The sequence below is a fragment of the Myotis daubentonii genome, chromosome Y (assembly GCF_963259705.1).
Source record: "Myotis daubentonii chromosome Y, mMyoDau2.1, whole genome shotgun sequence".
NCBI classification, from domain to species: Eukaryota; Metazoa; Chordata; class Mammalia; order Chiroptera; family Vespertilionidae; genus Myotis; species Myotis daubentonii.
The window spans coordinates 994090-1055037 of NC_081862.1; the positions used below are offsets into that span (position 1 = coordinate 994090).

At 46.4% G+C, this 60948-nt stretch overlaps 1 pseudogene; it reads left to right on the forward strand.

Moving 5' to 3' along the window:
• Window positions 1-17665: 17665 nt before the first annotated feature.
• Window positions 17666-60184, forward strand: LOC132225593 (histone-lysine N-methyltransferase PRDM7-like; annotated as a pseudogene).
• Window positions 60185-60948: the final 764 nt, after the last annotated feature.

The following is a 60948-nucleotide window of genomic DNA, read 5'->3' on the forward strand; positions in this document are numbered from 1 at the left end:
CTCCAGAGGAAAAATTGTTCGCCCAAAGATGTATTGTTTCCCCACATGGAGGAGCGATTTATTCACAGGATAATAGATCTGCATACAGGATATTGCATTTGCCCACTGTTAGAAGGTTTCCTCACAGGAAGTTTGTTTCGCCCACAGGAAGAGGCCTTCAGGAACAGGAGGTTTATATTCAGCCTCAGTTGTTGAGATTCCCTCACAGGAAGATGGGTGCACAAACAGAAAAGTGCATTCCCCACACATGTTGGTGCGACACCCTCACAGGAAGAGATATCCGCACACAGGTAAGTGTATTTCCCCCACAGGAAGAAGGGTTCCTTAAACAAAAGGGACACTTCCATATAGGAAAATAGGTTCCGAAACCGGAAGGGACATTTTCCCCACAGGTAGGAGTGTTCACTGTCCTGTAGTTTTTTTTCAAGAAGGAACTTGCATTTCCATCAATGGAGGATGGTACTGCACCCAGAAACGTGCATGTCCCACAAAGAATGAAGTGTCTACATAAGAAGTGACATTTCCTCTAGAGGAAGAATTTATCCCTCAGTGGAAGTATTGTTTCCACACACGAAGGAGTGATTCATTCACAGCATTATAGATCCGCATATAGGACAGTGCATTACCCCCACAGTTAGAACGTTTCCTCACAGGAAGTTTGTTGCCCCCACAGGAAGAGGTGTTGCCCAACAGGAAGTTATGATTCCCCCACAGGAAGGTGCGATGCCCTCACAGGAAGATAGGTCCACATACAGGAAAGTACATTTCCCACACAGGTAGGTGCTACACCCTCACAGGAAGAGAGATCCTCACACAGGAAAGTGCATTTCCCCCACAGGAAGAAGAGTTCCTAAAACAAAGGGACACTCCCCTAGAAGATTATGGGTTCCTATACCAGAATTGACATTTAAGTCACAGGAAGGAGGGTCCACCGTCCAGAAGTTTGGTTTCCACACAGGAAGTTGCCGTTCCATCAATTTATAGATAGTTCTGCACAGAGGAACGTGCATGTCACCCAAAGAATGAAGTGTCAAAACAGGAAGGGACATTTCCACCAGAGGAAGAATTGTTCCCCCAGAAGAAGTATTGTTTCCCCACATGGAGGAGCGATTCATTCATAGCATAATAGATCCGCATACAGGATAGTGCCTTTGCCCACATTTAGAAGGTTTCCTCACAGGAAGTTTGTCTCCCCCATAGGAAGAGGCGTTGCCCAACAGGATGTTACGATTCCCCCACAGGAAGGTGGGATGCCCTCATAGGATGATAGGTCCACAAACAGGAAAATGCATTTCCCACACAGGTAGTTGGGACACCCTCACAGAAAAGAAATCAGCACACAGGAAAGTGCATTTCCCTCAAAGGAAGAAGGGCTCCTAAAACAAACGGGACCCTCCCCCAAAAGAATATGGTTTCCTACACATGAATTGACATTTCCATCACAGGAAGGAGGGTACACCGTCCAGAATTTTTGTTTCCACATAGGAAGTTGCCTTTCCATCAGTGGAAGATATTTCTGCACAGAAGAACGTGCCTGTAACCCAAAGAATGAAGTGTCCACACAGGAAGGGATATTTCCTCCAGAGGAAAAATTGTTCACCCAAAGAAGTATTGTTTCCCCACATGGAGGAGCGATTTATTCACAGGATAATAGATCTGCATACAGGATAGTGCATTTGCCCACTGTTAGAAGGTTTCCTCACAGGAAGTTTGTTTCGCCCACAAGAAGAGGCCTTCTGGAACAGGAAGTTTAAATTCAGCCTCAGTTGTTGAGATTCCCTCACAGGAAGATGGGTGCACAAACAGGAAAGTGAATTCCCGACACATGTTGGTGCGACACCCTCACAGGAAGAGATATCCGCACACAGGTAAGTGTATTTCCCCCACAGGAAGAAGGGTTCCTTAAACAAAAGGGACACTTCCACATAGCAAAATAGGTTCCTAAACCGGAAGGGACATTATCCCCACAGGTATTAGTGTTCACTGTCTTGTAGTTTTTTTTCAAGAAGGAACTTGCATTTCCATCAATGGAGGATGGTTCTGCACCCAGAAACGTGCATGTCCCACAAAGAATGAAGTGTCTACCTAAGAAGTGACATTTCCTCTAGAGGAAGAATTTATCCCTCAGTGGAAGTATTGTTTCCACACACGAAGGAGTGATTCATTCACAGCATTATAGATCCGCATATAGGACCGTGCATTTTCCCTACAGTTAAAAAGTTTCCTCACAGGAAGTTTGGTGCCCTCACAGGAAGAGGCGTTGCTCAACAGAAAGTTACGATTCCCCCACAGGAAGGTGTGATGCCCTCACAGGAAAAGAGATCCACACACAGGAAAGTGCATATCCCCAACAGGAAGAGGGCTTCCTAAAACAAACGTGACATTCCCCAATATAAAATGGGTTCCTACACGTGAAGGGACATTTCCCCCTCAGGAAGGAGGGTTTACCCTTGGCAAGTTTTATTTCCACAGAGAAAGTTGCGTTTCCATCAATGGAAGATCGTTCTTCACACAGGAACGTGAGTGTCCGACAATGAATGAAGTGTCCCCAAAGGAAGGACATTTTCTCCGGAGGAAGAATTTTTCTCCACGAGGAAGTCTTGTTTCCCCACTTGAACTAACTATTCATTCACAACATAATATGTCCGAATACAGAATAGTGCATTTCCCCCACAGTTAGAAGGTTTCTTCGCAGGACGTTTGTATCCCCCACAGGAAGAGGTGATGCCCAACAGGAAGTTACGACTCCCCCACAGGAAGGTGCGATGCCCTCACATGAAGATAGGTGCACAAACAGGAAACTGCATCTCCCACACAGGTAGGTGGGACATCCTCACAGGAAGAGAGATAAGCACACAGGAAAGTGCATTTCCCCCACAGAAAGATGGGTTCCTAAACAAAAGGGACACTCCCATATAGGAAAATAGGTTCCAAAACCTTAAGGGACATTTTCCCCAGAGGAAGGAGTGTTCACTGTCCTGTAGTTTTTTTTCATGAAGGAAGTTGCATTTCCATCAATGGAAGATAGTTCTTCACACAGGAACGTGAGTGTCCGAAAATGAATGAAGTGTCCACAAAGGAAGGACATTTCCCTCAGAGGAAGAATTTTTTCCCCAGAGGAAGTGTTGTTGACAACTTGAAGGAACTATTCATTCACAGCATAATAGTTCCGCATACAGGATAGTGCATTTCCCCCACAGTTAGAAGGTTTCCTCACAGGAAGTTTGTTTCCCCCACAGGAAGAGGTGTTGCCCAACAGGAAGTTATGATTCCCCCACAGGAAGGTGTGATGCCCTCACAGGAAGATAGGTCCACATACAGGAAAGTACATTTCCCACACAGGTAGGTGCTACACCCTCACAGGAAGAGAGATCCTCACACAGGAAAGTGCATTTCCCCCACAGGAAGAAGAGTTCCTAAAACAAAGGGACACTCCCCTAAAAGATTATGCGTTCCTACACCAGAATTGACATTTAAGTCACAGGAAGGAGGGTCCACCATCCAGTATTTGGTTTCCACACAGGAAGTTGCCTTTTCATCAATTTATAGATAGTTCTGCACAGAGGAACGTGCATGTCACCCAAAGAATGAAGTGTGAAAACAGGAAGGGACATTTCCACCAGAGGAAGAATTGTTCCCCCAGAAGAAGTATTGTTTCCCCACATGGAGGAGCGATTCATTCACAGCATAATAGATCCGCATACAGGATAGTGCCTTTGCCCACATTTAGAAGGTTTCCTCACAGGAAGTTTTTTTACCCCACAGGAAGAGGCGTTGCCCAACCGGAAGTTATGATTCCCCCACAGGAAGGTGCGATGCCCTCATAGGATTATAGTTCCATGTGGGGGGCTGTTTCTCTCTTCTCCATGTCCCGCATGGAAAAGGAAACAGTCCATTTGCTGAGTGGAGGAGCTGGGGATTAAGGAATTAAAGAAAGACCAAGAAGCAGAAATAGATTTTAAGCTGGGGCCAGTTGGGCGCCATCCTCTCTGTTGGAGAGGCGGCAAAAAATGGGCTGAGCCACACAGCAGGTTTATTTTAAAGGCCTAGATTTACATATCTAGTTCCGCCCCTGCCTGATTAACATGTCCACCCTTATTGGGGAAGCATGTTCCCAGGGCGTGGCTCTGCCTGTGCTCTGAGTTCAATTGACAATAATTATAAGAAAATGCCTAGGTGCCTCCCAGGCAGCCCTCTACATCTCCCCCATTTTTGTTTTTTAAGCTACTATAATAAAAGTAAAATTTTAAACATTAATAGTAGGGCTCTAGAATTAAAACAATTTCAAACAATGCAAATGCAAAAACTAAACTACATGTATGTTATCATATTCAAAATTTGAACGTTAAGAACAAAACTGGCTATTAAATAATAACAAAACAATGCCAATGCAAAACAACAATATGAAAAATCAGAACTATAAACATATTAACATTTTTGCTACTAAATAAAAAAATAAATAAGTCTCTTGCTGCTGGTGTATATTTACTCAGAGTCCTTGGACTTGGCTGTGCAAGACTTTGCAGAAGACTGGCAGTTAACAGATGCTAGCATGAGCAGGAACATGGTTGAAGAAGTAGCTTCAACTTCTTGCTTTTCCACAATCTGTTGCGCTTCAGTCGTTAACTTCTTCAGATGACTCCATATTGGCACAACAGTCCCTTGCGTCTTTCAGTTTTCTTCTTCTTCCCTTTTGCTGTCATTAGGGCAGTACTGAGTCCATTGTGGTGACGGATGTAACGCTCTGGCACCCGAATTGGCTGCATTGCTCCTTCTTCCTTGCTCTTGGTCCTGGGCAACCTGCAGCAATGCACAGGTGCTGACTGCTATCATGACAAGGCGTCTTCACCATCTCTATCTTTGAACTGTCTTTCCTGTCTTTGTGGCTGGAGCAATCTGGTCAGTTGGGATCTGTTGTTGCAGGAATCTACATGGTCTCGGAGCTGTTCTTCTGAAAATATACAAATGTATTATCGACCAAAGGTTAATAAAGAAAACCTTACTTGGGATTTTTTCTTTGAAATGATCTTCTCCTGGCTTTCCCTGACATAATGTGTGTTTTTTTCTGGGTGTCTCGCTAACGAAAAAAATTTAATTTAGTTACAGGATTTATTTTCTTACATGGCATTTTTCCACTATATTTTTCCACTATCCCCCCCCCTTTTTTATTTAATTATTAGGAGGCTTTTCAGAAAACTTACAATGCAGTCTAGATAACTTTAAATTCCAACTTTTTGCATAAAATATGTCTGCTTTAGGTTTATAGCATGTTAAGCAATTTTACCATGAAATGAAAATTTTTGTTAATACTTTTTGAATAATTATTTTTTAAAGTTAGCCAAATTTAATTAATTTGAAAACTTAACTATTATTTTATTGTCAAATTTAATATTTTAACAATAATCTTAATTTACACTGTAAATATTAATTGAAAGGATCACTTTACATCCTTGAGGAGGCTTAAGCATTTCTGTTGTTAGGCTAGATTTAAATTTAGGGTCTGTTAACTAAGTCTTCGTTTTTCTGGGTACCATTTTCAGCTGGACCAAGTCTCTTGTTATTTGGTTCCTGGGCTGGGCTGGGCATGGGAAGCAAGAAGCAGCCATGGGGACAGGAGAACTTCCTCAGAATGGGCGAGTGTTCAAGCCCCTGCACCATTGTGGGGGGGGGGTGAGTATCTGTGCCCCACCTTTGTTGCACCCCAAGTTTTCTCCTACTGGCCCCCGACTGTGCCTGTCTTAGGTCCCCCCACCCTGTGGGGTCTTACCCGTCTTTGACTACCAGCCATCTCTGGGCCAACTAGGGTGATGTGAGGTTCAGTTTTGTCTCCTTGGTAGCCTATGTCCCTCTGGCCCTCATGCCCAGCAACTGCCTTTGGATCCCCTCGCCTGCTGGCAGGGCCCTGGCATTGATCATAGGGAACCCAGGTTTTTTTCTCCAGAGAGGGCCCAACTTATGCCATTGGGCAAGAGACAGATCCATGGTACCAGCTTTTCATGATCTCAGTTTGAACGGAGAGCTCAGATAACAGCTATAGACAATTGGATTGTGAGAATAGGAAATCCTCTTGGCAAAAAGGTCAAGAGAGGTCAATACAGAATGCTTAAGTGCCTTCCCAGGGGGCCTTCCACACAGGAAGGGAATAAATCCTTTTATGTCCTTAAATATTAAATTGTTGCCAAACATTCAAAGAATTTGTAAGTTTGTTTGGGATAAATGCACAATATACTGTTTTAAAGCATCAAAATTATGAGTAAAACTTGTAGAATAATACCATGTAAGAATATTCTTTGTTCTAGGTCATGACAATTCAATTTTAAATTGGCTGTCTCAAGTTTGGAATGAGGAACCTCGTTTGTAAAAAAAAGCAATTTACAGAAACAGAGACAGCATCCCATCCAAACTTCAGTTTTGGGTAAACACATTATCTAGAGTCCTTGGGTAACCCAGGTTAAACTTAGGCATGTTATCAAAATTACAGTTTTGGGTCTCGAATCTTTGGGTGACCTGGGTTAAACTTAGGCACTTTATCTAGATTACAATTTTGACACACTAACTGGAGCCCTCTGACCTTGGGATAGTTGTTACCTGAGGTAACCCAGGTAATGGAAAAAATGTGCCTTCTAAGACCAATATGAAACTTAACAATTTTTACCGGAGTTAATTGTTACCATACTTCACTTTACTGTGCCCCAGGTGGTCTCTGGGCTGTTGGTGGTCTGGTTTGTCTTCTTCCTGCTGGATTACACTTGGAGAACTTCAACTTAAAAAAGAAACCTCTTTCTTTTTTAAACCAAGTAACCTATAGGATTACTTCTTGGATCTTGGCTGATAGTGCCGCAAGGCCATGTATTTCAAGTCAAAGTCAACATTTATGGTGACTGTACTTATTTTCAGATTTGGTATTTTAACAGCAAATCATTAGATTATCCTATAAATATTAGTGGAAGATATTTGAAAATATTAAAATTTCTCCTTTTTATTAAATTTAAAATAATATTTTTAAACAGCATTCCCTTTTGGCTTATTTGCATATACAGAGGGATCATGGGGAGCCTTCAGTAACTTTTTAGAAGAATTTTACTTTACTAGGATTCAATTGCTTACAAAGATCAGTAAATTTAGTAATTTTATGTCTGATACACGAGGTGCAAACGCTGCCTCACCTCCATCCTAATTTAAAATGCAGCAGCATGGTGCTTTTGTTAGTTTAAATAAAGACATTGCTACTAATAAATCAATTTTTTCTTTTATTTGGCAGAAATTCCTTATGTAACCAAGCATATTATATTTTAAAATATTGTATTCGGGAAAAACTGTCAAATACATATCTAATTAAAAAATTTTCAACATTTAAAAGCAGTTCTCAACATAATAGGATCTAGTCTTGACCATGGAATCAATTACTCTTTATTTGTTTATGATATATGTATAACTATGGTTCTACTGAGAATTTAAGATGACTTAAAAATGTCTCTTATCTACAAGCCTTTTAAGAAATACGAGCTCTATTGTCGGCCCTTATAAAGCCAACTGCTTAAAACATTGGTCTATCATACCACTGAAATTATATTAAGACCATGATTGCTAATTTATTAAGTATTAAAAATGTTTTCTTAAAAATAGTATAAGTAAAGAGGCAAGCATACTTTCTGCCCCATCTGCATTTCCATAGTAAAACTTTGCCTTGAAACTCCACCCCTGAAATCCCATCCTGCCTCAGTGAGAAGACATTCCTTTGGTGATTGACTAAATCAGTGGGCGGGGCCTTTGCTGTTTCAAGATGGCGGCCCCCAGGGGAGCGGCAGGCCATGCGGCCAACATGGCGGCTGCCAAGTCAGGCAGCTCAAAGTGGCGGCTGTCTACACTGCTCTTTGACAGAGCAAACCAAAACCCCTAAAAGATAGATGACCAACATTATATTGTAGACAAACAGAAATCTCATTAGCTGTTTATACCCTTTATAATTATCTTAAAGAATATCAATCAAATTTAAACTGGTTTTTGTATTAAAAAATTTTCAGTTGAGATCATAAAATTAATCCTTTTTTAAAATCAGACCAATGAGTAACATATTTTGAATTCCTAATCATTTAAGAGAAAACGCATTTTATTTTTTCAAAAACAAGTTATACATTAGATATTTAATTAATTTCTCCCAATTCAATTTGCACTTTAAACTTTCAGAGCTTACAAGTCAAATATTAGCAGTTCTTTGATTAACTACACTTTTATATTTTTAAGAATAAATTTTAAAATCTAATAATTAACTTTAAACCATGTTTTTTCTGCACAGGGAAACTGAGAAGCGAACTTGTAGGTATTAACAAAATGACTACTGGCGGAAAGCTGATTTCAAAGGAGCCACCTTTTGGCTGCTTGACCTTTTCTTGGAAGGTCTCTAGCAAAAGGTGTAGCCATTGAAATGCAAATTAACATTCCTAAAGATGGCTGCTGGCGGGAATTGGATTACCTGAATGCTAGTAGGGGAAGGGCATGTCTACCTCTCCCTCCACCAAAAAAGGGTGTGGCTTTAAACTTTTTCAATGGCAAGAAAAGAGACTTTTACATTTAAGGATACATTTCAAATAAAATATAAGGCATTTTCAATTAATAGATTAACTTCTATCATCTAGACTTCATACTAGGCATACTCAGATCAACATTTCAGCATTATAAATCTCAATACTTTTATATGATTTGAACTTAAAAGTTTTAAGTTTCCAGCCAATAAGCCTGGCATAACTGCTAAATTTCAAAATGGTCACAATTTTCCTGCTGGGGAAGTCAAGAAATTTCAAAAGAGCTACTTTAAATTGCCTTGAGAAACCAGCCTGTATTTCTTTCTTAGTTTCATCTCCGCCATTTTTAATGCCAAAACAGTCTCAGGTTTTTATTCTGTACACAGCAAAAGGTCAAGATCAGCTCAAAACTATGCGCACTCGTTTTTAAACTGGCCTTTTCCCTTTACATGTGCACAGAAATCCCAGATGCATTTATGAATTTGTAAAAGCTTTAAGTCATTAGCTGGAAAAAAAGGATAAAGATGGCGAAGATGAGGCGAAGAAGTGGCTTTCTTGGGGAGTGACGTCCATATTGGATGGCCACGTGAGCTTCCCCCACCTCCTTGTTTCTTAGGGGAAGATTCAGAAATGGTCTGGCATTTACTCTTTCTATTTTATTTATTTTTCAATTTTTATTTATTTTTATTTTTCAAGGAAAGAAAAGATTTTTTAAGATAAAGAATCATTGGCAGTTGCTGAGAAATTCCTTTAATCCTTTTCTACTTGGTTACAAGTAGTTTACACGTGGAGGCAGAGGAGGTGCAGATGGTATTCTTAGAGACTCGCGCCATTCCACTCCAGACTGTAAGGCCATGGCTGCACCCCACTTAGACATTCTTAAACTCTCCTGTGCTGAACCAAGGCCATCACCGATTAAAATAGGAATTTTCTCTGGACTTTTTGCTGAGTATTGGTCACACAACTGCTTTCTAAACTTTTCCCAGGTTTCATCAACAAAGCTTAAGAAAGAAATCGAGAATTTGACTACAATGAACAGAGCATAGTTTAAAGCATTTTTTGGATTACCCACGTTTTACACCTAGCTATTTCATATCAATTCACAACAATACACTCCCCTTACCTTATTCCTTTGAATCAGTGTGCACACGCTTCTGGGAGTGACCCCCTCGCTTTCTTCTCTTGCCTCCGTACTCAGTCCCTGTTCGGGGGCGCCAAATGTGGGGGGGGCTGTTTCTCTCTTCTCCATGTCCCGCATGGAAAAGGAAACAGTCCATTTGCTGAGTGGAGGAGCTGGGGATTAAGGAATTAAAGAAAGACCAAGAAGCAGAAATAGATTTTAAGCTGGGGCCAGGTGGGCGCCATCCTCTCTGATGGAGAGGCGGCAAAAAATGGGCTGAGCCACACAGCAGGTTTATTTTAAAGGCCTAGATTTACATATCTAGTTCCGCCCCTGCCTGATTAACATGTCCACCCTTATTGGGGAAGCATGTTCCCAGGGCATGGCTCTGCCTGTGCTCTGAGTTCAATTAACAATAATTATAAGAAAATGCCTAGGTGCCTCCCAGGCAGCCCTCTACAGGTCTACAAACAGGAAAATGCATTTCCCACACAGATAGGTGGGACACCCTCACAGAAAAGAAATCAGCACACAGGAAAGTGCATTTCCCCTACAGGAAGAAGGGCTCCTGAAACAAAAGGGACACTCCCCCAAAAGAATATGGTTTCCTACACCAGAATTGGCATTTCCATCACAGGAAGGAGGGTACACCGTCCAGAATTTTTCTTTCCACATAGGAAGTTGCCTTTCCATCAATGGAAGATAGTTCTGCACAGAGGAACGTGCCTGTAAACCAAAGAATGAAGTGTCCATACAGGAAGGGATATTTCCTCCAGAGGAAAAATTGTTCGCCCAGAAGAAGTATTGTTTCCCCACATGGAGGAGCGATTTATTCACAGGATAATAGATCTGCATGCAGGATAGTGCATTTGCCCACTGTTAGAAGGTTTCCTCACAGGAAGTTTGTTTCGCCCACAAGAAGAGGCCTTCTGGAACAGGAAGTTTAAATTCAGCCTCAGTTGTAGAGATTCCCTCACAGGAAGATGGGTGCACAAACAGGAAAGTGCATTCCCCACACATGTTGGTGCGACACCCTCACTGGAAGAGATATCTGCACACAGGTAAGTGTATTTCCCCCACAGGAAGAAGGGTTCCTTAAACAAAAGGGACACTTCCATATAGGAAAATAGATTCCTAAACTGGAAGGGACATTTTCCCCACAGGTAGGAGTGTTCACTGTCCTGTAGTTTTTTTTCAAGAAGGAACTTGCATTTCCATCAATGGAGGATTGTTCTGCACCCAGGAACGTGCATGTCCCACAAAGAATGAAGTGTCTACATAAGAAGTGACATTTCCTCTAGAGGAAGAATTTATCCCTCAGTGGAAGTATTGTTTCCGCACACGAAGGAGTGATTCATTCACAGCATTATAGATCCGCATATAGGACAGTGCATTTTCCCTACAGTTAGAAAGTTTCCTCACAGGAAGTTTGTTGCCCCCACAGGAAGAGGCATTGCTCAACAGAAAGTTACGATTCCCCCACAGGAAGGTGTGATGCCCTCACAGGAAAAGAGATCCACACAGAGGAAAGTGCATATCCACAACAGGAAGAGGGCTTCCTAAAACAAACCTGACATTCCCCAATATAAAATGGGATCCTACACGTGAAGGGACATTTCCCCCACAGGAAGGAGGGTTTACCCTTGGCAAGTTTTATTACCACACAGAAAGTTGCGTTTCCATCAATGGAAGATCGTTCTTCACACAGGAACGTGAGTGTCCGACAATGAATGAAGTGTCCACAAAGGAAGGACATTTCCTTCAGAGGAAGAATTTTTTCCCCAGAGGAAGTGTTGTTGACAACTTGAAGGAACTATTCGTTCACAGCATAATAGTTCTGCATACAGGATAGTGCATTTCCCCAACAGTTAGAAGGTTTCCTCACAGGAAGTTTGTTTCCCCCACAGGAAGAGGTGTTGCCCAACAGGAAGTTATGATTCCCCCACAGGAAGGTGCGATGCCCTCATAGGAAGATTGGTCCACATACAGGAAAGTACATTTCTGACACAGGTAGGTGCTACACCCTCACAGGAAGAGAGATCCTCACACAGGAAAGTGCATTTCCCCCACAGGAAGAAGAGTTCCTAAAACAAAGGGACACTCCCCTAAAAGATTATGGGTTCCTACACCAGAATTGACATTTCAGTCACAGGAAGGAGGGTCCACCGTCCAGAAGTTTGGTTTCCACACAGGAAGTTGCCGTTCCATCAATTTATAGATAGTTCTGCACAGAGGAACGTGCATGTCACCCAAAGAATGAAGTGTCAAAACAGGAAGGGACATTTCCACCAAAGGAAGAATTGTTCCCCCAGAAGAAGTATTGTTTCCCCACATGGAGGAGCGATTCATTCATAGCATAATAGATCCGCATACAGGATAGTGCCTTTGCCCACATTTAGAAGGTTTCCTCACAGGAAGTTTGTTTCCCCCACAGGAAGAGGCGTTGCCCAACAGGAAGTTATGATTCCCCCACAGGAAGGTGCGATGCCCTCATAGGATGATGGGTCCACAAACAGGAAAATGAATTTCCCACACAGATAGGTGGGACACCCTCACAGAAAAGAAATCAGCACACAGGAAAGTGCATTTCCCCTACAGGAAGAAGGGCTCCTGAAACAAAAGGGACACTCCCCCAAAAGAATATGGTTTCCTACACCAGAATTGACATTTCCATTACAGGAAGGAGGGTACACCGTCCAGAATTTTTGTTTCCACATAGGAAGTTGCCTTTCCATCAATGGAAGATAGTTCTGCACAGAGGAACGTGCCTGTAACCCAAAGAATGAAGTGTCCACACAGGAAGGGATATTTCCTCCAGAGGAAAAATTGTTCGCCCAGAAGAAGTATTGTTTCCCCACATGGAGGAGCAATTTATTCACAGGATAATAGATCTGCATGCAGGATAGTGCATTTGCCCACTGTTAGAAGGTTTCCTCACAGGAAGTTTGTTTCGCCCACAAGAAGAGGCCTTCTGGAACAGGAAGTTTAAATTCAGCCTCAGTTGTTGAGATTCCCTCACAGGAAGATGGGTGCACAAACAGGAAAGTGCATTCCCCACACATGTTGGTGCAACACCCTCACTGGAAGAGATATCCGCACACAGGTAAGTGCATTTCCCCCACAGGGAGAAGGGTTTCTTAAACAAAAGGGACACTTCCATATAGGAAAATAGGTTCCGAAACCGGAAGGAACATTTTCCCCACAGGTAGGAGTGTTCACTGTCCTGTAGTTTTTTTTCAAGAAGGAACTTGCATTTCCATCAATGGAGGATTGTTCTGCATCCAGGAATGTGCATGTCCCACAAAGAATGAAGTGTCTACATAAGAAGTGACATTTCCTCTAGAGGAAGAATTTATCCCTCAGTGGAAGTATTGTTTCCGCACAGGAAGGAGTGATTCATTCACAGCATTATAGATCCGCATATAGGACAGTGCATTTCCCCCACAGTTAGAAAGTTTCCTCACAGGAAGTTTGTTGCCCCCACAGGAAGAGGCGTTGCTCAACAGAAAGTTATGATTCCCCCACAGGAAGGTGTGATGCCCTCACAGGAAAAGAGATCCACACACAGGAAAGTGCATATCCCCAACAGGAAGAGGGCTTCCTAAAACAAACGTGACATTCCCCAATATAAAATGGGTTCCTACACGTGAAGGGACATTTCCCCCACAGGAAGGAGGGTTTACCCTTGGCAAGTTTTATTTCCACACAGAAAGTTGCATTTCCATCAATGGAAGATCGTTCTTCACACAGGAACGTGAGTGTCCAACAATGAATGAAGTGTCCACAAAGGAAGGACATTTCCTTCAGAGGAAGAATTTTTTCCCCAGAGGAAGTGTTGTTGACAACTTGAAGGAACTATTCGTTCACAGCATAATAGTTCCACATACAGGATAGTGCATTTCCCCCACAATTAGAAGGTTTCCTCACAGGAAGTTTGTTTCCCCCACAGGAAGAGGTGTTGCCCAACAGGAAGTTATGATTCCCCCACAGGAAGGTGCGATGCCCTCACAGGAAGATAGGTCCACAAACAGGAAAATGAATTTCCCACACAGATAGGTGGGACACCCTCACAGAAAAGAAATCAGCACACAGGAAAGTGCATTTCCCCTACAGGAAGAAGGGCTCCTGAAACAAAAGGGACACTCCCCCAAAAGAATATGGTTTCCTACACCAGAATTGACATTTCCATCACAGGAAGGAGGGTACACCGTCCAGAATTTTTGTTTCCACATAGGAAGTTGCCTTTCCATCAATGGAAGATAGTTCTACACAGAGGAACGTGCTTGTAACCCAAAGAATGAAGTGTCCACACAGGAAGGGATATTTCCTCCAGAGGAAAAATTGTTCGCCCAGAAGAAGTATTGTTTCCCCACATGGAGGAGCGATTTATGCACAGGATAATAGATCTGCATACAGGATAGTGCATTTGCCCACTGTTAGAAGGTTTCCTCACAGGAAGTTTGTTTCGCCCACAAGAAGAGGCCTTCTGGAACAAGAAGTTTAAATTCAGCCTCAGTTGTTGAGATTCCCTCACAGGAAAATGGGCCCTTGGTTCGATTTCCGGTCAGGGCACATGCCTGGGTTGCGGGCTGGATCCCCAGTAGGGAGGGGGTGATACAGGAGTCAGCTGATCCATGATTCTCTCTCATCATTGATGTTTCCATCTCTATCCCTTTCCCTTCATCTCTGAAATCAATAAAAATATATTTTAAAAAACACACACTGGGTTTCAACACAAAAGTTTAAATTGAAATTTTTTCGCACTACTAACATGTTCCCATGATACCCTGCATCTGGAGGTGCCATCAACAATGACAGCCTCCCTGGTACTGATTGCATCAATAATGGCAGCCTACAGGGGAAGGACTGCCTCAGTAATGCCCGCCTCTAGGCTGCATTGATCATTGTAGCCTCCAGAGTACTAGCTGCCTCAGTAATGCCCTACAGAGGCCGCTGAGTCGAGTGGTAATAACACGTTCTTGCGATACCCTTGCGCCTCGCTGTACGGACTGGCTGCCGCAATCATAGCGGCCGCCGGGTTACTTGCTGCCTCAGGAAAGGAGACCTGTCCTGTACTGGCTGCCTTGGTGACGGCGGCCGCCCCAGGACTGACTGCTCCAATCATGGCAGCCTCTAGGTTACGGACTGAATTACTGAACGCACAGCTTCCCCATGTCAGTGCAGCAGCCAAGGCCTCCCTCTGCAGGGCTGGGACAGGAAGGGGTGCAAAAGCCAGTCCCGTGACTTCAGTCCATCCGGGGAAGGAATAATTGCACCCTGGACAGCCTCGATGATTTTGTAGGGTTTTCTGTAGGTTTTGTTTGTTTGTGGTTTTTGGGGTAGACTTTTCCATCAAATTCACGGGACATTAGCTAACATTTCAGAACCACGGACAGAAGCATAAGGTGTTATTCTTTGAATGGCCACAAGAGGGACCCAGAGGATCGTTTTCGCAAAGGAATTGGCTGACAGCTTCCTTTAAGGCAGTGGTTCTCAACTTTCCTAATGCCGCGACCCTTTAGTACAGTTCCTCATGTTGTGCTGGCCCCCAACCATAAAATTATTTTCGATGCTACTTCATCACTGTAATGTCGCTACTGTTATGAATCGTCATGTAAATGTGTGATATGCAGGATGTATTTTCATTGTGACAAACTGAACATAATTAAAGCATAGTGATTCATCACAAAAACAATATGTAATTATATATGTGTTTTTTCGATGGTCTTAAGCTACCCCTGTGAAAGGGTCGTTCGACCCCCAAAGGGGTCGCAACCCACAGGTTGAGAACCGCTGGTCTAGTGGGAATCCCTGTTTCCCAGAAGGCAACTCCCCGCCTACCGCCTGGTCCTCTCGCTAAGGAAGTGAACACAAGCGCCTGGAAGACAGTCCGGGACCTAAATACCGTCGGGTGGAACAGACTGGGTCAAGCAGCAGGAAGGATGTGTCACCCCAACACCTGCCCGGGCGGGGGGCTCCGGGCTCCTGGGGTCCCTCCGTGAAACCACAGGAATCCGAGCCCTGGACACCGCCCAGCCGCGCCCAGCTGAAAGCTTCTTGACGGACACTCGCAGGACCCTGGGTAGCCAATCACCACCAGGGGTTGAGGGCGGAAGGCGGGCTCTTTCCACAAGATTCTGCCCTTGACTGGCAGGAAGGCTGCACCCTGCGCCCCGCCCTTTCCGCGTTTCTGACCGCCCATTGGCAGGCAGGGCCCTGTGACCGCATCACTGATTGGCGGCTGCCTCTGACGCTCTGGGTCCGGGAAGCTCCCCCTCCCCCCGCCTCACACCGCCTGAGGGCGGGAGTGCGCTGCGGGGAGCGCGTGGGTTTGAGGGGACCTCGGCCAGGTGCGCAGCGCCGCAGGGAGACCCACAGTTAAACGGGTGCCTCGCGTGGGAACCCCTTTGCCGCCGGCCTTCAACCCCCAGCCGAAGACCCGGGGTGTCCTCCCGAGAGGCTCCCACTCTGTCAGCCTCCAGGCACCCCAAGTCCGCTAACCCGGAGGACCCCCGGGCTCCGCGCCCAGAGGAACGCTGAATCCCCCCAAGCTCAGACCCAGCACACCCCGAGCCCGGGCTCCCTAACCACGGCACCCCAGAAAGACCAAATCCCCACCTCCGAGACCCGAAACCCTGAAGCCTGTCCTTGAGACCCCAAATCTCTGTGCAGGAGCCCAAATCCTCTCACCCGAGCTCCCCAAGTTTCCTGGCCAGAAAGACCCGGATCCTGTCCCGCGGGCCGGTCTCCTCAGCCCTTGACGTCTCTGCCCCTTGAGGCGCCTCCTCCCGCGTGCATTGCTCCGGGATTGCGGGTGCCATTCCCGAACCCGGTTCCTCCCGGCACAGCCCCCCCAACGTCAGGGCGCCTCCACCTCCACCCCCAGGGCCCTCAACCCCCCCACCTCGCCCCTCAAACCCCCCACCCCGCCCCTCAGTCCCCGCCCCCGACCGCGCCCCTCAGACCCCCCTGACCGCGCCCCTCTGACTACCCCACCGCGCCCCTCACACCCACCACCGCGGTCCTCCCCGACCGCACCCCTCAGACCCCCCCACCGCGCCCCTCACACCCCCCACCGCACCCCTCAGTCCCCCCCACCGCGCCCGACAGACTCCTGACCGCGCCCCTCAAACCTCCCCAAGTGCTCCTCAGACTCCCCACCGCGCCCCTCACACCCTCCACCGCGCCCCTCACACCCGCCACCGCGACCCCAGTAATCCCTGACCAAGCCCCTCAGACCCCCCCCCACTGCCCCCTCACACCCCCCACCGCGCCCCTAGTCCTCCCCCCGGACCGCGCCCCTCAGACTCCTGACCGTGCCCCTCACACCCCCCACCGCGCCCCTCAGACTCCCCACCGCGCCCCCAGTCCTCCCAGACCAAGCCCCTCAGACCCCCACACCGCGCCCCTCACACCCCCCTCCGCGCCCCTCAGTCCCCCCCACCACGCCCCTCAGACTCCTGACCGTGCCCCTCACACCCCCCACCGCGCCCCTCAGACTCCCCACCGCGCCCCCAGTCCTCCCCGACCAAGCCCCTCAGACCCCCACACGGCGCCCCTCACACCCCCCACCGCGCCCCTCAGTCCCCCCCAGACCGCGCCCCTCAGACTCCTGACCGCGCCCCTCAGACCACCCCACCGCGCCCCCTCAGGCTCCCCACCGCGCCCCCAGTCCCCCGACCGCGCCCCTCAGTCGCCCCCTGAGACCGCCCCAGCTGCCGCGGGAAGGAGGCGCCCCCTGGTGGGTCTCAATGGCCGCGGCCCTGGCCACCTGGTCCAGGTCCTGGTCTGTCCTGCTGCGGGAGCGGGTTCCTCAGCGCCTCCTCCTCACACAGGCACTGCGGCCTGCGGCTGGGACTGGGCTGGCGGCACCATAAACCCCGACAGGGACCCGCAGGAGCGCCCCGAGGAGGAGGCGGGGAGAGCGGGGCACAGGCCCAAGGTGAGGGGGTCCACAGGGGTGGAGGTGGGGACAGGGTGGGGACGGGGTGGAGGCGGGGCGCCCCCCCTCGGGCAGGGGCGGATGGGCGGACAGTCTCTCCTCCAGCCCAGGGCCACCTGCAGGGTCGTGTCCGTCTACTTCTCCGGAGAGGAGTGGGCGCAGATGGGCGCCTGGGAGCGAGCGCGGCACCGCAACGTGAAGAACAACTACGAGGCACTGCTCAGCATCGGTGACCCTGAGGGGGTGGCGGGGCCGCGGGGGTGGGGGGGCTCCGTCCAGGGCCCTGGGCTCCACCCCGCCCAGCGCTGGCTCTGCTCTTCGTCCCTCAGCTCTTCGCCCGCAGGACAGACTCTTTCTTTCTCTCCTTCCAGGTCTCAGGGCCCCTCGACCCGCCTTCATGGGTCGCCGCGGGAGGACGGCCAGGCCCGGGGCGGAGAACTCCGAGGACTGGGATGACGACTGGACCCCGAGGCCGCGAGGTGCGGGCGGAGGGCGCGCAGGTGCCTGACCCCGACGCGGTGTCGGTCGGGCGGCCTCTCGGGAGTTACCGGGGAGGAGCAAGAGGCAGAGCAGTTACACACCAGGGGCTGTTCACATAAACCCCTTTTTATGAATCATTTATTTTACAGAGAGAGAGAGAGAGAGAGAGAGAGAGAGAGAGAGAGAGAGAGAGAGAGAGAGAACCTCCATCGCTGCCTCCTGCCGGCCCCCCACCTCACGGTTCATAGGTCGAGGCTCAACCACTTAGCCACACTGGCCAGGGTCATAGAACCTCTTTCAATGTGTAACAATAATTATATACAGATTTAGTGTTGACACTATCACAGAGGTTCCCCCATTTCTCCCCCTTTTCTCACCTTCACCCAGACCCACCCCCCAAATCGACAATAATAAAACCATAATATGCAAATCCAGGGAGGACCAGCTGAAGGACCGGCCAGATGACCAGGCTATGACACCCACTGGCGTCAGGCCAGCCAAGGCCTGTGAAACGCAATTGGTCCGGCCCCACCATCCCCCATGATGCCCTGCAGAGAAAGGCCCAGGCCACTAGCCACTGGGTGATCAATGGGGGCTCCCCGTCACCCCAAAGAGGGAGGCCCAGGCCACCAATGCACAGCTGGGGCTGCTGAACCAGTCCTCCATCTGAAGGCGATGGATCGCAGGGCTCCCAGACTGTCAGAGGCGCAGAGGGCACAGGCCAGGATGAGGAATCCCCCTCCCACCCCGCCCCCGCCCCCCCGCCGCCATTCCCGGTACATAAATTTATAAATTTCCTGCAATGGTGCTCTAGTATATATATACTAGAGGCCCGGTGCACAAAAATTTGTGCACTGGGGGGGGGGGGAGGTCCCTCAGCCCGCCTGTGTCCTCTCACAGTCTGGGACCCCTTGGGAGATAACGACCTGCTGGCTTAGGCCTGCTCCCGGGTGGCAGAGGGCAGGCCCAATCGCTAGGTGCAGCCCCTGGTTGGGCTCAGAGCAGGGCTGATTGGGGATTTGGGGTGCCGCCCCCTGTCATGCACAGAGCAGGGCTATCGGGAGGTTGCGATGCCACCCTCAGTCACGCTCAGGGTAGGGCCGATTGGGGGGTTGGGGCACCGCCCCCTGTCACACTCAAGGCAGGGTGGATGGGGAGGTTGCGGCGCCACCCCCTGTCACACACAGAGCAGGCCCAATCATGAGGGTTGGGGCTCTGTACACTGTCATGCACAGAGCAGGGCCTATCAGGGGGTTTGTGGCTCTGTACCCTGTCACGCACAGAGCAGGGCCAATCAGGGGGTTGGGGCGCTGCCCCCTGTCATGCACAGAGCAGGGCCCATCAGCGGGTTGGGGTGCTGCCCTCTATCACCCACAGAGCAGGGCTGATCAGGGTGTTGGGGCGCCGCCACTCTCACACTCAGGGCAGGGCCGATGGGGAGGTTATGGCTCTACCCCGTCACACACAGAGCAGGGCCCGTGTGGCGGCTGGGGGGGTTGTGGCCCCGGCCCCTGTCACACACAGAGCCGCAGGGCGATCAGGGGGTTTGGGTGCTGCCCCCGTCACACTGATCCCGGTGCCGGGAGGCCTCTCGGCTCCGCTGATCCCGGTGCTGGGAGGCATATTACCCTTTTACTATATAGGATAGAGGCCTGGTGCATGGGTGGGGCTGGCTGGTTTGCCCTGAAGGGTGTCCTGGATCAGGGTGGGGGTCCCCACTGGGGTGCCTGGCCAGTCTGGGTGAGGGGCTGAGGGCTGTTTTCAGGCTGGGGGTGACTGAAGCTCCCAAACAGTCCTTTTTTTCTTTTTTTTTCTATTCTGGGCCAGCTTTAGCTCTGAGGTTTGGCTCCAGCTCTTAGGCCTCCACTGCTGAAAGTAGGTTTCTGGCCTTTGCTTACAATGCTGTGATCCTGCTGGCTGAAGCCCAGGACTAAAGCAGGTTTCTGGGGTTTTGTTTAGCTTCTATATTTGTTACATAGTTGCTTAGAGTTGCAGGTCAGAGGCCTGCAGCGGCAGGCGGGGAACGTTGGAATCCTCTGTCACTGAAGCAAGCAAGCCTCATGTTAGTTTCAAGCTGCCTGGCTGCCGGCCACCATCTTGGCTGGCAGTTAATTTGCATATTGCCCTGATTAGCCAATGGGAAGGGTAGTGGTCGTATGCCAATTACCATGTTTCTCTTTTATTAGATAGGATATATATATATATATATATATATATATATATATATATATATATATATAATTTTTTTAATCTGTTCTCTCTCTGGGAGCACACACACCCCTCACCCTTCCCCCTCTACTCCCCCCCCCCGACTAGGTGTGCATCTCCTAAACTAAGAGACCCAGGAGACTTGCACCAGAGAGTATGGGCAGGGGCAGGTCATTCAGGCTAACCCCCTGAACCTGGCTCCAAGGCCCCTTTGCTATGACTTTCCAATGAGCCAAAGCAGCCCGCGTAGGCTGAATTCTTTCCTTTATCCTTTCTAGAGCAACACAGCAGCCCAGCCTAGGCGCTCTCCTGCTGCTGCTTCTATCCTAAGTCCTTCCTTGTTTCACTGTCCCCAGCTTTAATAAACATTCTTTCAAAATAAAAATAAATAAATAGCCATGGCTCGGTGCCTCAGTTGGTTGGAGTATCCTCCCATACACCAAAAAGGTTTTGGGTTCCACCCCCAGTCGGGGTGTGTATGGGCTACAAGTGATCGATGTTTCTCTCTCACATCTATGTTTCCCTCTCTTTCTTTCTCTTCCTCTCTCTCTAAAATCAATAAACATATATTCTCACGTGAGGATTAAAAAATAATAGTAGAGGGCGATAAATGGTGATGGCAAAAAATAAAATAAAGGCTGGAAACCAAGATGGCGGCATAGGTTAACGCAGGAGATTGCTGCCTCGAACAACCAATTCAAGGGTACACCTAAAAGACAGAACGGACATCATCCAGAACCACAGGAAGGCTGGCTGAGTGGAAATTCTACAACTAGGAGGAAAGAGAATATCATACCCAGACTCAGAGGAGGCGCAGTGCTGAAGTGAAATACTCAGGTTCGGAGTGCGTGCGGAGCGGGCTGATGGCGGAGGGCGCGGTTGTTGTTTTCAATCGGGAGGGAGTTTCAGACTCTGAGCTCCAGATCCGGGTGAGTCTCTAGGGACCCAGATTCAAACAGGAGAAGCGGGACTGTCTGACTTCGGTCGGAACTCGAAGGCAGCTTTCTCTCCGAGGTTTGCAGCGGTTGCTGGGACTCTGTGAGGCAGAGCCCCTAGGGACGGAACTGAGAGCAGCCATAACTGTTCGCTCCGGCCCGCCCTGTAGATCCCCGGGGACCCGCCCCGCCCAAGCCCTGCACAGAGCCATTTGCCTCATAGCCTCAGGCAAACGCTAGATTAGCACCGCCCTAGAGATCCAGCACAGAAGCTCTCCCACTGCAGACACAGCTGACTCTCATAGCCAGTTAGCCTGGAGGTCAAATCACCCCTGGTATTGCCGACCGACAACAATCAAGGCTTAACTACAACAAGACTGCGCACAAAGACCACTAGGGGGTGCACCAAGAAAAGATAAAAAAATGCGGAGACAAAGAAACGGGATGCAAATGTCAGAAATGGAAGATATAGAGCTCAAAACCACACTTTTAAGGTCTCTCAAGAACTGTCTAGAAGCTGCCGATAAACTGAGTAAGGCCCTCGAAAAGACAGGTGAGACCGCCGATAAATGTAGTGAGATTCTCAAGAAATCTAATGAGATCCTCGATATTGTGATAAAGAACCAACTAGAAATTAAGCATACACTGACTGAAATAAAGAATATTGTACAGACACCCCACAGCAGACCAGAGGAGCGCAAGAATCAAGTCAAAGATTCGAAATGCGAAGAAGCAAAAAACACCCAACTGGAGAAGCAAAATGAAAAAAGAATCTGAAAATATGAAGATAGTGTAAGGAGCCTCTGGGACAGCTTCAAGCGTACCAACATCAGAATTATAGGGGTGCCAGTAGATGAGAGAGAGCAAGATATTGAAAACCTATTTGAAGAAATAATGACAGAAAACTTCCCCCACCTGGTGAAAGAAATAGACTTACAGGTCCAGGAAGCGCAGAGAACCCAAACAAAAGGAATCCAAAGAGAACCACACCAAGACACATCATAATTAAAATGCCAAGAGCAAAAGACAAAGAGAAAATCCTAAAAGCAGCAAGAGAAAGAAACTCAGTTACCTATAAGGGAATACCCATACGGCTGTCAGCTCATTTCTCAACAGAAACTTTGCAGGCCAGAAGGGAATGGCAAGAAATATTCAAAGTGATGAATACCAAGAACCTATAACCAAGATTACTTTATCCAGCAAAGCTATCATTCAGAACTGAAGGTCAGATAAAGAGCTTCACAGATAAGGAAAAGCTAAAGGAGTTCATCACCACCAAACCAGTATTATATGAAATGCTGAAAGGTATCCTTTAAGAAGAGGAAGAAGAAGAAAAAAGGTAAAGATACAAATTATGAACAACAAACATGCATCTATCAACAAGTGAATCTAAGAATCAAGTGAACAAATAATCTGGTGATCACAATAGAATCAGGGACATAGAAAGGGAATGGACTGACTATTCTTGGGGGGAAAGGGGTGTGGGAGATGCGGATAGAGACTGGACAAAAAACGTGCACCTATGGATGAGGACTGTGGGTGGGGAGTGAGGGCGGAGGGTGGGGTGGGAACTGGGAAGAGGGGAGTTAAGGGGGGAAAAAAGAGGAACAAATGTAATAACCTAATTCACCGAGTACTTACAAACTGATAAGAAACAGATCAACAAAAAATAAAATAAAATAAAATAAAGAATAATAATATAATTATATAGATATAGAACATTAACAAACAAGTATACAAAAATATAAAAGTGAGTAAAAAATAACTAATTCAGAAGAGTTGTCATCACATAGAAGGAGGAAGGTCTGACAGGTGAGCAGTGCTCTAAGACCTGCATGGGGACATTTGGGAAAATTATTACTCATGGTAGTTAGAGAGTTGGGTTGTGGGCCAGGGTAGGAAGTAGTTCACTGTTGTATCAGGTTCCATGTCAGCCATGGCATCATCTGCCAGGTTTCATGAAAGTCTGGTTGGTAGGGTCTGTAGTTCCATGGGTCTGAGGTTGGAACATAGCTGAAGTCACGACGTTATATCTAACTTGCCCGAAACTCTGTTTCTGTGGTGACTAGACCTGAGTCTTTGTTCCTAAGACTGTGTGATGCTGATCAGAATCTAGTGATTAGGAAAGGTGACACAGTCCACATGTGCAAAGGAGGAAGGATAAGAAAGAAAGGAGGGAATGTGGTCCTGGTGCCATTGGACTGGACAAGGCCAGTGTGAAGACAGAAGGCAGAGAGGAGAAAGGGCCAGGTTGCAGAGTAGAGATTCTTTGCAGTTAGGTGACTGTCATTATATTTGTGTCATGAAAGGCCAATTTTTTTATTTTTTGCTGTTTAGGGCAATTTTATTTTTTAAATCCTCACCCAAGGATATTCATTGAATTTAGAGAGAGGAAAGGAGAGAGACAGAAAGGGAGACAGAAACATCAATGTGAGAGAGGAACATTTATCCGTTGCCTTCGTGTACACCCCAATACAGATCAAACCTGAAACCTTGTGGTGTACAAGACAATACTCCAACCAACTGAGCCGCCCAGCCAGGGATAGGCCAATTTAAATATATATATATTGAACAGAGGATGAAGTACAGATGGGGTTTTGTCTATTTTTAAACATTTTAAGAAAATTAGCTGATGCTCCTAATAAAAGCATAAGCCTAATGAAACATCAAAAAACATTTCCAATCATCCTTGGTCTGTCCTTAGATCACTCTCTGATTCAGAATTCTGAAAAAATAAGAATCCCCAGATTTTGAAATAATTACCAACCAAACATGATTTCTGACCCGGCAGGCGTGGCTCAGAGATTGAGCATCGACCTATGAACCACGAAGTCGCAGTTCGATTCCCAGTCAGGGGACATGCCCAGGTTGTGCGCTCGATCCCTGCTGTGGGGTGTTCAGGAGACAGCTAATCCATGATTCTCTATCATCATTGATGTTTCTCTCTCTCTCCCTCGCCCTCTCCCTTCCTCTCGGAAATTATATGTATTATTGATTTCTCACCATCTTTTAGCTAAACCTTCTTGGGTGGCCTTCAGAGTGGAACAGAATAAACATCAGAAGGTGAGTAATTGCCAAATCCTGTTGAAAAGAAAATCTTCCTCCTGGATGCAAATGCAGGGAAGAGGAGAAAAAATCAGAGTGCAGCCTAGAAACTGCCACCTTTCTTTCCTGACCTCTTCAACAAAATGCCCAATATCATCTCAGTCGTTAATAACATCAGCTACAATAGTAGCTGTCACGGGTTTTATCTTCACAATGCTTCAGACTCTAAGAATTCTACGTGAATAAACTCACTTAAACCTTACCACAACCCTATGAGGTAGGTACTATAACTATCACCATTTCTGCTGATTAAACTGAGGTTTCAGACATATACAAGTGTTTGATTATATGTCTGAGATCACAGTATTCGTGGACATGCACTCTAATCCATAGCTTCATCTCTAAACCACTTACAAGCTCATTAAAATTTCCATAGTTTCATGCAGTTTCCACTGTCTTATCCATACATGATTACATCTTTCACTGACTGATGATTCCAAACACTGTGCTGCCGTGAGAGATGCACTAAGACTTCCGACTCGTGGAAGCTTACTGACATATAGGCAGTTTGCACGGTGCATGGTCCCCCATGAAGAAGGACATAGGAACCCCAGCATCAGAGCCTCCTGGTCAAATAAAAGAAAGCATCTCTCAACTCTGGGGAGCTTCAGGTTTGACAATTGAGAAACAATAAATAGACTTAAGAACTTCATAGAGATGACACACTATTCAATAGAAGCTCATCCATCTGGAACTGGTTTTGAATGCTCATTCCAGTAAGAAGCATGGCTTCTTTCTCTGAGCTCTAATTAGGCCAGTGTCATCTTGTTTGAATCATTTGCTCCGCCTGCCTACGTCTGCATTGTGAGCTCTTTGGTTCACACCAGATTTTTCTCTTCCAGAAGTCCCAGGCCCAGCTCAGGGTGCCTGAGGGCCCCTGAATGTTGGCTGAAAGAGTGCTTTAAAATTTACAAATTAAACTAGAATAGGGTCAAAAAATAATGAAGATAATTTACATGTGATTTCAAATACAGAGACGACTGAGAGGTACATTGATATCAGGACTGTAATTTGACATTCACACTGTATCAAAGAGCTCACAGAACACTTTGGTGAACACCGTTATATGTGATGTTCATTATAACATTAGGAATTAGCATGTTATAGGTCAGGAAAAATGAAGAGAACTAGCTAGTAGCACAACCTTATTCAAACAGAATTGGTGGGAACCAACTACTCTAATTACAAATATTCTTTCCGTGATATAGTAATTTGCACATCATATATAATATGCTAAGTGTCCAGTCGCCCGTTCAACCAATCAAAGCATAATATGATGATGACATGCTAATGCCACTAACTGCTCGCTATGATGTGCACTGACCACCAAGGGGCAGACAGTCAACCGGTAGACCAGTTGCTATGACGTGCACTGATCACCAGGAGGAAGACGCTCTGACCTATAGGTTAGCTTGCTGCTGGGGTCCAGCTGATCAGGACTGAGCGAGATGGCCGGACACACCCTGGAGTCCTCCTGCGGTTCCTCCCCAGCTGGCCAACCTCCCGCATCCCTCCCCAGCCCCGATCGTGCCCCAGTGGGGTCTCTCAGCCTAGCCTGTGCCCTCTCGCAATCCAGGACCTCTCGGGGAATGTCAGAGAGCCAGTTTTGGCCTGATCCCACAGGCCAGGATGAGGGACCCCGCTGGTGCATGAATTCGTGCACTGGGTCTCTAGTTTTAGCATAATTTTCCTTATTTTCACGATAGGTTTCTGCCAGCCATTTCTTTTGAAAAATATATGTTTTATTGATTTTAGAGAGAAAGAGGAAGGGAGAGGGAGAGAAGCATCAGTGAGAGAGAAAAACATGGATCGGTTGCCTCCTACACAGTCCCCCACCTGGGATCTAACCTGTAACCAGGACATGTACCATGACCGGGAATGGAACCGGCAACCCTTCAGTTCAACCAACTGAGCTACACCAGCCAGGGCTCTGCCAACTATTTTTCTTTCTTTCTTTTTTATTCTTAATCCTCACCCAAGGATATTTTCTCATTGATTTTTAGGGAGAATAGAAGAGAGAGGGAGAGACAGAGAGAAATATCAATGTGAGAGACACATTGATTGGTTGCCTCCTGCATAAGTCCAGACCAGGGCATGGGCCAAGGAGGAGGATCCTGCAACCAAGTCACTGGCCCTTGATCGGAATTGAACTAAGGACCCTTCAATCCGCAGGCTGACACTCTATCAACTGAGCTACACTGGTTAGGGCCCAACTATGACTTATTTTCTTCCCAGTATCTTTCACTCTCACAGTTCTATAAAAAAAAAAAAGATCCTTAAGGCATGTGTTCTAGTCTTCAATTCACAACCCACATTGGCCATTTCTTTTTCCTCTAATATTCATACTTCCCAGGTATTTCAGAGTTGTTTAAGTGTTCATTGAAGTCATGTATGTGAAAATATATCATAAACCCTACATAATTAAATAAATGCATGTTACCTTTTAATATGGGACTTCCACATTGAAGGCAAAGTCCAGGACGTCATTAAGTAATGAGTCTACTTTGAAGGAATTGTCAGGAACAGCAAATTTGTTGACCACAAGTGGCTCAGAGCAGACTCAGAAACCAGTGCCCCCTCCTGGAGAAGCAAGTCCCTCTGGACAGCACCCTAGATCGAAATTGGGTAAGTTACATAATTTGGAGATTTCAGTTCCACTAATTCTTCTAGAAAGGCTAATCAGTATAGCCTAGGTATGTGGGGTGGACTTTGCATAGGCCTGAATTTGAAACTGGAGTTAGCACTGGAGCTTTGAGCTAATCTTACCAACTCTCTGAGCTCCTGAATGCTAATGTGTAAAGTGAACATAAGGAAACATGGGTCACATATAGTTTGATAGCATTAAATTAAATCTTAAACAATTGACACATGCAAGTTGTCCAATAAATCCATCTGTGATAATAGCAACCATATTCTCTTGGTGTTGTGTGCCCAGGTCTTTACTCAGTGCCTAACGCATAATGTTCCCTCAATACATACTTTATGAATGACCAAAGCTTGGGAGGTTGAACCTCATAATGGGATCATCTAGAAACTAAAATTGAATCAGCCACCAAAAGTCAGTGTGGAGTGCTAGTCTTTTAGTTAATGGAGGAAAATACCACATACTATAATAGAACAGGCGATCATTTGATGGTAGGACATTGTGTGTTTTCTGATAAGATAGGGACTAATGTTCCAGACCTCATCCCCTCAGTCACCTGCCCTTCTCCCATGTAGACCTCGGGAGAAAGGAGATCGAAGTGAAGATGTATAGCCTACGAGAGAGGAAGTGTTGTGTCTACCAAGAGGCCAGCGAGCCCCAGGACGATGACTACCTATGTAAGCTCACCCTCACCAAGGAGCATGTTATGTCTTGATGCAAGAATTTCACTTGGTCTTTGGGTGCCCAAATCATTCCCTTCCTCTCGTGACCGGGAGTACAGGATTGAGGCTCACTGATGTGAGCTCTTTCCGAAGCTCTTCATGTCCAGGAACATGCACTGCACCCTCCCTCTTCCCTGTTGCTCTTGCCTCCAAATTGTGAGAAGTGTCAGAACTACTTCATTGACAGCTGTGCTGTGCATGGGCCTCCTACGTTTGTAAAAGACAGTGCCGGACAAGGGGCATGCCAAACGCTCAGCCCTCACTCTGCCCCCTGGGTTGAGAATCGGACCATCAGGCATCCCTGAGGCTGGGCTTGGAGTGTGGAATGAGGAATGTGATCTGACCGAGGGCCTGCACTTTGGCCCTTATGAGGGTCAGATCACAGAAGATGAAGCCACAGCCAACAGCGGCTACTCCTGGCTGGTGAGAACTTTACCTCTTCCCTATCCTCTGGCTTCCCCGTCCCTCCTGTGGCTTGGCGGCCCCCACCTTCTACATGCTAGGACATGGATGGGGACCATATGGTTAGTTAGCTCTGTGTACTGGGCGGACTTTGCATGAACATGGAGCTCCTCTCTAAGGATCAGAGGGTAAATGGGAGCAAAGTGGTACAGACTCCTCCCTTGTGGGGCTCCTGCTTAGTGGACAAATCGACTCCGACGTGTAGATGATGAGTAAGAAAAATATCCTGTGATCACCATTGGCAGTTGAATCACCATGCAGGCTGAAAGAGATTTGATGACAGTAGAATAAAGTAATTCTTCTATTATATACACACAACCACACACACACACACACACACACACACACACACACACACACACACACACACACACGGCCTTTAACTTCTTTTCCTGAAATGCAGATCACCAAAGGGAGAAACTGCTATGAGTATGTGGATGGAAAGGATACATCTCAGGCCAACTGGATGAGGTAAGGTCACTAGGCTTCTGGGTGCCAGAGAGGATACTCATGCCTCACAACCCACATGTCTGTCCTTCCCATCATGCCTCCCTAATGGTCTCCCTCAGTTCTCTGTTCCTCTTTTTTCTCCATACAGTGATCTTTAACATCTAGAGACATTTTGGAAAAAAGGAGGTAAAAGTATAGCATATGTCCTCAAAATAGAAGTCTCTGGTTTGGGCACTGACTGGGAAAACCTTGAGGACCCTGTATTACTCTGTGATTTATCTAATGGACATTAGTTAAACACCTACTATGTTCCAGTTTGGAGGAAGGAATTCATTACTTACACAGATTACACAATCCATGACCCTAGGGAGGACTTACTGCAGACGGACATGAAACATTTTATTTCATAAACATTTAACTCTAATTTTCCTATTTTTCAAGAAGTGCCCAGTGCCCAGATAGCCTTGAACCAAGGATAGTCGAAACCTGTGAGGGCAGCACATCATCCCAGACTCAGTTCTAACTACAACTGGGTGTTGGAGCCTGCAGAGTAATAGTGCTCATGGCCCTTTCCTGAGGGGCTCTCTTGTGTCAGGGGAGACAGATTATGAATAAACTACTATTGTTCTGTGTTATTTTTCTAAGACAGAGAGACCTCCACGTTTCTGTGGGAACCTGGGGGAGGCAACTGAATGATGCCTTCAATAAAGTGTAGGGAGACTCGACAAAGGCCTCTGAAGAGAAGGTAGACTTGGACTGAGTGTTGAATGATGTGAGTCCTAGATCAAGCCCCGAGTTCTGTGGTGTAACACAGAACCTGACTTACAGCTTAGAGAAGCTAGAGGTCACCAGGTTTGATGGGGAAGTCTGGAATGAGGCTTTGGAAATGGCATTAGGCAGGATGAGCACTGTGAGCAGGACTTAGAGACAGGAATTCACATGACATTGTGACAGAGGCTTGGACATTGAACAGAAGTTTCCCCAGGAGCATGGGTGTGGGTGCCATCAGTGCTGAGGGCCTTAAGCGTCAGTGAGGAGCTGGACACGAATATGACAGGTAGTGGCAACTCATCGCCTGTGGTTTTCTTTCCTTTCATCTGCCTCAACGCCAGGTAGGTGAACTGCGCCCGGGATGACGAAGAACAGAACCTGGTGGCCTTTCAATATCACAGGCAGATTTTCTACCGAACCTGCCGGGTCATGAGGACGGGCTGTGAGCTGCTGGTCTGGTATGGAGAAGAGTATGGCCAAAAGCTGGGCATCAAGTGGGGCAGCAAGTGGAAGACAGAGCTTGTGGCCGGGAGTGGTGGGCACCACTCTTCTTCAACATGGAAAGAAAGAATTCTTAGAAGTTTTCATGCTCCAACTCTCAAGTAGAGTAAACTCCACTCTAGAGTCAGCAAAGCTTCAAATCAGATGCTTCAGAAATTGATGGCTCATCACATAGGTTTTTGATTCTTAGGAACAATTTTAATATTTTTATTTTTGTTCTAATTTTTAAAAATATGCTTTTATTGGTTTTAGAGACAGAGATGAAGGGAGAGGGAGAGAAATATCAATCTGCTGCCTCCTGCATTATCCCTACTGGGGATCAAGTCCACCACCCAGACATGTGCCCTGACCAGGAATCAAACTGGCTACCTCTGGGTGAACGGGACAATGCTCAACGAACTGAGCCACACTGGCCAGGGGCTATTTTTGTTCCATTTTAAAAAATACTTCATGCACAAAATACACAGCATCATATAGTGCTGAAAGGGTTAGAGACAAAAAAAAAATGTTTCAGGCACTTAACCAGCTCTCTCATCAAGGTGGTTGTTTGTGGGTTGTTGTTTTGTTTTTTGTTTTTGTTTTTTAACACTTTAGCTGTTTCTTCTTCATTTACTGCATATTTCTAAATGAAATGTGTGTGTTAACATGCATTCATTCATTATTTTGTGACTTGTCATGTGAATTCCTACGCGGTGCCACGCAGGGTTCTGGGAGCTGGAAATACGGATGAACACAATGATCAGAATCACTGCTCCTGAGCAGCTGGCTGGTGAAGGAGGGAAGCCCTGGCAGACATATGTGCATGTGCTTAATATTACACAGTGGTTAGTGCTTTGGAGAAAACGGGCCCTGGACAAGTGCCTAGGGATCAGTGTGAGGGGAAGGTGGGTGTGTCGGATTGCAAAGGTCAAGGGAAGGCTTTCTCAGGAGACAACAATTACAACAGTTGTGTCACAAGGTCCCAGGCAGAGGGAGTGGCTGGTGCAGGGAAGGAAATAGGTGGGGTATTGAGCTGGCTGAGGGCTACTCCCATCTCAGTCTCAGTACAGAGGGTAAGAACAGAGGTTGGACAGATGCCTAGCAGCCTGGAAATACAGTGCCTATGATCCAAGCTGAGATACTGGGGACTTTCTTGAGTGAGACGGGACAATTGAGCAGTTTTCAGCTGCAGAGTGGCATGTTCTAAAACTATGCTTTGTTAAATTTTTTGGAAAATAAACTTCAGTGGGGAATCCCCTCCGAGATTATTTCAACTCCAAGTGAGAGAGGAAGGCAGACTGGCTGGAGAGGGACGGGAGTCAGGAGTGTAAGAAGCAGGTTGGGGAAATATTTTTGTTGTTGTTGTTAATCCTCACCCAAGAATATTTGTCCACTGATTATTTTTTGAGAGAGATTAGAAGGGGGAGAGACAGAGAGAGAAACATCAATAGCTTGTCTCCCATGGACACCCCAACCAGGGCTGGGGATTGAGCTTGCAACCAAGGGATGTGCCCTTGACTAGAATTGAACCCAGGAGCCTGGAGTCCCCAAGGTGACGCTCTATCTACTGAGCCAAACTGGCTAGGGCATGGTTGGGGAGATATTTTGAAACAGGACTTTGTAGTGTATTTGAAATAGGCTAACACTGAAAGAAATCAAGTAGGAATACTGTGTGAGGAAAGACATATTTCCCTTTTATGATTTGTGGAAAACTGAGAGAGAAGCAATTGCTAGTTGGGGCCTATTGTTCCTCTATTTTTAAATATGTTTAGTGATTTGAGAGAGAGAGGAAGGGAAATGAAGAGAGAGATAGAAATATCACCATGGATCAGCTGCCTCCTGCTGGGATAGAGCACAAAACCTGGGCATGTGCCCTGACCAGGAATCAAACTGGTGACGACCTGGTTCATGGGTTGATGCTCAACCACTGAGATACCTGGCCAGGCCTGTGGTTTTTCTCTTTAACATGACTTAGAAGATACATGTATATGGAAAGGTCACGATAGTCAAATCCATATAAGGAGTCAAATGGCTTCTGATGTTCCTTGATCTGTAAGACCTTTTTTCTTTTCAATCCTCACCCAAGGATATTTTTCCATTGATTTTTATAGAGAGTGAAAGACAGAGGGAAAGACAGAAATATCAATGTGAGAGGAACACATCGATTTGTTGCCTCCTGCACAATCCCTGACCAGGTCCCGGGCCGGGGAGAAGCCTGCAACCAAGGCACATGCCCTTGATGGGAATCAAACCCAGGACCTTTCTGTCCACAGTCTGAGGCTCTATCCACTGATCCACACTGACCAGGGCTGTAGAAAAGACTTTTGATATGGGGTCTCTGGATTTCTGAAGAAGAGTAGTGCAGACAAAGAAAAAGAAAAGTAGACTTTGAAGGAACACTTTGTGGGAGGCAGAGCTTGCACTGTCAACACAGTTAGAATGATTCCGGAGACAGGTCTTACCAGGAGACAGAGCGTAAAGCACAGGCAGCCTTGCCCACACATGCCCTGACCAAAACTTTCTCCTTCAGCAGAACCAAAGCCAGAGATCCACCCATGTCCCTCCTGCTCTGTGGCCTTCTCCAGTCAGACATTCCTCAGCCAATATGTGAAACGCAATCACCCCTCTAAGATTCTGCCAGCAGCACCTGCAGGAAAACACCTCCAGTCAGAGGAACCCAGCCCAGAGCGTCAGAATCAACAGCAGCAGCAACATCCTGGTCCACATGGCTGGAATGACAAAGCTGAAGGTCAAGAGGTCAAAGGAACGTCCAAACCTTTGCTTAAAAGGATCAGGCACAGGAGAACTTCAAGGGACTCTTTCAAGCCTCCCAACAGACAAACAGGGAGCTCCAGTGAGCATGAGAGAATAATGGAGGAAGAGCCCAGCACAGGCCAGGACGTGAATCCAAAGAACACGGGCAAATTATCTGTGGGAGTAAGAATGTCAAAAATTGTAACAATCAAGCATGGAGGGTGTGGGCAAGACTTCAATGATAAGTCACATATCGACACACACCAGAGGACACACTCAGGGGAGAAGCCATATGTGTGCAGGGAGTGTGGGAAAGGCTTTACACGGAAGTCACATCTCATCAGACACCAGAGGACACACTCAGGGGAAAAGCCATATGTGTGCAGGGAGTGTGGGAGAGGCTTTAGAGATAAGTCAACTCTAATCACACACCAGAGGACACACTCAGGGGAGAAGCCATATGTGTGCAGGGAGTGTGGGAGAGGATTTACACAGAAGTCATCTCTCATCACACACCAGAGGACACACTCAGGGGAGAAGCCCTATGTGTGCAGGGAGTGTGGGCGAGGCTTTACAGATAAGTCAAGTCTCATCAAACACCAGAGGACACACTCATGGGAGAAGCCATATGTGTGCAGGGAGTGTGGGAGAGGCTTTACAGATAAGTCAAGTCTCATCAAACACCAGAGGACACACTCAGGGTAGAAGCCATATGTGTGCAGGGAGTGTGGGAGAGGCTTTAGAGATAAGTCAGGTCTCATCAAACACCAGAGAACACACTCAGGGGAGAAGCCCTATGTGTGTAGGGAGTGTGGGAGAGGCTTTAGAGATAAGTCAGTTCTCATCAAACACCAGAGAACACATTCAGGGGAGAAGCCCTATGTGTGTAGGGAGTGTGGGCGAGGCTTTTTGATAAGTCAAGTCTCATCAAACACCAGAGAACACACTTAGGGGAGAAGCCCTATGTTTGCAGGGAGTGTTGGCGAGGCTTTACACAGAAGTCCAATCTCATGAGACACCAGACAACACACTCAGGGGAGAAGCCCTGTCTTTGCAGGGAGGATGCATCATGAGCCCTAAATTGCACCTCAGCAGCCACAGGGCAAGTGTAGGCACCGCATACCTCATACCCCAGGCTCTGAGGGGGCTTTAGAGGAAGCATGCTGGCCCCTTTCCCTCCCCAAGTGTGTATTTAGTACAGAAGTAACTGGTCAAACAAATCCTCCGCTTTCAAAAGGAGAGGCAATAGACAAACAGTTCCGTAAGTGCTATGGGGATGTCAACACGAATGTCCCTCATGGTGTTTTTGGCCTCGTTTTAATAAAGTTTGTGTCCAGACAAACCTGAAGCCTACGTGCCTCATCCCCCTCATCACTGAAAGCAGAGTTCCAGGAGGGCCTCAAAGAACCCTCAGCCACAGACCTGAACCGGGGAAGGCGGAATCTGGCGTCAGTCCAGTGAGGTTCCCGCCAGGGAGAGGGATTGAGACACAATCACCAGGAACATGAATAGGACCCCACCAACCCCTTGGCTTCTCCTGGCTCCTCCCCTGATTCCTTAGACCTCTGTAGCCTTAGAGGTGAAAGCCAGAGAGTGTGTGCAGGTGTGTGTGTGCATGTGTGTGTGTGTGTGTGTGTGTGTCTGTGTCTGTGCCCGTGTGCCTGTGCACACACCTGTGCTGCCTCAGTCCGGGCACTGGTCGCCCTCTTCTTGCTGCCTCTGTAGCATTGGCATCTCGCCTGGGGCATAGCATTTGGGCGCCAGGTCTGTCCACAAGGGTTTGAGTCTCAGCTCTGCCCTCACAACTGTGTGTCCTAAGGCAGGACCCCCAAAGTCTCTGTGCCTCTTTCCAAGCTATAAAGCGGGAGGATGACCCAGGCTTTGGAGTGTCATTCAAAGTGTGGTCAGCACCGGGGCTTCTGGCTCAGGGTGGTTAAAACACGCATCTCTCAGTGAACAGGGTCTGCCAGGCCTTGAGGTGGACAAGGGAGTTAGAGGGAGTGGGGCCCAGGAGCCAGTTTAGAGCTCAAGCAGCCCCACTGCTCTGCGTGGACTTGGCTGACTGAGCAGGAGGCGTGGGATCAGGCATGCACCTCCCCCTGGCCACCCCCTCCCACTGAGCCTGGGCAGGTGGCACTGAGAGTGACCAGGACAAAGGCCCTCACCACCCTGCTGAGAGCTGCTGGGTGCACCTCACCTCACAGTGTGTGCGACACCCACCTCGCAGCAGCTCCTGGTGCCTGGCCTTGTACCTGGGTCTGCGTGTCTCACCCTCCCCAGACCCGTCTGAAATCCTTAACTGCACGTTTCTTATGGGGAGACTGATGGGCCTTGGACCTGCATGAGCAGAGCAGGCAGGCAGTGTCGGTCATTCTTGGACACTGGTTCACAGGTAATGTCCACTGAGGCCTGGAGCACCGACCCTCATGGGCCTATGGGTGGGAGTCCAGCTGGGCTCCAGGGAACAGGTAAGCGTCTGCCTGAGGAGGCGTTGGGGCCCCAGCAACCAGAGGCCCCACTTTTCTTACAACAGAGCGGACGTCCATGCAGGGAGCAGGCACAAGCGGTGAGGGCCCGTCACACCTCAGCCCGAGGGACCTAGCACAGCACCTGTTTCTGGAGGAGAGCTCCTGAAGCGGGTACCCAAACCCACGACCTGGGACCATGACCTTCCCTCTCCCACCCTTCAGGGGTGGCTCAGTGCTTGAGCATCGACCTATGAACCAGGAGGTCAGGGTTCAATTCCTGGTCAGGGCACGTGCTCGGGTTGTGGGCTTGATCCCCATTGTGGGGCCTGCAAGAGGAAGAGAGATCTGTACACAGGAAAGTGCAATTCCCCCACAGGAAGCAGGGTTCCCTAAGTAAAAGGGACACACCCCGAAAAGAATTTTGGTTCCTAAATGAGAAAAGACATTTCCATCACAGGAAGGAGGGTCCACAATAAAGAAGTTTTGTTTCCACACAGGAAGTTGCCTTTTCATCAAAGGGAAGGTAGTTCTGCACAGAGGAACGTGCATGTCACCCAAAGAATGAAGTTTCCACACAGGAAGGGATATTTCCTCCAGAGGAAGAATTGTTCCCCCAGAAGAGGTATTGTTTCCCCACATGGAGGAGCGATTAATTCACACATAATAGATCTGCCTACTGGATAGTGCATTTGCCCACTGTTAGAAGGTTTCCTCACAGGAAGTTTGTTTCCCCCACAGGAAGAGGCGTTCTCTAACAGGAAGTTTTGATTCCACCACAGGAAGTTAAGATTCCCTCACAGGAAGATGGGTCCACAAACAGGAAAGTCCATTTCCCCTAGAGGAAGGCCTGATGCCCTCACAGGAAGAGATATCACCATACAGGAAAGTGCATCTCCCCCACAGGAAGAAGGGTTCCTAAAACAAAAGGGACACTCCCAAGTTGGAAAATAGGTTCCTAAACCAGAAGGGACATTTTCCCCACAGGTAGGAGTGTTCACCTTCCTGTAGTTTTTTTTCAAGAAGGAAGTTGCATTTCCATCAATGGAAGATAGCTCTGCACACAGGAACGTGCATGTCCCACAAAGAATGAAGTGTCCACATAGGAAGGGACATTTCTTCCAGAGGAAGAATTTATCCCCTGGAGGGAGTATTGTTTCCCCACATGAAGGAACTATTCATTCACAGCATCATAGGTCCGCATACAGGATAGTGCATTTCCCCCCAGGTAGAAGGTTTCCTCACAGGAAGTTTGTTGCCCACACAGGAAGAGGCCTTGCCCAACAGGAAGTTATGATTACCCCACAGGAAGGTTCAATGCCCTCACAGGATAATAGATCCACACACTGGAATGTGCATTTCCCACACAGTTGGTGTGAGACCCTCACAGAAAATAGATCAGCACACAGGAAACTGCATTCCACAAAGGAAGAGGGGTTCCTAAAACAAAAGTGACACTCCCCAATATAAAATGCTTTCCTACAAGGGACGGCATTTCCCCCACAGGAAGGAGGTTACATCCTTGGCAAATTTTGTTTCCACACAGAAAGTTGCGTTTCCATCAATGGAAGATAGTTCTTCACACAGGATCGTGAGTGTCCGAGAAATAATGAAGTGTCCACACAGGAAGGGACATTTCCCCCAGATGAAGAATTTTCCCCCCAGAGGAATTGTTGTTTCCCCACATGAAGGAACTATTCATTCACAGCCTAATAGGTCTGCACACAGGAAAGTGCATTTCCCCAACAGGAAGAGGGGTTCCTAAAACAAAACTGACACTCCCCAATATAAAATGCTTTCCTACAAGGGACGGGCATTTCCCCCACAGGAAGGAGGGTTAACCCTTGGCAAGTTTTTTTTCCCCCCCAAAACTTGCGTTTCCATCAATGGAAGATAGTTCTTAACACAGAACGTGAGTGTCCGACAAAGAATGAAGTGTCCATACAGGAAGGGACACATCCTCCAGAGGAAGAATTTTTTCCCATGAGGAAGTGTTGTTTCCCGACATGAAGGAACTACTCATTCACATCATAATAGGTCAGCATACAGGATAGTACATTTCCCGTACAGTTAGAGGGTTTCCTCACAGCAAGTTTTTTCCTCCACAGGAAGAGGCGTTGTCCAACAGGAAGTTTCGATTCCACCACAGGAAGGGCAACTCCCCCAAAAGAATATGGTTTCCTACTCCAGAATTGACATTTCCATCACAGGAAGGAGGGTACACCGTCCAGAATTTTTGTTTCCACATAGGAAGTTGCCTTTCCATCAATGGAAAATAGTTCTGTACAGAGGAACGTGCCTGTAACCCAAAGAATGAAGTGTCCACACAGGAAGGGATATTTCCTCCAGAGGAAAAATTGTTCACCCAGAAGAAGTATTGTTTCCACACATGGAGGAGCGATTTATTCATAAGATAATAGATCTGCATACAGGACAGTGCATTTACCCACTGTTAGAAGGTTTCCTCACAGGAAGTTTGTTTCGCCCACAAGAAGAGGCCTTCTGGAACAGGAAGTTTAAATTCAGCCTCAGTTGTTGAGATTCCCTCACAGGAAGATGGGTGCACAAACAGGAAAGTGCATTCCCCACACATGTTGGTGTGACACCCTCACAGGAAGAGATATCCGCACACAGGTAAGTGTATTTCCCCCACAGGAAGAAGGGTTCCTTAAACAAATGGGACACTTCCATATAGGAAAATAGGTTCCTAAACCGGAAGGGACATTTTCCCCACAGGTAGGAGTGTTCACTGTCCTGTAGTTTTTTTTTCAAGAAGGAACTTGCATTTCCATCAATGGAGGATTGTTCTGCACCCAGGAACGTGCATGTCCCACAAAGAATGAAGTGTCTACATAAGAAGTGACATTTCCTCTAGAGGAAGAATGTATCCCTCAGTGGAAGTATTGTTTCCACACACGAAGGAGCGATTCATTCACAGAATAATAGATCCGCATACAGGATATTGCCTTTGCCCACATTTAGAAGGTTTCCTCACAGGAAGTTTGTCTCCCCCACAGGAAGCGGCGTTGCCCAACAGGATGTTTCGATTCCCCCACAGGAAGGTGGGATGCCCTCACAGGAAAAGAGATCCACACACAGGAAAGTGCATATCCTCAACAGGAAGAGGGCTTCCTAAAACAAAAGGGACACTCCCCAATATAAAATGGGTTCCTACACGTGAAGGGACATTTCCCCCACAGAAAGGAGGGTTACCCTTGGCAAGTTTTATTTCCACAAAGAAAGTTGCGTTTCCATCAATGAAAGATCGTTCTTCACACAGGAACGTGAGTGTCCGACAATGAATGAAGTGTCCACAAAGGAAGGACATTTTCTCCAGAGGAAGAGTTTTTCTCCACGAGGAAGTCTTGTTTCCCCACATAAACAAACTATTCATTCACAACATAATATGTCCGCATACAGTATAGTGCATTTCCCCCACAGTTAGAAGGTTACTTCACAGGATGTTTGTATCTCCCACAGAAAGAGGTGTTGCCCAACAGGAAGTTAAGATTACCCCACAGGAAAGTGCGATGCCCTCACACGAAGATAGGTAAACAAACAGGAAACTGCATCTCCCACACAGGCAGGAGTGACATCCTCACAGGAAGAGAGATAAGCACACAGGAAAGTGCATTTCCCCCACAGGAAGAAGGGTTCCTAAACAAAAGGGACACTCCCTTATAGGAAAATAGGTTCCAAAACCATAAGGGATATTTTCCCCACAGGAAGGAGTGTTCACTGTCCTGTAGGTTTTTTTCAAGAAGGAAGTTGCTTTTCGATCAATGGAGGAATGTTCTGCACACAGGAACTTCCATGTCCCACAAATAAAGAAGTGTCCACATAGAAAGGGACATTTCCTCCAGAGGAAGAATTGTGCCCCCAGAAGAAGTATTGTTTCCCCACATGGAGGAGTGATTCATTCACGGAATAATAGATCCGCATACCGCATATTGCCTTTGCACACATTTAGAAGGTTTCCTCACAAGAAGTTTGTTTCCCCCACAGGAAGAGGTGTTGCCCAACAGGATGTTATGACTCCCCCACAGGAAGGTGTGATGCCCTCATAGGATGATAGGTCCACAAACAGGAAAATGCATTTCCCACACAGGTAGGTGTGACACCCTCACAGAAAAGAAATCAGCACACAGGAAAGTGCATTTCCCTAGCAGGAAGAAGGGCTCCTAAAACCAAAGGGACCCTCCCCCAAAAGAATATGTTTTCCTACACCAGAATTGACATTTCCATCACAGGAAGGAGTGTACACAGTCCAGAATTTTTGTTTCCACACAGGCATTTTACTATCCATCAACGGAACATAGTTCTACACAGAGGAACGTGCCTGTCACCCAAAGAATGAAGTGTCCACACAGGAAGGGATATTTCGTCCAAGGAAAAATTGTTCCCCCAGAAGAAGTATTGTTTCCCCACATGGAGGAGTGATTAATTCACACATAATAGATCTGCATACAGGATAGTGCATTTGCCCACTATTAGAAAGTTCCCTCACAGGAAGGTTTAATCCCCCACAGGAAGAGGCGTTCTCGAACAGGAAGTTTCGATTCCACCACAGGAAGTTGAGATTCCCTCACAGGAAGATGGGTCCACAAACAGGAAAGTCCATTTCCCCTACAGGACGGTGTGACTCCCTCACAGGAAGAGATATCCGCACACAGGAAAGTGCATTTCCCCAACAGGAAGAAGGGTTCCTAAAACAAAAGGGACACTCCCATATAGGAAAATAGATTCCTAAACCGGAAGGGACATTTCCCCAAAATGGTGTGTTTACTGTCCTGTATTTTTTTTTCAACTACGAAGTTGCGTTTCCATCAATGGAGGATAGTTCTGCACACAGGAACGTGCATGTCCCACAAAGAATGAATTGTCCACATAGGAAGGGACATTTCCTCCAGAGGAAGAATTTATCCCCCATAGGAAGTATCGTTCCCCACATGAAGGAACTATTCAGTCATAGCATAATAGGTCCGCATACAGGATATAGCATTTCCCCCAGAGTTAGAAGGTTTCCTCACAGGAAGTTTGTTTCCCCTACAGGAAAGTGCAGTGCCCTCACATGATGATAGGTCCACAAACAGGAAAATGCGATTCCCACAGAGGTAGGTGTGAAACCCCCACAGAAAAGAAATCAGCACACAGGAAAATGCATTTCCCGAGAAGGAAGAGTGGTTCCTAAAAGATAAGTGACACTCTTCAATATAAAATGTGTTCCTACAAGGGAAGGGACATTTCCCACACAGGAAGGAGGATTCACCCATGGCAAGTTTTGTCTCCACACAGAAAGCTGTGTTTCCATTATTGGAAGATAGTTCTTCACACAGTAACGAGAGTGTCCGACAAAGAATGAAGTGTCCACACAGTAAGGGACATTTCTTTGAGAGGAATAATTTTTCCCAGAGAGGAAGTGTTGTTTCCCTAATGAAGAAACTATTCATTCACAGCCTAATAGGTACACACACAGGGAAGTGCATTTCTCCTACAGGAAGAAGGGCTTCTGAAACAAAAGGGACACTCCCCCAAAAGAATATGTTTTCCTACACCGGAATTGACATTTCCATCACAGAAAGGAGGGTCCACCACCCAGAAGATTTGTTTCCACATAGGAAGTTGCCCTGCCATCAATGGAAGATAGTTCTGCACAGAAGAACATGCCTGTCACCCAAAGAATGAAGTGTCCACACAGGAAGGGTTATTTCCTCCAGAGGAAAAATTGTCCGCCCAGAAGAAGTATTGTTTCCCCACATGGAGGAGCGATTCATTCACAGGATAATAGATCTGCATACAGGATAGTGCATTTGCCCACTGTTAGAAGGTTTCCTCACAGGAAGTTTGTTTCGCACACAGGAAGGGGCGTTCTTGAACAGGATGTTTCGATTCAGCCACAGGAGGTTGAGATTCCGTCACATGAAGATGGGTGCACAAACAGGAATGTGCATTTCCCACACACGAAGGCGTGACGACGTCACAGGAAGAGATATCCGCACAAAGGAAACTGCATTTCCCCCACAGGAAGAAGAGTTCCTTAAACAAAAGGGACACTCACATATAGGAAAATAGGTTTCTAAACCGGAAGGGACATTTGCCCAACAGGAAGGAGCCTTTACCTTCCTGCAGTTTTTTTCAACAACGAAGATGTGTTTCCATCAATGGAAGATAGTTTTGTACAGAGGAACGTGCATTTCCCACAAAGAATGAGTGTCCTCATTGGAAGGGACATATCCTCCAGAAGAAGAATTGTTCCCCACAGAGGAAATGTTGTTTCCCCACATGAATGAGCAATTCATTAGCAGCAAAATAGTTCCACATAAAGGTAAGTGCATTCTCCACACAGGAAGAAGGCCTCCTCAAAAGAAGTTTGTTTCCCTTAGGTGTAGAGGCATTCTCCAACAACAAGTGATGATTCCCTTAAGGAAGGTGAGATTCTCTCAGAGATAGAAAGGTCCACAAACAGGAAAGTGCATTTCCCACACAGGTAGGTGCGACACCCTCATAGGAAAAGAGATCGGCACACAGGAAAATGCATTTCCCCAACAGGAAGAGGGGTTCCTAAAACAAAAGTGACACTCCCCAATATAAAATGGGTTCCTACATGGGACGGACATTTCCCCCACAGGAAGGAGGGTTAACCCCTGGCAAGTTTTTTTCCCCCACAGAAACTTGCATTTCCATGAAGGGAAGATAATTCTTAACACAAGAACGTGAGTGTCCGACAAAGAATGAAGTGTCCATACAGGAAGGGACGTTTACTCCAGAGAAAGAATTGTTCCCCACGAGGATATGTTGTTTCCCCACATGAACGGACTATTCATTGACAGCATAATAGGTCAGCATACAGGATAGTATATTTCCCGTACAGTTAGAGGGTTTCCTCACAGGGAGTTGTTGCCTCAACAGGAAGAGGCGTTGCCCAAAAGTAAGATAGGATTCCACCACACGAAGGTGCGATGTCCTGGAACGAAGATAGGTCCAGGAACAGGAAAGTGCATTTCCCACATAGGTAGGTGCGACACCCTCACAGGAAAAGAGATCCGCACACAGGAAAGTGCATTTCCCCCCCCCCCCCCCAGGAAGAGGGGTTCCTAAAAAAAAAGGGACACTCCCCCAAAAGAATATGGGTTTCTACACCAGAATTGACATTTCCATCACAGGAAGGAGGGTACACCGTCCAGAAGAATGTGCCTGTCACCCAAAGAATGAAGTGTCCACACAGGAAGGGATATTTCCTCCAGAGGAAAAATTGTTCCCAGAGAAGAAGTATTTTTTCCCCACATGGAGGAGCGATTCATTCACAGGATAATAGTAGATCTGCATACAGGATAATGAATTTGAGCACTGTTAGAAGATTTCCTCACAGGAAGATTGTTTCACCACAAGAAGAGGCGTTCTGGAACAGGAAGTTTAAATTCAGCCTCAGTTGTTGAGATTCCCTCACAGGAAGATCGGTGCACAAACAGGAAAGTGCATTCCCCACACATGTTGGTGCGACACCCTCACAGGAAGAGATATCTGCACACAGGAAAGTGCATTTCCCCCCACAGGAAGAAGGGTTCCTTAAACAAAAGGGACACTCACACATAGGAAACTAGATTCCTAAACGGGAAGGGACATTTCCCCAGCACAAAGGAGCGTTTACCAACCTGAAGTGTTTTTTCAACAACGAAGTTGTGTTTCCATCAATGGAAGATAGTTCTGCAAACAGGAACGTGCATGTCCCACAAAGAATGAAGTGTCCACATAGGAAGGCACATTTCCTCCTGAGGAAGAATTGTTCCTCCCAGAGGAAATGTTGTTTCCCCACATGAATGTGCAATTGATTAGCAGCAAAATAGTTCCACATAAAGGTAAGTGCATTTTCTCCACAGGAAGAAGGTTTCCTCAAAAGAAGTTTGTATCCCCTATAGGTAGAGCCATTCTCCAACAACAAGTTATGATTCCCTTAAGGAAGGTGAGATTCTCTCACAGGAAGAAAGGTCCACAAACAGGAAAGTGCATTACCCACACAGGTAGGTGGGACACCTTCACCGAATAGAGATGATCACACAGGAAAATGCATTTCCCCAAAAGGAAGAGTGGTTCCTAAGACAAAAGTGACACTCCTGAATATAAAATTTGTTCCTACACCGGAATGGACATTTCTCCCACCAGAAGGAGGGTTCTTCCTTGGGATGTTTTGTTTCCACACAGGATGTTCGTTTGCATCAATGGAAGATAGTTCTTCACAAAGGAACATGCATGTCCCACAAAGAATGAAGTGTCCACTCTGAAGGGACATTTCTTCCAGAGGAAGAATAGTTTCCCCCTGGGGAAATGTTGTTTCCCCACATGAATGAGCAATTCATTAGCAGCATAATAGTTCCACATAGATGTAAGTGCATTTCCCCCACAGGAAGAAGGTTTCCTCAAAAGAAGTTTGTTTCCCCTATAGTTAGATGCATTCTCCAACAACAAGTTATAATTCCCCTCAGGAAGGTGCTATTCTCTCACAGGAAGAAAGGTCCACATACAGGAAAGTACATTTCCCACACAGGTAGATGAGACACCCTCACAAGAAAAGAGATCCGCACACAGGAAAGTGCATTTCCCCCAAAGGAAGTGGGGTTCCTAAAACAAAAGTGACACTCCCGAATAAAAAATGGGTTCCTACAGGGGAAGGGACATTACCCCCATAGGAAGAAGGGTTCACCCTTGGCAAGTTTTGTTTCCACACAGAAAGTTGCATTTCCATCCATGGAAGATAGTTCTTCACACAGGAACGTGAGTGTCCTACAAAGAATGAAGTGTCCATAAAGAAAGGGACATTCCTCCAGAGGAAGATATTTTTCCCCAGAGGAAGTGTTGTTGAGAACTTGAAGGAACTATTCATTAACAGCATAATAGGTCCGAATACAGGATGGGGCATTTCCCCCACAGTTAGAAGGTTTGCTCACAGGAAGTTTGTTTCCCCCACAGGAAGAGGTGTTGCCCAACAGGAAGTTATGATACCCCCACAGGAAGGTGCGATGCCCTTACAGGAAGATAGGTCCACATACAGGAAAGTGCATTTCCCAGACGGGTACGTGCGACACCCTCACAGGAAGAGAGATCCTCACACAGGAAAGTGCATTTCCCCCACAGGAAGAAGAGTTCCTAAAACAAAGCGACACTCCACTAAAAGAATATGGGTTCCTACAACAGAATTGACATTTCCAATACAGGAAGGAGGGTCCACCGTCCAGAAGTTTTGTTTCCACAGACGAAGTTGCCTTTCCATCAATGGAAGATAGTTCTGCACAGAGGAACGTGCATGTCACCCAAAGAATGAAGTGTCAAACAGGAAGGGACATTTCCTCCAGAGGAAGAATTGTTCCCACAGAAGTAGTATTGTTTCCCCACGTTCAGGAGCGATTCATTCACAACATAATAGATCCGCATAAAGGATAGTGCCTTTGCCCACATTTAGAATGTTTCCTCAAGGAAGTTTGCTTCCCCCACAGGAAGAGGCATTGACCAACAGGAAGTTATGATTCCAGCACAGGAAGTTGACATGCCCTCACAGGAAGATAGATCCAAAAACAGGAAAGTGCATTTCCCCCACAGGAAGGCATGAAGCCCTCACAGGAAGAGATATCAGCACACAGGAAAGTGCATTTCCCCCACAGGAAGAAGGGTTCCCAAAACAAAAGTGACACTCCCAAGAAGGAAAATAGGTTACTAAACAGGAAGGGACTTTTTCCCCACAGGTAGGAGTGTTCACATTTCTGTAGTTTTTTTCAAGAAGGAAGTTTCATTTCCATCAATGGAAGATAGTTCTGCACACAGGAATGTGCAATTCCCACAAAGAATGAAGTGTCCACATAGGAAGGGACATTTCCTCCAGAGGAAGAATTTATCCCCCAGAGGAAGTATTGTTTCCCCACATGAAGGAAGTATTCATTCACAGCATAATAGGTCCGCATACAGGATAGTGCATTTCCCCCACAGGTAGAAGGTTTACTCACAGAAAGTTTGTTGCCCCCACAAGAAGAGACCTTGCCCAACAGGAAGTTATGATTCCCCCACAGGAAGGTTCAATGCCCTCACAGGATAATAGATCCACAAACTGGAAAGTGCATTTCCCACACAGTTGGTGTGAGACCCTCACAGAAAATAGATCAGCACACAGAAAAGTGCATTTCCACAAGGGAAGAGGGGTTCCTAAAAAAAAACTGACACTCCCCAGTATAAAATGGGTTCCTACACGGGACGGGTATTTCCCCCACAGGAACGAGGGTTAACCCTTGGCAATATTTTTTACCCCTCAGAAACTTGCATTTCCATCAATGGAAGATAGTTCTTAACACAGGAACGTGAGTGTCCAACAAAGAATCAAGTGTCCATACAGGAAGGGACATTTCCTCCAGAGGAAGAATTTTTCCCCAAGAGGAAGTGTTGTTTCCCCACATGAAGGAACTATTCATTCACAGCATAATAGGTCAGCATACAGGATAGTACATTTCCCGTACAGTTAGAGGGTTTCCTCACAGCAAGGTTGTTTCCTCCATAGGAAGAGGCATTGCCCAACAGGAAGTTATGATTCCCCCACAGGAAGTTTCAATGCCCTCACAGGATAATAGATCCACAAACTGGAAAGTGCATTTCCCACACAGTTGGTGTGAGACCCTCACAGAAACTAGATCAGCACACAGGAAAGTGCATTTCCACAAAGGAAGAGGGGTTCCTAAAACAAAAGTGACACATCCCCAATATAAAATGGGTTCCTACATCGGAATGGGCATTTCCCCCACAGGAAGAAGGTTACATCATTGGCAAATTTTGTTTCCACACAGAAAGTTGTGTTTCAATCAATGGAAGATATTTCTTCACACAGGATCGTGAGTGTCCGACAAAGAATGAAGTGTCCACACAGGAAGAGACATTTCCTCTTGATGAAGAATTTTTCCTCCAGAGGAATTGTTGTTTCCCTACATGAAGGAGCTATTCATTCACAGCCTAATAGGTCTGCACACAGGAAAGTGCATTTCCCCAACAGGAAGAGGGGTTCCTTAAACTAAAGTGACACTTCCCAATATAAAATGGGTTCCTCCATGGGACAGACATTTCCCCCACAGGAAGGTTCAATGCCCTCACAGGATAATAGATCCACAAACTGGAAAGTGCATTTCCCACACAGTTTTTTGAGACCCTCACAGAAAATAGATCAGTACACAGGAAAGTGCATTTCCACAGAGGAAGAGGGGTTCCTAAAACAAAAGTGACACTCCCCAATATAAAATGGGTTTCTCCATCGGAATAGACATTTCCCCCACAGGAAGAAGGTTACATCATTGGCAAATTTTGTTTCCACACAGAAAGTTTTGTTTCCATCAATGGAAGATAGTTCTTCACACAGGATCGTTAGTGTCCGACAAAGAATGAAGTGTCCACACAGGAAGGGACATTTCCCCCTGATGAAGAATTTTCCCTCCAGAGGAATTGTTGTTTCCCTACATGAAGGAACTATTCATTCACAGCCTAATAAGTCTGCACACAGGAAAGTGCATTTTCCCAACAGGAAGAGGGGTTCCTAAAACAAAAGTTACACTCCCCAGTATAAAATGGGTTCCTACACGGGACGGACATTTCCCCCACAGGAGGGAGGGTTAACCCTTGGAAAGTTTTTTCCCCCACAGAAACTTGCGTTTCCTTCAATGGAAGACAGTTCTTAACACAGGAACGTGAGTGTCCGACAAAGAATGAAGTGTCCATACAGGAAGGGACATTTCCTCCAGAGGAAGAATTTTTCCCCATGAGGAAGTGTTGTTTCCCCACATGAAGGAACTATTCATTCACACCATAATAGGTCAGCATACAGGATAGTACATTTCCCATACAGTTTGAGGGTTCCCTCACAGCAAGTTTGTTTCCTCCACAGGAAGAGCTGTTGCCCAACAGGAAATTAAGATTCCCCCACAGGAAGTTGCGATGCCCTCACAGGAAGATAGGTCCACAAACAGGAAAGTGCATTACCCACACAGGCAGGTGTGACAACTTCACAGTAAGAGAGATCTGTACAGAGGAAAGTGCAATACCCCCACAGGAAGCACGGTTCCCAAAACAAAAGGGACACACCCCAGAAGAATTTTGGTTCCTACATGAGAAATGACATTTCCATCACAGGAAGAAGGGTCCACAGTAAAGAAGTTTTGTTTCCACAAAGGAAGTTGCCTTTTCATGAAAGGGAAGGCAGTTCTGCACAGAGGAACGTGAATGTCACCCAAAGAATGAAGTGTCCACACAGGAAGGGATATTTCCTCCAGAGGAAGAATTGTTCCCCCAGAAGAAGTATTGTTTCCCCACATGGAGGAGCGATTAATTCACACATAATAGATCTGCCTACTGGATAGTGGATTTGCCCACTGTTTAAAGGTTTCCTCACAGGAAGTTTGTTTCCCCCACAGGAAGATGGGTTCTCGAACAGGAAGTTTCGATTCCACCACAGGAAGTTGAGATTCCCTCACAGGAAGATGGGTCCACAAACAGGAAAGTCCATTTCCCCCACAGGAAGGCGTGAGTTCCTCAGAGGAAGAGATATCAGCACACAGGAAAGTGCATTTCACCCACTGGCAGAAGGGTTCCTAAAACAAAAGGGACACTCCCAAGTAGGAAAATAGGTTCCTAAACCGGAAGGGACATTTTCCCCAAAGGTAGGATTGTTCACCTTCCTGTAGTTTTTTTTCAAGAAGGAAGTTGCGTTTCCATCAATGGAAGATAGTTCTGCACACAGGAACGTGCATGTCCCACAAAGAATGAAGTGTCCACATAGGAAGGGACATTTCCTCCAGAGGAAGAATTTATCCCCCAGAGGAAGTTTTGTTTCCCACATGAAGGAAGTATTCATTCACAGCATAATAGGTCCACATACAGGATAGTGCATTTCCCCCACAGGTAGAATGGTTCCTCCAGAAAGTTTGTTGCCCCCACAGAAAGAGGCCTTGCCCAACAGGAAGTTATGATTCCCCCACAGGATGGTTCAATGCCCTAACAGGATAATAGATCCACAAACTGGAAAGTGCATTTCCCACACAGTTGGTGTGAGACCTTCCCAGAAAATAGATCAGCACACAGGAAAGTGCATTTCCCGAAAAGGAAGAGGGGTTCCTAAAACAAAAATTGCACTCCCCAATATAAAATGGGTTCCTACACGGGACGACCATTTCCCGCAAAGGAAGGAGGGTTAACAATTGGCAAGGTTTTTCCCCCACAGATGAAATGTTTCCCTCTTTTTCTTTCTCTTCCTCTCTCTCTAAAATCAATAAACATATATTCTCACGTGAGGATTAAAAAATAATAGTAGAAGGCGATAAATGGTGTTTGAAAAAAATAAAATAAAGGCTGGAAACCAAGATGGCGGCATAGGTTAACGCAGGAGATTGCTGCCTCGAACAACCAATTCAAGGGTACACCTAAAAGACAGAAAGGACATCATCCAGAACCACAGGAAGGCTGGCTGAGTGGAAATTCTACAACTAGGAGGAAAGAGAATAGCATACCCAGACTCAGAGGAGGCGCAGTGCTGAAGTGAAATACTCAGGTTCGGAGTGCGTGCAGAGAGGGCTGACGGTGGAGGGCGCAGTTGTTGTTTTCAATCCGGAGGGAGTTTCAGACTCTGAGCTCCAGATCCGGGCAAGTCTCTAGGGACCCAGATTCAAACGGGAGAAGCGGGACTGTCTGGCTTTGGTCAGAACTCGAAGGCAGCTTTCTCTCCGAGGTTTGCAGCGGTTGCTGGGACTCTGTGAGGCAGAGACCCTAGGGACGGAACTGAGAGCAGCCATAACTGTTCGCTCCGGCCCGCCCTGTAGATCCCCAGGGACCCGCCCCGCCCAAGCCCTGCTCAGAGCCATTTGCCGCATAGCCTCAGGCAAACGCTAGATTAGCACCGCCCTAGAGATCCAGCACAGAAGCTCTCCCACTGCAGACACAGCTGACCCTCATGGCCAGTTAGCCTGGAGGTCAAATCACCCCCGGTATTGCCGACCGACAACAATCAAGGCTTAACTACAACAAGACTGCGCACAAAGACCACTAGGGGGTGCACCAAGAAAAGATAAAAAAATGCGGAGACAAAGAAACAGGATGCAAATGTCAGAAATGGAAGATATAGAGCTCAAAACCACACTTTTAAGGTCTCTCAAGAACTGTCTAGAAGCTGCCGATAAACTGAGTAAGGCCCTCGAAAAGACTGGTGAGACCGCCGATAAATGTAGTGAGATTCTCAAGAAATCTAATGAGATCCTCGATATTGTGATAAAGAACCAACTAGAAATTAAGCATACACTGACTGAAATAAAGAATATTGTACAGACACCCCACAGCAGACCAGAGGAGCGCAAGAATCAAGTCAAAGATTCCAAATGCGAAGAAGCAAAAAACACACAACTGGAAAAGCAAAGTGAAAAAAGAATCTGAAAATATGAAGATAGTGTAAGGAGCCTCTGGGACAGCTTCAAGCGTACCAACATCAGAATTATAGGGGTGCCAGAAGATGAGAGAGAGCAAGATATTGAAAACCTATTTGAAGAAATAATGACAGAAAACTTCCCCCACCTGGTGAAAGAAATAGACTTACAGGTCCAGGAAGCACAGAGAACCCAAACAAAAGGAATCCAAAGAGAACCACACCAAGACACATCATAATTAAAATGCCAAGAGCAAAAGACAAAGAGAAAATCCTAAAAGCAGCAAGAGAAAGAAACTCAGTTACCTACAAGGGAATACCCATACGGCTGTCAGCTCATTTCTCAACAGAAATTTTGCAGGCCAGAAGGGAATGGCAAGAAATATTCAAAGTGATGAATACCAAGAACCTACAACCAAGATTACTTTATCCAGCAAAGCTATCATTCAGAACTGAAGGTCAGATAAAGAGCTTCACAGATAAGGAAAAACTAAAGGAGTTCATCACCACCAAACCAGTATTATATGAAATGCTGAAAGGTATCCTTTAAGAAGAGGAAGAAGAAGAAAAAAGGTAAAGATACAAATTATGAACAACAAACATGCATCTATCAACAAGTGAATCTAAGAATCAAGTGAACAAATAATCTGGTGATCACAATAGAATCAGGGACATAGAAAGGGAATGGACTGACTATTCTTGGGGGGAAAGGGGTGTGGGAGATGCGGGAAGAGACAGGACAAAAAACGTGCACCTATGGATGAGGACAGTGGGTGGGGAGTGAGGGCGGAGGGTGGGGTGGGAACTGGGAAGAGGGGAGTTATGGGGGGAAAAAAGAGGAACAAATGTAATAACCTAATTCACCGAGTACTTACAAACTGATAAGAAACAGATCAACAAAAAATAATATAAAATAAAATAAAGAATAATAATATAATTATATAGATATAGAACATTAACAAACAAGTATACAAAAATATAAAAGTGAGTAAAAAATAACTAATTCAGAAGAGTTGTCATCACATAGAAGGGTGAAGGTCTGACGGGTGAGCAGTGCTCTAAGACCTGCATGGGGACATATTGGAAAATTATTACTCATGGTAGTTAGAGGGTTGGGTTGTGGGCCAGGGTAGGAAGTAGTTCACTGTTGTATCAGGTTCCATGTCAGCCATGGCATCATCTGCCAGGTTTCATGAAAGTCTGGTTGGTAGGGACTGTAGTTCCATGGGTCTGAGGTTGGAACATAGCTGAAGTCACGACGTTATCTCTAACTTGCCCGATACTCTGTTACATGTGGTGACTAGACCTGAGTCTTTGTTCCTAAGACCTTGTGATGCTGATCAGAATCTAGTGATTAGGAAAGGTGGCACAGTCCACATGTGCAAAGGAGGAAGGATAAGAAAGAAAGGAGGCAAGGTGGTCCTGGTGCCATTGGACTGGACAAGGCCAGTGTGAAGACAGAAGGCAGAGAGGAGAAAGGGCCAGGTTGCAGAGTAGAGATTCTTTGCAGTTACGTGACTGTCATTATATTTGTGTCATGAAAGGCCAATTTTTTTATTTTTTGCTATTTAGGGCAATTTTATTTTTTAAATCCTCACCCAAGGATATTCTTTGAATTTAGAGGGAGTAAAGGAGAGAGACAGAAAGGGAGACAGAAACATCAATGTGAGAGAGGAACATTTATCCGTTGCCTCCCGTGTACACCCCAATACAGATCAAACCTGAAACCTTGTGGTGTACAAGATAATACTCCAACCAACTGAGCCGCCCAGCCAGGGCTAGGCCAATTTAAATATATATATATATTGAACAGAGGATGAAGTACAGATGGGGTTTTGTCTATTTTAAACATTTTAAGAAAATTAGCTGATGCTCCTAATAAAAGCATAAGCCTAATAAAACATCAAAAAACATTTTCCAATCATCCTTGGTCTGTCCTTAGATCACTCTCTGATTCAGAATTCTGAAAAAATAAGAATCCCCAGATTTTGAAATAATTACCAACCAAAAATGATTTCTCACCCGGCAGGCGTGGCTCAGAGATTGAGCATCGACCTATGAACCACGAAGTCGCAGTTCGATTCCAAGTCAGGGGACATGCCCAGGTTGTGCGCTCGATCCCTGCTGTGGGGTGTTCAGGAGACAGCTAATCCATGATTCTCTATCATCATTGATGTTTCTCTCTCTCTCCCTCGCCCTCTCCCTTCCTTTCGGAAATTATATGTATTATTGATTTCTCACCATCTTTTAGCTAAACCTTCTTGGGTGGCCTTCAGTGTGGAACAGAATAAACATCAGAAGGTGAGTAATTGCCAAATCCTGTTGAAAAGAAAATCTTCCTCCTGGATGCAAATGCAGGGAAGAGGAGAAAAAATCAGAGTGCAGCCTAGAAACTGCCACCTTTCTTTCCTGACCTCTTCAACAAAATGCCCAATATCATCTCAGTCGTTAATAACATCAGCTACAATAGTAGCTGCCACGGGTTTTATCTTCACAATGCTTCAGACTCTAAGAATTCTACGTGAATAAACTCACTTAAACCTTACCACAACCCTATGAGGTAGGTACTATAACTATCACCGTTTCTGATGAGGAAACTGAGGTTTCAGACATATACAAGTGTTTGATTATATGTCTGAGATCACAGTATTGGTGGGCATGCACTCTAATCCATAGCTTCATCTCTAAACCACTTACAAGCTCATTCAAATTTCCATAGTTTCATGCAGTTTCCACTGTCTTATCCATACATGATTACATCTTTCAATGAATGATGGTTCCAAACACTATGCTGCCGTGAGAGATGCACTAAGACTTCCGACTCGCGGAAGCTTACTGACATATAGGCAGTTTGCACGGTGCATGGTCCCCCATGAAGAAGGACATAGGAACCCCAGCATCAGAGCCTCCTGGTCAAATAAAAGAAAGCATCTCTCAACTCTGGGGAGCTTCCGGTTTGACAATTGAGAAACAATAAATAAAGTGACTTAAGAACTTCATAGAGATGACACACTATTCAATAGAAGCTCATCCATCTGGAACTGGTTTTGAATGCTCATTCCAGTAAGAAGCATGGCTTCTTTCTCTGAGCTCTAATTAGGCCAGTGTCATCTTGTTTGAATCATTTGCTCCGCCTGCCTACGTTTGCATTGTGAGCTCTTTGGTTCACACCAGATTTTTCTCTTCCAGAAGTCCCAGGCCCAGCTCAGGGTCCCTGAGGGCCCCTGAATGTTGGCTGAAAGAGTGCTTTAAAATTTACAAATTAAACTAGAATAGGGTCAAAAAATAATGAAGATAATTTACATGTGATTTCAAATACAGAGACGACTGAGAGGTACATTGATAGCAGGACTGTAATTTGACATTCACACTGTATCAAAGAGCTCACAGAACACTTTGGTGAACACCGTTATATGTCATGTTTATTATAACATTAAGAATTAGCACGTTATAGGTCAGGAAAAATGAAGAGAACTAGCTAGTAGCACAACCTTATTCAAACAGAATTGGTGGGAACCAACTACTCTAATTACAAATATTCTTTCCGTGATATAGTAATTTGCACATCCTATATAATATGCTAAGTGTCCAGTTGTCCGTTCAACCAATCAAAGCATAATATGATGATGACATGCTAATGCCACTAACTGCTTGCTATGATGTGCACTGACCACCAAGGGGCAGACAGTCAACCGGTAGACCAGTAGCTATGACGTGCACTGATCACCAGGAGGAAGACGCTCTGACCTATAGGTTAGCTTGCTGCTGGGGTCCAGCTGATCAGGACTGAGCGAGATGGCCGGACACACCCTGGAGTCCTCCTGCGGTTCCTCCCCAGCTGGCCAACCTCCCGCGTCCCTCCCCAGCCCTGATCGTGCCCCAGTGGGGTCCCTCAGCCTAGCCTGTGCCCTCTCGCAATCCAGGACCTCTCGGGGAATGTCGGAGAGCCAGTTTTGGCCTGATCCCACAGGCCAGGATGAGGGACCCCGCTGGTGCATGAATTCGTGCACTGGGTCTCTAGTTTTAGCATAATTTTCCTTATTTTCACGATAGGTTTCTGCCAGCCATTTCTTTTGAAAAATATATGTTTTTATTGATTTTAGAGAGAAAGAGGAAGGGAGAGGGAGAGAAGCATCAGTGAGAGAGAAAAACATGGATCGGTTGCTCCTACACAGACCCCCACCTGGGATCTAACCCGTAACCAGGACATGTACCATGACCGGGAATGGAACCGGCAACCCTTCAGTTCAACCAACTGAGCTACACCAGCCAGGGCTCTGCCAACTATTTTTCTTTCTTTCTTTTTTATTCTTAATCCTCCCCCAAGGATATTTTCTCATTGATTTTTAGGGAGAATAGAAGAGAGAGGGAGAGACAGAGAGAAATATCAATGTGAGAGACACATTGATTGGTTGCCTCCTGCATAAGTCCAGACCAGGGCATGGGCCAGGGAGGAGGATCCTGCAACCAAGTCACTGGCCCTTGATCGGAATCGAACTAAGGACCCTTCAATCCGCAGGCTGACACTCTATCAACTGAGCTACACTGGTTAGGGCCCAACTATGACTTATTTTCTTCCCAGTATCTTTCACACTCACTGTTCTATATAAAAAAAAAAAGATCCTCAAGCCATGGGTTCTAGTGTTCAATTCACAACCCACATTAGCCATTTCTTTTTCCTCTAATATTCATACTTCCCAGGTATTTCAGAGTTGTTGAAGTGTTCATTGAAGTCATGTATGTGAAAATATATCATAAACCCTACATAATTAAATAAATGCATGTTACCTTTTAATATGGGACTTCCACATTGAAGGCAAAGTCCAGGACGTCATTAAGTAATGAGTCTACTTTGAAGGAATTGTCAGGAACAGCAAATTTGTTGACCACAAGTGGCTCAGAGCAGACTCAGAAACCAGTGCCCCCTCCTGGAGAAGCAAGTCCCTCTGGACAGCACCCTAGATCGAAATTGGGTAAGTTACATAATTTGGAGATTTCAGTTCCACTAATTCTTCTAGAAAGGCTAATCAGTGTAGCCTAGGTATGTGGGGTGGACTTTGCATAGGCCTGGATTTGAAACTGGAGTTAGCACTGAAGCTTTGAGCTAATCTTACCAACTCTCTGAGCTCCTGAATGCTAATGTGTAAAGTGAACATAAGGAAACATGGGCCACATATAGTTTGATAGCATTAAATTAAATCTTAAACAATTGACACATGCAAGTTGTCCAATAAATCCATCTGTGATAATAGCAACCATATTCTCTTGGTGTTGTGTGCCCAGGTCTTTACTCAGTGCCTAACGCATAATGTTCCCTCAATACATACTTTATGAATGACCAAAGCTTGGGAGGTTGAACCTCAGAATGGGATCATCTAGAAACTAAAATTGAATCAGCCACCAATAGTCAGTGTGGAGTGCTAGTCTTTTAGTTAATGGAGGAAAATACCACATACTATAATAGAACAGGCGATCATTTGATGGTAGGACATTGTGTGTTTTCTGATAAGATAGGGACTAATGTTCCAGACCTCATCCCCTCAGTCACCTGCCCTTCTCCCATGTAGACCTCAGGAGAAAGGAGATCGAAGTGAAGATGTATAGCCTACGAGAGAGGAAGTGTTGTGTCTACCAAGAGGTCAGCGAGCCCCAGGACGATGACTACCTATGTAAGCTCACCCTCACCAAGGAGCATGTTATGTCTTGATGCAAGAATTTCACTTGGTCTTTGGGTGCCCAAATCATTCCCTTCCTCTCGTGACCGGGAGTACAGGATTGAGGCTCACTGATGTGAGCTCTTTCCGAAGCTCTTCATGTCCAGGAACATGCACTGCACCCTCCCTCTTCCCTGTTGCTCTTGCCTCCAGATTGTGAGAAGTGTCAGAACTTCTTCATTGACAGCTGTGCTGTGCATGGGCCTCCTACGTTTGTAAAAGACAGTGCTGCGAACAAGGGGCATGCCAACCGCTCAGCCCTCACTCTGCCCCCTGGGTTGGGAATCGGACCATCAGGCATCCCTGAGGCTGGGCTTGGAGTGTGGAATGAGGAATGTGATCTGCCCGAGGGCCTGCACTTTGGCCCTTATGAGGGTCAGATCACAGAAGATGAAGCCACAGCCAACAGCGGCTACTCCTGGCTGGTGAGAACTTTACCTCTTCCCTGTACTCTGGCTTCCCCGTCCCTCCTGTGGCTTGGGGGGCCCCCACCTTCTACATGCTCGGACATGGATGGGGACCATATGGTTAGTTAGCTCTGTGTACTGGGCGGACTTTGCATGAACATGGAGCTCCTCTCTAAGGATCAGAGGGTAAATGGGAGCAAAGTGGTACAGACTCCTCCCTTGTGGGGCTCCTGCTTAGTGGACAAATCGACTCCGACGTGTAGATGATGAGTAAGAAAAATATCCTGTGATCACCATTGGCAGTTGAGTCACCATGCAGGCTGAAAGAGATTTGATGACAGTAGAATAAAGTAATTCTTCTATTATATACACACAACCACACACACACACACACACACACACACACACACACACACACACACACACACACACACATACACGGCCTTTAACTTCTTTTCCTGAAATGCAGATCACCAAAGGGAGAAACTGCTATGAGTATGTGGATGGAAAGGATACATCTCAGGCCAACTGGATGAGGTAAGGTCACTAGGCTTCTGGGTGCCAGAGAGGATACTCATGCCTCACAACCCACATGTCTGTCCTTCCCATCATGCCTCCCTAATGGTCTCCCTCAGTACTCTGTTCCCCTTTTTTCTCCATACAGAGCAAAATAGAAGTCTCTAGTTTGGGCACTGACTGGGAAAAACTTGAGGACCCTGTATTACTCTGTGATTTATCTAATGGGCATTAGTTAAACACCTACTATGTTCCAGTTTAGAGGAAGGAATTCATTACTTACACAGATTACACAATCCATGACCCTAGGGAGGACTTACTGCAGACGGACATGAAACATTTTATTTCATAAATATTTAACTCTAATTTTCCTATTTTTCAAGAAGTGCCCAGTGCCCAGATAGCCTTGAACCAAGGATAGTCTCAACCTTTGAGGGCAGCACATCATCCCAGACTCAGTTCTAACCACAAATGGCTGTTGGAGCCTGCAGAGTAATAGTGCTCATGGCCCTTTCCTGAAGGGCTCTCTTGTGTCAGGGGAGACAGATTATGAATAAACTACTATTGTTCTGTGTTATTTTTCTAAGACAGAGAGACCTCCACGTTTCTGTGGGAACCTGGGGGAGGCAACTGAATGATGCCTTCAATAAAGTGTGGGGAGACTCGACAAAGGCCTCTGAAGAGAAGGTAGACTTGGACTGAGTGTTGAATGATGTGAGTCCTAGATCAAGCCCCGAGTTCTGTGGTGTAACACCGAACCTGACTTACAGCTTAGAGAAGCTAGAGGTCACCAGGTTTGATGGGGAAGTCTGGAATGAGGCTTTGGAAATGGCATTAGGCAGGATGAGCACTGTGAGCAGGACTTAGAGAGAGGAATTCACATGACATTGTGACAGAGGCTTGGACATTGAACAGAAGTTTCCCCAGGAGCATGGGTGTGGGTGCCATCAGTGCTGAGGGCCTTAAGCGTCAGTGAGGAGCTGGACACGAATATGACAGGTAGTGGCAACTCATCGCCTGTGGTTTTCTTTCCTTTCATCTGCCTCAACGCCAGGTATGTGAACTGCACCCGGGATGACCAAGAACAGAAACTGGTGGCCTTTAAATATCACAGGCAGATTTTGTACCGAACCTGCCGGGTCGTGAGGACAGGCTGTGAGCTGCTGGTCTGGTATGGAGAAGAGTATGGCCAAAAGCTGGGCATCAAGTGGGGCAGCAAGTGGAAGACAGAGCTTGTGGCCGGGAGAGGTGGGCACCACTCTTCTTCAACATGGAAAGAAAGAATTCTTAGAAGTTTTCATGCTCCAACTCTCAAGTAGAGTAAACTCCACTCTAGAGTCAGCAAAGCTTCAAATCAGATGCTTCAGAAATGGATGGCTCATCACATAGGTTTTTGATATTTTTAATTTTTTATTTTTGTTCTAATTTTTAAAAATATGCTTTTCTTGGTTTTAGAGACAGAGATGAAGGGAGAGGGAGAGAAATATCAATCTGCTGCCTCCTGCATTATCCCTACTGGGGATCAAGTCCACCACCCAGACATGTGCCCTGACCAGGAATCAAACTGGCTACCTCTGGGTGAACGGGACAATGCTCAACGAACTGAGCCACACTGGCCAGGGGCTATTATTGTTCCATTTTAAAATATACTTCATGCACAAAATACACAGCATCATATAGTGCTGACAGGGCTAGAGGCAAAAAGAAAAAAAAAAAGGTTTCAGGCACTTAACCAGCTCTCTCATCAAGGTGGTTGTTTGTGGGTTGTTGTTTTGTTTTTTTGTTTTTTTTAACACTTTAGCTGTTTCTTCTTCATTTACTGCATATTTCTAAATGAAATGTGTGTGTTAACATGCATTCATTCATTATTTTGTGACTTGTCATGTGAATTCCTACGCGGTGCCACGCAGGGTTCTGGGAGCTGGAAATACAGATCAACATGATGATCAGAATCACTGCTCCTGAGCAGCTGGCTGGTGAAGGAGGGAAGCCCTGGCAGACATATGTGCATGTGCTTAATATTACACAGTGGTTAGCGCTTTGGAGAAAACGGGCCCAGGACAAGTGCCTAGGGATCAGTGTGAGGGGAAGGTGGGTGTGTGGTATTGCAAAGGTCAAGTGAAGGCTTTCTCAGGAGACAACAGTTACAACAGTTGTGTCACAAGGTCCAAGGCAGAGGGAGTGGCTGGTGCAGGGAAGGAAAGAGGTGGGGTGTTGAGCTGACTGAGGACTACTGCCGTCTCAGTCTCAGTACAGAGGGTAAGAACAGAGGTTGGACAGATGCCTAGCAGCCTGGAAATACAGTGCCTATGATCCAAACTGAGATACTTGGGACTTTCTTGAGTGAGACGGGACAATTGAGCTGTTTTCAGGTACAGAGTGGCATGTTCTAAAACTATGCTTTGTTAAATTTTTTGGAAAATAAACTTCAGTGGGGAATCACCTCCGAGATTATTTCAACTCCAAGTGAGAGAGGAAGGCGGACTGGCTGGAGAGGGACAGGAGTCAGGAGTGTAAGAAGCAGGTTGGGGAAATATTTTTGTTGTTGTTAATCCTCACCCAAGGATATTTTTCCACTGATTATTTTTTGAGAGAGAGTAGAAGGGGGAGAGACAGAGAGAGAAACATCAATAGCTTGTCTCCCACGGGCACCCCAACCAGGGCTGGGGGTTGAGCTTGCAACCAAGGGACGTGCCCTTGACTAGAATCGAACCCAGGAGCCTGGAGTCCCCAAGGTGACGCTCTATCTACTGAGCCAAACTGGCTAGGGCATGGTTGGGGAGATATTTTGAAACAGGACTTTGTAGTGTATTTGAAATAGGCTAACACTGAAAGAAATCAAGTAGGAATACTGTGTGAGGAAAGACATATTTCCATTTTATGATTTGTGGAAAACTGAGAGAAGCAATTGCTAGTTGGGGCCTATTGTTCCTCTATTTTTAAATATTTTTAGTGATTTGAGAGAGAGAGAGGAAGGGAAATGAAGAGAGAGATAGAAATATCAACATGGATCAGCTGCCTCCTGCTAGGATAGAGCACAAAACCTGGGCATGTGCCCTGACCAGGAATCAAACTGGTGACGACCTGGTTCATGGGTTGATGCGCAACCACTGAGATACCTGGCCAGGCCTGTGGTTTTTCTCTTTAACATGACTTAGAAGATACATGTATATGGAAAGGTCACGATAGTCAAACCCATATAAGGAGTCAAATGGCTTCTGATGGTCCTTGATCTGTAAGACCTTTTTTCTTTTCAATCCTTACCCAAGGATATTTTTCCATTGATTTTTATAGAGAATGAAAGAGAGAGGGAAAGACAGAGAGAAATATCAATGTGAGAGGAACACATCGATTTGTTGCCTCCTGCACAATCCCTGACGAGGTCCCGGGCAGGGGAGAAACCTGCAACCAAGGCACATGCCCTTGATGGGAATCAAACCCAGGACCTTTCTGTCCACAGGCTGAGACTCTTTCCACTGATCCACAATGACCAGGGCTGTAGAAAAGACTTTTGATATGGGGTCTCTGGATTTCTGAAGAATAGTAATGCAGACAAAGAGAAAGAAAAGTAGACTGTGAAGGAACACTCTGTGGGAGGCAGAGCTTGCACTGTCAACACAGTTAGAATGATTTCGGAGACAGGTCTTACCAGGAGACAGAGCGTAAGGCACAGGCAGCCTTGCCCAGACATGCCCTGACCAAAACTTTCTCCTTCAGCAGAACCAAAGACAGAGATCCACCCATGTCCCTACTGCTCTGTGGCCTTCTCCAGTCAGACATTCCTCAGCCAACATGTGAAACGCAATCAGCCCTCTGAGATTCTGCCAGGAGCACCTGCAGGAAAACACCTCCAGTCAGAGGAACCCGGCCCAGAGCGTCAGAATCAACAGCAGCAGCAACATCCTGGTCCACATGGCTGGAATGACAAAGCTGAAGGTCAAGAGGTCAAAGGAACGTCCAAACATTTGCTTAAAAGGATCAGGCACAGGGGAACTTCAAGGGACTCTTTCAAGCCTCCCAACAGACAAACAGGGAGCTCCAGTGAGTGTGAGAGAATAATGGAGGAAGAGCCCAGCACAGGCCAGGACTTGAATCCAAAGAACACAGGCAAATTATCTGTGGGAGTAAGAATGTCAAAAATTGTAACAATCAAGCATGGAGGGTGTGGGCAAGGCTTCAATGATAAGTCACATATCGACACACACCAGAGGACACACTCAGGGGAGAAGCCATATGTGTGCAGGGAGTGTGGGCGAGGCTTTACACGGAAGTCATCTCTCATCACACACCAGAGGACACACTCAGGGGAGAAGCCCTATGTGTGCAGGGAGTGTGGGCGAGGCTTTACAGATAAGTCAAGTCTCATCAAACACCAGAGGACACACTCAGGGGAGAAGCCATATGTGTGCAGGGAGTGTGGGAGAGGATTTAGAGATAAGTCAGGTGTCATCAAACACCAGAGAACACACTCAGGGGAGAAGCCCTATGTGTGTAGGGAGTGTGGGAGAGGCTTTACACGGAAGTCATCTCTCATCACACACCAGAGGACACACTCAGGGGAGAAGCCCTATGTGTGCAGGGAGTGTGGGAGAGGCTTCAGAGATAAGTCAGTTTTCATCAAACACCAGAGGACACTCTCAGGGGAGAAACCCTATGTGTGCAGGGAGTGTGGGAGAGGCTTTAGAGATAAGTCAGTTCTCATCAAACACCAGAGAACACACTCAGGGCAGAAGCCCTATGTGTGCACGGAGTGTGGGCGAGGCTTTAAACAGAAGTCCAATCTCATCAGACACTAGACGACAAACTCAGGGAAGAAGCCCGGT